This window comes from Vigna angularis, chromosome 3, assembly GCF_016808095.1.
Source record: "Vigna angularis cultivar LongXiaoDou No.4 chromosome 3, ASM1680809v1, whole genome shotgun sequence".
In the NCBI taxonomy this organism is placed as follows: domain Eukaryota; kingdom Viridiplantae; phylum Streptophyta; class Magnoliopsida; order Fabales; family Fabaceae; genus Vigna; species Vigna angularis.
The window spans coordinates 23,393,048-23,465,136 of record NC_068972.1 but is presented as its reverse complement, the minus strand read 5'-3'; the positions used below and the strand labels follow the sequence as shown (position 1 = coordinate 23,465,136).

At 34.6% G+C, this 72,089-nt stretch overlaps 5 protein-coding genes, 2 non-coding genes and 1 pseudogene across 11 annotated transcripts; 6 read left to right on the top strand and 2 right to left on the bottom strand.

Moving 5' to 3' along the window:
• Positions 1-14,219: 14,219 nt before the first annotated feature.
• On the top strand, positions 14,220-17,571 carry LOC108325581 (zinc finger protein GAI-ASSOCIATED FACTOR 1). The gene is made up of 3 exons (XM_017558678.2): positions 14,220-14,569; positions 15,188-15,584; positions 16,389-17,571. The coding sequence occupies exons 1-3, from the start codon at positions 14,368-14,370 to the stop codon at positions 17,446-17,448; spliced, it is 1,659 nt and encodes a 552-aa protein (XP_017414167.1). The 5' UTR covers positions 14,220-14,367; the 3' UTR covers positions 17,449-17,571.
• Positions 17,572-30,896: 13,325 nt separating this feature from the next.
• On the top strand, positions 30,897-30,993 carry LOC128196064 (small nucleolar RNA R41). Its single transcript, XR_008248164.1, has one exon. It is a non-coding gene; the product is annotated as a small nucleolar RNA R41 (small nucleolar RNA).
• A 108-nt stretch (positions 30,994-31,101) lies between these two features.
• LOC128196066 (small nucleolar RNA Z155) lies at positions 31,102-31,177 on the top strand. Its single transcript, XR_008248166.1, has one exon. It is a non-coding gene; the product is annotated as a small nucleolar RNA Z155 (small nucleolar RNA).
• Positions 31,178-37,898: 6,721 nt separating this feature from the next.
• On the bottom strand, positions 37,899-40,517 carry LOC108324610 (uncharacterized). Its single transcript, XM_017557552.2, has one exon. The coding sequence runs from the start codon at positions 40,515-40,517 to the stop codon at positions 37,899-37,901; it is 2,619 nt and encodes an 872-aa protein (XP_017413041.2).
• Positions 40,518-41,291: 774 nt separating this feature from the next.
• LOC108326476 (metal tolerance protein 2) lies at positions 41,292-48,181 on the bottom strand. Its single transcript, XM_017560002.2, has 12 exons — positions 47,679-48,181; positions 47,521-47,590; positions 47,151-47,248; positions 46,839-46,993; positions 46,265-46,380; positions 45,012-45,108; positions 44,277-44,361; positions 43,967-44,029; positions 43,753-43,858; positions 42,262-42,407; positions 41,835-41,923; positions 41,292-41,748 (listed from the first exon to the last, which is right to left on the bottom strand). Exons 1-12 carry the CDS (start codon positions 48,009-48,011, stop codon positions 41,628-41,630), a joined length of 1,479 nt encoding a protein of 492 aa, XP_017415491.1. The 5' UTR covers positions 48,012-48,181; the 3' UTR covers positions 41,292-41,627.
• Positions 48,182-53,180: 4,999 nt separating this feature from the next.
• On the top strand, positions 53,181-57,340 carry LOC128195824 (rhomboid-like protein 14, mitochondrial; annotated as a pseudogene).
• A 2,839-nt stretch (positions 57,341-60,179) lies between these two features.
• On the top strand, positions 60,180-65,067 carry LOC108325957 (zinc finger CCCH domain-containing protein 32). 2 transcript variants are annotated; one of them, XM_017559128.2, is made up of 7 exons: positions 60,180-60,567; positions 60,681-60,823; positions 61,162-61,224; positions 61,336-61,455; positions 61,543-61,833; positions 61,929-62,240; positions 64,380-65,067. In XM_017559128.2, exons 1-7 carry the CDS (start codon positions 60,474-60,476, stop codon positions 64,452-64,454), a joined length of 1,098 nt encoding a protein of 365 aa, XP_017414617.1. In that variant the 5' UTR covers positions 60,180-60,473; the 3' UTR covers positions 64,455-65,067. The 2 variants fall into 2 exon arrangements, with proteins under 2 accessions (XP_017414617.1, XP_017414616.1); XM_017559127.2 differs by having other exon boundaries at positions 60,182-60,567; positions 64,387-65,067.
• A 1,730-nt stretch (positions 65,068-66,797) lies between these two features.
• On the top strand, positions 66,798-70,914 carry LOC108325958 (zinc finger CCCH domain-containing protein 32). 4 transcript variants are annotated; one of them, XM_052875037.1, is made up of 7 exons: positions 66,798-67,337; positions 67,450-67,592; positions 67,998-68,060; positions 68,180-68,299; positions 68,382-68,672; positions 68,758-69,069; positions 69,298-69,423. In XM_052875037.1, exons 1-7 carry the CDS (start codon positions 67,244-67,246, stop codon positions 69,304-69,306), a joined length of 1,032 nt encoding a protein of 343 aa, XP_052730997.1. In that variant the 5' UTR covers positions 66,798-67,243; the 3' UTR covers positions 69,307-69,423. The 4 variants fall into 4 exon arrangements, with proteins under 4 accessions (XP_052730997.1, XP_017414619.1, XP_052730996.1 ...); XM_017559130.2 differs by lacking the exon at positions 69,298-69,423 and adding an exon at positions 70,292-70,914 and having other exon boundaries at positions 66,801-67,337; XM_017559129.2 differs by lacking the exon at positions 69,298-69,423 and adding an exon at positions 70,299-70,914 and having other exon boundaries at positions 66,819-67,337.
• The last annotated feature ends 1,175 nt before the right edge of the window (positions 70,915-72,089 follow it).

Here is a 72,089-nt window from a genome sequence, read left to right as displayed (position 1 = left end):
GCGCCTAGTCCAATTTCGTGTACTTCGTTTTTTGGATTGGATCAATTTTAATGAACATATTACGGTATGCATCGTATTAATAGAAGACTTGATAGATCTTTTTATAATTTTTCTTATCTTGAGCATTGGTCTTTTTGTCATGTTAATGTTTTACCCCGAAAGATATTCATCTCTTACTCCTTTTTCTTTCTTATTCGGTTGGGGTTTCCAAACAATCATCTTTTCTGCTTCTAAAGATGTGGAAGTCTTATATGGATTATCGTTCCTTCATCAATAGCTTTTGCAATGCTCCTAATTCTAGTTGTCCTATGTTGATTTTATAATGTCTTAAAGTTCCTTTGAAAGAGTGGAATAAAAATGTTTTTGGAAACATACATAAGTTAGTGGTTGATAATCAACGCTTTCTTTTTCAACGACAAATTTTCAATTCTTCCCTACATTGTAAAGTTGTTTATTGGAAGTAAAGATTAAAATGAATTGGTTTAAAGACAAGGATAGAAATACTACATTTTTCCATGTTGTGGTTCCCAATAGGCATAATGCAGGGGATATTTTTAAGTTGTGTCATCATGATCAAGTTATTGATGATCCAAATATGATTGAATATTATTTTATCTTTTTATACTAATTTATATGTTGCTCCTACTATTTCTGATGATTTTATACTTGCATGCAGTCTTTTCTTATCTCTTCTATTCACTAGTGCAAAAAGGACTTTAGACGTCTGTTATTTTGGGCTTTTAATGTCTAATCTCTGTCCGACGTCTATATGCGTGACGTTAATGAGACGTCGGACCCTTTAGGTCAGACGTCTCTATAGACGTCGGACCTATATAGGTCCAACGTCTATATAGACGTCCGATCCATACAGGTTAGACGTCTATGAGGTTGCTCCTGACTCATGGTGATTCGAGTTTACAACTTTATATTTTAGTTGAAGAGAATATATTGTACATTTTTTTTATTGGATGGTTTTAAAAACGTAGTGGAGGGAATTGGAGGAGTACAAAACGCAAGAAATCGCCGCCTTAGAACGCCGCCTAAAGACACGAGAATAACTGTACCAAAACCCAACGAAAACGCATTTTAATCGGTTCAAATGAAAGATAATGCATCAAAGAGTGATGTAATCGGAGTAAAATTAATTTAAAACGGTGCAAAAGTGAGAAAACGAACCTGAAAAGCGTAACCCGTAGAGAGAAAACGCGACGAAGATGATGAACAATGAGTGCGCGTAAAGGCTGTCTCGCGTTCACGGTATTTTAATGCCAAATTTTAGACGTCGGTTCCCCCAATTAACAGACGTCTAAAGTGCTTTAGAAGTCGGAGTGGCGGGATCAGACGTCTAAATAGAGTTAAAAATTGACTTTTTAAATTTCTGGATTTAGGGTTTAGACGTCGGTTCCCCCAATTAACAGACTTCTAAAGTGTTTTAGAAGTCGGAGTGGCGGGATCAGACGTCTAAACGAAGTCAAAAAGTGACTTTTTAAATTTCTGGATTTAGGGTTTAGACGTCGGTTCCCCCAATTAACAGACGTCTAAAGTGCTTCAAAAGTCGGAGTGGCGGGATCAGACGTCTAAACGGAGTCAAAAAGTGATTTTTTAAATTTCTGGATTAAGGGTTTAGATGTCGGTTCCCCAATTAACAGACGTCTAAAGTGCTTCAGAAGTCAGTTCCCTCCATAACAGACGTCTAAATAGAATAAAAAATTATTATTTTTTAACTTTTTCGTTTAGTTTTGACGTCTATTCGGGGGAGCCGACGTATATGAGTATTTAGACGTCGGACCCTTCCATAACCGACGTCTAAATAGTTGTTTTATTTACGAAAAATGCCACCGGTCATTTTTTACGTTGAATATTCGAGGGTCAGACTTCTAAAGGGTGACGTTAAAGGTCTTTTTTGCACTAGTGATTCATTCTCTAGTTACTGATAATGAAAATAATTTTTTGATTAATGCCATGATCTTAGTGAGGTGAAGCATGCGGTTTTTTTTCTTAATGGTGATAGCGTTCCTAGTCTATATGGCTTTGGTGGATTTTTTTATCACTCATTTTGGGATATTGTTGGTATTAATGTTTGCAAAGTTGTCCAACAATTCTTTTGGTGAGGTTGGATCCTCCTTGGTATGAATTTGAATATTGCTTTTCTTATTCCTAAAGTTAACGGAGCATAACGTATAATTGATTTTCATCTTATAGTAATGATTAATTTTAGTTTCAAAATCATTACAAAAACTTTTGCTGATAGGCTTGTGGTAATTGCTAGTAGGATTGTTTTTCCTAATCAAAATGGTTTCATTAAAGGGAGAAGGGTTACAGATTGTATTTGTATTACTTCTAAATCTATTAATCTTCCATCTAAAAGGGTTAATGGTGGTAATGTAGTCATCAAGATTGATATAACCAAGGCTTTTTATACTATCAATTGACATTTCTTAATTTAAGTATTGCACTGTTTTGGTTTTCATGAAGGCTTTTTTTATATGGATTCTTTATATTTTTCAATTAGCTCATCTTTCTATCAGGGTTATAATGATGGTTTGGTTGGTTACTTCACTTGTGCTAGGGGGGGTTAAACAAGGGGATACTCTCTCTCCTTTGCTTTTATGTTTTACTGAGGAAGTATTGAGTAAAGGTATCTTAGAGATTATTTCTAAAAAGCTTATGCATCCATGGTTGGTTCTCGGGGGATACAATTTCCTTCTCATACTCCCTATGTTGATGATTTATTTGTTTTTTGTAGAGGACATATTAGTACACTACAACATTTGAAATCTTTCTTAAATGAATATGGAACTTCTTCAGGTCAATGGGTGAGTTCTGCTAAAAGTCACTTTTACACCCCTGATGCTTCAACTTCTTTTGTTAGACATCTCAAGAACTTCTCTATTGTAATTATGGATCTCTTTGTTTTACATATTTAGGTGTGCCAATTTTTGTAGAAGCTCCTAAAACGCAATTTTTTCAACCTTTGGTTGATACAATTCTTAATAAGTTTCTTTCTTGGAAAGGGAAGTTGTTAGTATGATGGAAAGCATTTAACTAGTAAATTTGGTAATTGTTGACTTATTACCTTATCGCTTCTAGGTTTACAAATGACCTATGAAACTTCTTCTATAAGTGGAACAATGGGTTCGAAAGTTTTTTGGACTGGAAATACACAAAGCCTATTTGCTACATTTGGCTTGGGAGTTTGCTTATGACAAAATGATTTGAACTGAACTCATTCGTGTTTTATTTCTTAAGTCTAAGTATCATAAATATATGTTATTTAAATCATCGTCAATTTAGCATGGTACTAAAAATGCATATAATGTTGTTCTTGAAAATAATTTTTGGATACTAGGTAAGGGTGATTATATTAATCTTCATAATTATTGTTGGTGTTTTGACATTTACATATATGAATTGGCTAGAATTTCTTATTTTAACATAGTAAGGTTATACTTTGTTGTTAGTTCAACCTGGATATACTCACTGGAACTTTCCTTCTTTTATTGTCAATTTATATGATTTTTATTCTTTAATAGTTAATGAGGATGATGATGTACCTAATTGGACTATGCATGATATTGGTGAGCTTTCTGAAAAAAGTTTCAAATTTTGTTTACCCTTCTAGTATGGAATATGGATTGGTGAAACTTCATTTGGTTGGATGAGGTGTTACCAGCTAAAACTCTAGCTTTTTGAAAGTTATTATATGGTTGTTTACTTATTGATTTTGATGTTAAAAAATAGTATTTTTATGTCATGTGTTCTTTGTGTGGTAATAATGTCGAATCTTTCTATCATTTGGTCTTTCATTGTTTTATTATTATACAAATGTAATCTTGTTGAAGGAAGCTTTTCAAGATTTGCCTTTTTTTTTCTTTGGATTTGATTGTTTAGTTTATGAAGTCTCATTATAGTCTTTTGCTTAAATTGATTAAAGTGATTGTCACTGTTGTAGTTGTTTGGATGATTTGAAAGATAAGAAACCATAATAGAATTCAGGATGAAATTTTGATTCTTTATACGATTTTTCAAATTAAGAAATTAGTTCATATGGCTTGAAATAAATTGATGATGTAGCCAATGATTGTCTTGGTTTGGCTTCATGTATTGATATTTTTAGAGGATGTTGGGGTAAGTATATGGATAGTTTTTCAGCTTTTTTAAGGGTACAAAACTTCTACTTTTGCCAAATTTATAAGGACCGTTTATGCATTAGAGTGTGCTTGGAGGGAGGGCTTTCAAAGGCTTTAGTTTGAGAGTGATAGTTTTGGTACCTAGATGAAACTCGGTACCAAAGATTCTTGAGGTCGGAGGCCTTAAAGATGCACCCTTCCCCCAACGACTTCTCTTGTGAGAGGAGGAGGACTTCTCACCTTGGCGATGACACTTTATCTTCCCTTTATTCTTTTCTTTTCCCTCTGTACGGTCAGAAGGAGAGTGGTAATAGGGGCGGGTTGAGGAACAAGTTGCTCAACCATAGGCTGCTCGGTTGTGGGCTACTTGGTCACCTCCACATCTAAAGTAACTAAATGACAAGGAATGGGAGTATTTGATGATTAGAAGCTAGTTACACTACTAAGTTGGGTTGACTGTTGAGCGGCCAACTTCTTGAACCAATGATCTTCTTTCGATTTTTGGAAGCCATGATCTCTGAAAAATAACAAAAAATGTAGCAAGTTAACACTGATCAATTATCAAACAAACACCAAGAAGTAAACTAACCAAAGACATCGTCACAAAAGGTCGAACACCCATGACATTTGAAGAGTCTTCAAGGAGGAAGACAACATGGGAGTAGATTGATGATCTTCAATGTCTCCACTTCATCAGGTGTCCTCATTGATAGGTACCAAGAAATCATCCTAGTAAAGTGAGAATTTAGGTCGGTCATCAACGTAAAAAAAGTATCGCCAACCAACCTCCTGGATCCTGACCATGAAATATCCAGTCTTAAATGCTTGGAATGAGGTTGTGTACAAACAAAAAAAACCACTTCCTTTTCTCAGATATCAAAGATGATCATCCTTTCTTAGCATTCGAGCAGGTAAAAAAATGGTGAAGGAAGAGTAGGGGCGTAGGAGTTATATCTAGTTCCCAGCTGTTCGGGTGTAATTGGATCAACACTTCATTTAACTCTCATAACATGCTCATTTGTAACTCATTAAATGGGACCCGAACGACCAAGTCGTTAAACAAGCAAGAATACATGTAGAATAAATCTATAGGGAAAATTTCCCTTCCATGGAAACTTTATCGTTCCCTCTACAAACACGTAAGCTTATCAAGCTGCCACTCAAACCTTCCTCAATCATATATGCACTTTGTGGAAGTGAGTTACATACATATGCACTTTGAGGAACACCCATTCATAGCCAGGAACAATCTGGATATTTAACTCATCTCCCTCATAAAAAACATCAACTTCTATTTCAACAACTGAATCATCCTCGACACCTTCAAAATGATCAATTTTATCTTTTGTATGTATATTGGTACTCGCGCTGCCAACTAAGTCCAAGCTTTGCTTGGTTGATCTCTAGATGGATGAAGATGTTGGAACGATACAATACAATCGACAAGTGCACCAAATCGTTTCAAGTAATATAAAATGATAAGACCAAGTATCTTTTTCCCAAGAGACTCGTAATACTAAAGAATTGTGTGATTAACAACTCATCTAGACTCAATAGAACATCACATCATTTATAGATATGTGTAGCAAGATAAATTCACAAATATACAAGGTTGGACTTTGGTGTTTGAAGACACTTTGATATGGACTAGATTAGAAATTATGTGAAATGACATTGCTAAGGTTAGTTTTCACCTTTTTCACTCTTGTGCTTACCCAATTTCATCTCCTCTCCATCAATTTACTAAAGTCAATCCACAAAAATACTCTAGCCCTAATTCCTTAGTTGAAAGAGCCTAGGTTTCCCTATTAAACTAAAATCGCTAGGAAAATATAACAAGCAAACCCGCATTAATGAGCTAGGATCTTAAGACAACATGTGAATCATCTTCCATCCCTAGACTCAATGACCACAAGGACTCTTGTTTCAGTTCTAGGTTTCATCTTACATCTCCATAATCCATGAAACCCCAAAATCAAGTCATGAACATTCCTATTACATGCAAGCTTTAAGATCGGAAACAAGAATACTAGCAATTGATAAAAAAAGACATATATATTCAAATCAATCATCCATTACGCAAGAATTCAGAGGCTACATCTAACTCTAACAAGATGAATCTGGTTCTCCACTTCCATGGAGAACCCTAGAGCTTACAAACATGGATGGAGGAAGAAAGAGACCCAAAGGAAGAGGAGGAGATGTTCCCACAAGCTCCCCATGGCCTCCATCAGCTCCTTTAAGTGAAATCGCGCCTCCAAAGAACCAAAGACCCAGACCCCTTTGCGTTTCTGAGTTAAATAGAGCAAATTTGTCATGTTAGCAAAAATGGCGCTCAAGCACCCCTAGAGAGTGGGCACCCGAGTGAGTGTCAGTCGTTGTGCACTAGCGCTCAAGTGCCAATGGAAAAAGGGCTCTTGGGCCTGACTTTGTTACACTGCTTCTTTTTCTGGTTTCTTTGCAAATTTGTTTGCTTTTGTGGTTGGTTCAATTCTCTACATTGTTGGAGATTCTTCCAAGCATAGTTTTAGCTACAAAATAATGGGATTAGTGATGAAGTTACATTAATGTAGCCTAAAACACATTTATTTAGAAAACAAGACAAAAGAAGAGGATTAAGCAAGTTACAAGATAGAAAGGAGTTGAATTTGATACTAAAATAATGCTTAGATAATGGTAAGAATTAGCATTACCAGAAGACACTAACAATGACATCGATGAAGATAACACATCATTTGCCTATCCCCGTCTTCCCCACTAGAAGACTCTTCAGGCAAAGAAAGACGAACCAAACCCACCCATATTTATATAAGTGAAGAACTTTCTCATTCTTCATCCTTAGTCGTCATATATGTTTGTATCCAACCATCCTAGGAGGCCTAATGTTTCGTATTCTGGCAGACACGAATATCAAGACATTCCATTTTCTCCCAACAATCATAATTTGGGACAAATGATTTGAAGGGTAGGTAGCATAATACCGAACGAAGAGTTAAACCCCTTCGCAAAATAATATCTAATGCTTAGGCTTAAGAGGCTTGTGTACTATATACCAATCAGTCAACCACAACTTGGACGATTAACCATCGAGCCAACAACGCATCATAAGCCCGGATGATCAACCAATTAGCCCGGACGATAATCAAACTAAATGATCTGAATAGGACCAAATTATATCAACCCCAATACCTAGATGACAAGTCATAAAGCCCAGACAATCATCTAACATATTGGACGACCGTTCATCAAACCCAACGGCCATTTAGTATACTACAATGTGTGAACAGGACCAAAGAATATTGACCCTAGAGTCGATTAACTCAAGGTTAAGGTATGATTATTTACATTTAGGTCGTAACTAGGTCAACCTTAATCAAAATCCAACCACAAAATCAATAATTAAAGCTTTGAGGTAAGAAGGTAGGTTACACGTTAATTATAATATTCATATTTATTGTATGAGTTGATCTGACTTTTACATCGGAGTACCTAAATGGTATTCAGTTTAGCTCTCGAGAAAACAAAATAATGTCAAGACGGTGTCACTAACAAAATACAATAAAAGACTAGAACTTAAAACTCAAACAAAGTTAAACGATATCTTTCTGTAAAGGCAAAATAACACAAGCGTTTACTCTGCCTAAACGATACCATGAGCTAAAATGTTACTTCGTCAGACAATGAAGTCCTTGATCAATGTTTGGTGTCATTGAAGAAAAGCTTAATTGTCAAACGCTACCTCAATGGTAGGAAATCAAAAAACACTTTGTTGTTCTGAGCAAGCATTAAATGACATTAAATGTTCAACGTTCAAAAACAACAAAAGTGATAAGAAAAGACATATTTGATGCATGCACAGTCTGCTCTATTCTTTGGAGATGAGTTATTCTACATGCATCGACAAAACTTCAATTCAAAATATTAGAAGTGGACGTGAGAGACAAAAGAGATATTGACATAATGTTCTTCACTTGAAGTCATGTCTAAAAGAATGTACAACCTAATTCAAGCAAAGGAATGAAAAAGCATGTCTACTTTGACAAGTTGACTTTATCCAACAACTATTGTACACGAAGAAAGAGAAAGCACAAGAATCAAGGTCAAAAGCTTAGTCTAACGGACATGTATCCAAACACCTATAGATACAAGAGCTTTCAAATGAAGATTCAAGAGGATAACATACAATAAAATATTTATAGGTATCAGCAAGTTGCGCAGTGGAATAAAAAGCGATTATAAGAGCGGAAAGCGTGTAGCGGTCAATAAACAAGATAAAATGGTCTGTTTTAAATTCCTAATCTTCTTTGAAAACTTTTATCAAACAGTTGGTGTGCTAGAAGTTTAAAGAGTGTGGGAGGAGAAAATCAACACAGAAATTTTATCCTGTTTCGAATCAAAAGATTCTACGTCCAGTTGTTAATCACTATAAATAGTGATTAACCTTTTCACTAAAATATTGTTTCACAGATTACAATAATATGAATAAAGAGTAAGAATAGAAAACACCTTCCTTCGACAAACGAATGGAAGAACCTTCCTTCGACAAACGAACCGGAAGAAAACTGCTCAGCCAATTTGAAGATAACCGCTCCGACCTTAGACACACTAAGCGCGAGCTTCTCCTATTCACAAGACTTGACAAGAGCACACTATCACTTGAGAACTTCCTCAGAAACTCTATATATTCTCAAATGGCATATATCCCTTTTCAATCACAGCGAGCTTCCCTTAGGCACACAGCTCTAATACTCTCAAATGAAAAGTTACATTCTAAGAGTTGTGGAAAACACTATTTATAACCCAAGGTTCAGTAAATGAAAAGGCAACTCTCAACTGCCAAATATAATCTATTATCATAAGTGATAATCGATTATTTGTGTCCGTTATGGGGTTTTCAAAAAGTGATAATCGATTATTTACGCAATCGATTATTCTGAGCAATAATCGATTATTTATGCGAGCAACTCTTTTCCAAATAGGCTTGTGATAATCGATTATTATACCAAATAACTGATTATCTGCGCAAAGACTCTCTAAACAGGAAAACTTCTAAGTGTTCTTACATCAACAAGTAATTCCTATACAATTAATTCTAAAAATGCTTTTAAATAAATACAACAAAAGTCTTCACATTCTTCATCTTGTAGCATCATCAAAACCATAATATCTTCAAGACATCAATGCTCCTCATTGGTAACAATATTCATCCTAAGAAGCACTAAAAAGAAAAGAAAAGAAAGAGCTTAAGAAAATCAATACATCTGAGTAGAAAAAGAGAAGAAGAGAAAAGAGAAGATAAATACTCTCGAGCTTCATTGTCATATTGCTTACTATTTGTACGAAAGAGAGAAAGAGAAAAGGAGAGAAACACCTACGAGTGTATAGACTGCATTTTATTGTAATTACATCCTTTCTGCGAGAGTAATAGTCTGAACGACTTGTAAGCAATCTTTGATTGCAATTCTAAAGAGAATTAAAACACTTGTTGAACTCATTTGAGTTAAAGGAAATCTAGGCAAGGTTGCTTAGTATTAGGAGTGGTATGAATATTCCTCCAAGTCTAGGGTAACAGGTAATTACTCGCTAACTGTGGAGATGAGGAGTGGTGAGAATATTCATCCAAGTCTAAGGTAACGGGAGGTTACTCGCAGACTGTGGAAATCATGAGTTGTGCGAATACTTAGTTTAATCTTTTGAAGATTATAGTGGAACCCTTTGCGAAGGAAACTGGACGTAGCTTAGTTGGAGTGAACCAGTATAAATTTTTGTGCAAATTATGTTGCCTAAACGCTTCTCTTACAAAACCTATAGTTGAGTTTTTATTTCTAAAAGCATGAACCTTCCAAGTTAAACGATTACTATTAAACAAATGAAGGTCTTATAAACTCCACAATGTACATTTTGAATAGCATGACAAAAACACTTCTTGATATAATCTTTTATTAGGTAAAGTGTCTAAGCATTTAAAAGAAAATCATAAAACTCTACAACGTGCTATATTAGAAGGGTTGCGAAAAGAATTTTTTCATTGACACTATTTAACCCATTCTCCCTCTTCTAGTGTTTTTTAGGTACTTTAGTGTTCTAGTAAACACTTTTTCAAAATGGATTATTTTATATTTGAAGGATAACATTGTATGGTTCCAAACACATTTTTTATTCAATCTTAGGTATCACACGTATATTGTCCCACCTTGTTACAATTTTTTATTTAATAAAGGTTCAAATTGTGTTTATATGATATGTACAGTGTATAGAAAGTATTCCTAATGAGTAATTATAGGCAACAATCATATATCTAAAGAATAAATAATTAGCAATTTTCTCGTTACCTTTATATCCTTATTTTGTAAATCATGTTGCCACTTTATTAATTATGATTCGTTATGCAAAATATTAAAAAGTAGATATGGCTTTAATTTTTCAAAATAAGCCCTATACATTAAACTTTCTTGTCCTTCCTATCATTGAATCTTTCGAGTAAAAGGGATTGAGTACGAGAAACTGTGTATTTTTTATGGAATGTCGTATGTATTTATAAAGTTTTTGAACTTTGGGATTCATGTGATAAAATTGGTAATATCAAGATAATATAAAATAATATTAACAAATATAACGACTTGTCGTATATAAGATAATTAATTAAACAATAATGATAATGTGATACCTTACCTGAAATATCATATATTCTATAATTATATGGTATTAAGGAATATCACCATGTAATTAAACTACCGAAATTTAGTCACATATATTGTTAATATATGAATATTTGCATAAACAAATATATTTCAAATTATCTTTCAACCTATTTAAGACAGTAAAATTGAATGAGTCTTATTGGATCGCATCTCTTAGTATATTATTTTTACAAGATAGTATAATAGAACTTGAAAAAAAAATGACAAGGTTATTGTAAATATGTGTGTTTAGTCAAACATATGGAGTGTTTGAACATTGGGTTGTTTTTGTTTCAATCAAAATAAATTCACAATAAATTATATCTTATTGTTGCTAAAATATCATTTTTGGTATTAGCATAAGGAATATATACTATAAAGGTTCTCACGTCCATGTAATATAGAAAACAAAAATAAAACGAGAAAAGTTACCAAAAGCAAAAAACTATACTCTACCGATCCTAATTACAAATAACATCAAAACCTCCCAATACCAAATTAAATAAGTAAAAGGTTACTGAAATCAAGGAATAAACACAACAACAAATAGTCTAATTCAAAAAAAAAAAACTAAACCTATATACATTCCCTTAAAATAGTTAAACTTAGCCACAGAAAACATATTCATGAAAAACTACCATATATATATATATATATATATATATATATATATATATATATATATATATATATATATATATATATATATATATATATATATATATATATATATCCCCTGTGAATAAGTGTTGTGCTCCTCTAAAGTTAGACATCCAAAGTATATTTATAGGTTTAATAGCTTACTTGGTCTTTATGTTAAGTGATTTTTTTCAGTTTAGTACCCAGTTTTAAAATTGTATACATTGGATCCCAAAGTTGTCAAAATTGTATGAATCAAGTCTCTTCCGTTAAATTGAAAGAAACAGAGTTAACTCCTAGCTGACGTGGCGAAGGAATATGCACATTTTCTTCTCTCTCCTCTACAGCTTTTTCTCTCTTTTCTATATCTTTATTAAATACTTTTCTTTTTCTCTCTCCTTCCTCCACAACCTCTACCCCAGAATTATTAGAAAGGTAGAGAAGAGCAATTGAATGAATGGTGTTAGTGACCGAATGGTATCAGTGACCGAATGATGTGAGTGACAGAACGGTGAGTGACCAAATGATATTAGTTACCGAATGGTGTAAGCCAATGACCGAACGGTGTGAGTGAATATTTGAGGGTTTCAATATTTTATTAGTGTTGTTGAGAATGGTGTAAGCCAATGACCGAACGGTGTGAGTGTTGTTGACCGTTCATTCAATTTCTCTTCTCTACCTTTCTAATAATTCTGGAGGTAGAGGTTGTGGAGGAAGGAGAGAGAGAAAAAAAGTATTTAATAAAGATATAGAAAAGAGAGAAAAAGTTGGGATATTACAGGAAAAGCAGAGGAGAGAAAAGATGTGCATATTCCTTTGCCACATCCGTTGGGAGTTAACTTCGTTTCTGCCAATTTAATGAATGGAACTTGATTTATACAATTTTGACAACTTTGAAACCCAATGTATGCACTTTTAAAACTGGGTACGTACTAAACTGAAAAAAATCATTTAAAACCAAGTAAGCTATTAAGCCATGTTTATATGAAAAGTTACTTAATTAGACCATTAGTTCAATTTTCCGCATAAACCAACTTTATTTTTCTTATACGGAACTGATATTAAAACGAAAAATTCTTTGAAAGACATTCTTTCAGGAGATGTATGTTTGCCACAACTTTGTAAACTAGATCATACATAAATTATAGTGAAGTGAAAAATTTAATTTACCTGTTTAACTTTGTCAATAGACTTTAGGGTTATAAGCTTAAGTATCTCTGTATATGCTCATTCATGTGCTTGGGAAATTATTACTATGTCGAGCTTCCATTTTGTGACATTTTATATATAGGGTATCTCAACCCATATATATATGGTTGAGATACCTATTATCTCCTATAGTGTATAAATTAATTTGGTAATATATAGTTAAAATTGGTAGAAAAGTGTAATATTTATGTCTAGTTCAAAATGTGGAATATTAATTGAGGAGATCATAGGACGCTCTTAGTTAATGCCAATACGCCATTAAAGCAAAATTAATGTAGCTAGGTTAACTCGTCAGCAACCCTCCTTTTTGTCTTTACTAACTTCTTTATCCGTTTTTTTGTTTTAAGATCACTTATTTGGCTTGTTTTTGAGAAGCATATATAGAGTCGGCTATGATGATGCCAATTTCTCATCACTTATATTAATACAAACAAATCTTTTCTCATTAATTAATAATAAAATAATGGCTTCAGTTAACCTCATTTCAGGAAGCTCAAGGTATATACTGTCATATCATTCTACAAAATATATATATATATATATATATATATATATATATATATATATATATATATATATATATATATATATATAAAGGAACAAACAACCATACAGTTCGTTTTTACTTATAAAAAAATTGCATTTTTTTAAATTGGAACTATGTTACTTTAATTAATTATATACTTTTAAAAAAATTAGTGATATATTGATAAACACATTAACAATTATTTAATTCTTATTTAAAATATACCATTAGTTCAAATAGATATTATTATTATTCTATTAATAGTATATGTGAAAACGGAGTAATCAAAATACCACGTCTCTTTTTTTAAATAAACTTTAATTAATATTTGACTTTCGGTTATACTGTCATATATACTTTCTTTTAAATAAAATTTAATGTATTACATGAATTTAATTTTTCACATATAAATGCGAAAAAGTGTGTAATTGTATAAAAATCCATATAATATGTACAATAACATTTTTTTTCTCTATCTCTCCCACATTAATTATTATGTAATAATGAAATTTATCAAAACAACTCTATAGTTCTCATATATACATACATATATATACATATATATATATATAATTTATACTAACAATTATTTACGAGTATTTACATTTTTCCCAAAAGTCCATTCAATTTTAACATGAAAAATGCGATAGATACTATATTCGCTTTCACTTATAGAAAAAAAAATTACACTGTGTTATATTATCAAATATAAATAATTTTTAAATATTTTTATTTAATTCATTAATATTTTTAAAATACTATAATTTAATACTTTAAATACACAATAATAATCTGTACCCTTTATTTTACGAAATGTGCATTTTTGGAAAATTGGAGTATTACTTTAAAAGATTATAGTAAAATTAATGCAACTGCTTTATTCAATATTTGTGAAGTTTTTTTTTTTCACACACACACACACACACACACATATATATATATATATATATATATATATATATATATATATATATATATATAAACAGGTTCCAATATTAGTATTACCATGGCAATGCTTTTCTAATTCCTCCTGGCTCTATCTACTCCTCTAGTCTGTGGAGAGCACATCAATTTCTATGCTTAGAGTGGATAAACCAAACCAAATAATCTCCTTGCAGTATATCAAGAGATAAAAGAAAGAGCAGTGGAAAGATTCTATCAACTTTTACAGTCTTTTTCAAAAATGTCAAAAATTTCAGGTGACGAAGGAAGTTTCTCCTCAGCAAACACTGTGGAAGAAGTTCATGAAGAAAGCGAGCAACAACAGCCACAAAAGCGGCATGGCTCAAGTTCTGGGGCTTGCAACACCAATAGATCAACTAATCAACAGCAGCAGCAGCAGCAGCAAGCAACCAAGAAGAAAAGAAACCTACCTGGAACCCCAGGCAAATATTCAAACCTCAGCTTCACTTTTTCCGTTGCACATCAAATTTAACTCCTCCCAAATATTTGGATTTTAATCATGTTTAAATTAGAGTCAATATAGGAAAACTTACTGATGACAAACACCAAATTCTTCATTAGTTAACTGATGGTGTGATTAAGGAAACTAAAATTAAAACTAAAGAAGTCCAAGTGTTTTTGACTTGTTCAATTTGCTTAATTTGAAGTTGTAATGGTGCATTGCTAGCTGTACTCTACTGGTCAAACTCTAGTTACTAGGCAGTCCTTGTAAATACGTTGAATTATGGTTGAACAGAAGGTTTGGTGTGCATTATTAGTGAGAATTTTACAAGTATGAAAAACTATTGAACTTAATATATTTTTTATTTCAATACTACTGCAACAACCTATTAATAACCAACATGAAAATTTCCTTATTCGAATTCATTTTCATTCTTCTTTGACTTGCTCAGTCTTTTCACGATTTTAGTAGTTGGAGTAATCCAAAAGATTATGACAATTAGTTGGCTAAAGCAAAAGAACATAAAACAAAAGTAGTAACATGTAAGAGGTCTATGAATATTAGTGGGGAAATTAAAGTGATGAAGTTTATGAAACAGATCCGAATGCTGAAGTTATTGCTTTATCACCAACCACATTAATGGCAACAAATAGATTCGTTTGTGAGATCTGCAACAAAGGGTTTCAGAGGGACCAAAACCTTCAGTTGCACCGCAGAGGTCACAATCTTCCATGGAAACTGAGGCAAAGAGCAAGCAACGAGGTAAAGAAAAGGGTTTATGTGTGCCCTGAGCCCTCATGCGTCCACCACAACCCAGCTCGAGCATTAGGAGACCTCACCGGCATAAAAAAGCATTACAGCAGAAAACATGGTGAAAAAAAGTGGAAATGTGACAAGTGCTCTAAAAGATATGCAGTCCAATCTGATTGGAAGGCCCACCACAAAACCTGTGGCACCAGGGAATACAAATGTGATTGTGGGACCATATTTGCCAGGTATCATTACATTTACATATATTATTACCAAACCTTCAATTTTTAATTTTAATTACAAACCTTTGCATCATTTTTGAGGTTAAAGAGACCATCACGTTCATGTTGACATTGATTGTTGCATATAAACAGCTAAGTGTTGTTATGCTCCGTATATTTTTCATTTCATTATGCTTCGTGGTAGTTTGTGCTCATAAATAAAAACACATACTGGATTTGACAGATAACATTTACTCTCCATTACTATTCGTTTGGTGTGGTCCATTCTTTCTTTCTTCTATGTCTCATCCCTTTTTTTTGCATGCACTGTTTCCGATGGTGCAACAACTGTGAAGTTATTTAGCTGTGGTGTCAAGTAAGATTTAAATTTTTTTTTACTAATTTTAACTTTAATATCGAGTTCTTAATATATTCTAATGATCTTTTAAAGAGACTCTTAGAATTCTTGTATTAAACTATCTCAGGTCAATTGTATATATATAAACTAGACCTGATAAAATATTTACTACGCAAAGTGATTGGTATATAAGTTCGAGAACTCTTTACGCAACTCAAAAAGGTATACTCTTAATAAAGTTGAATTTTGAGTAATTTGTCAAAACACAACACTGTTTTGTAATTAGAAAATACAAATGGCAACACATGGAGTTAAATTTAAGATCTTTTGTCTGTTTTAGCTGTCTATAAAAGAACAACAGAGAAAAAATGATCCCATCTAAATGGTAAGATTCTTTCTTTTTAGTGTTGGCTAGCATTTTTAAAGTACCTAATTCGTACATCAATGCATTATTAATCTGAATCTTGCAGAAGAGACAGCTTTATCACACACAGGGCCTTTTGTGACGCATTAACCGAAGAAAACAACCGAGTAAACCCTTCATTAACGAGTGGCACTGGCATGACACCAAGCTTGCAAAATGAATTGCAGGAGCTCATGGCCACAATGCCTCTAAGCACTAGTTCAAACAACGCAGTACCAGAATTCAACAACAGCTACGAGTCTAGTAAGAGCCCACTCAAAAGCCTATCCCAAGAACATCTTGTCCCAATGCCATTTAAGTCCATGAGCATGAGGGGTTGCATGTCCTCTACCACTTCAGGTACACTCTTTGGTGGTCCAAAAAACATGTCACTCCCCTTATCTTCCACCCTTCAACTCAGCTCCAACAACTCTCATACTTTCAATTACTTCCAAGACAGCAAGAACTCTGCTGCATCTGCTCACATGTCTGCCACAGCTTTATTACAGAAAGCAGCCCAAATGGGTGCCGCTGCAAGCAATAATACCATTAACTCTTCTCCCACCATGATGCAGAAAAGCTTTGTTAGTGGCATCATTGGTCCTCACCCCAATCATAGTCCTTCTTCCTATGACCCCTTCCATCATCCGGATCCGCACCCTGATGATCAATCTCACATGTCTGGGATTAGGGATGCTGGAGCATTCACAAACCAATTTGTCCACAAGGGGCAGCAAGAAATGTCAGCAATGCTTGATTCCAACACCAGTGATATGGGAATCTTCGGTGCAATGTTCATGGGAAGTGACCACAACCAAGGCGTGATGAAGAACGTGGAACAAGAGGTTGGTGCTAGTAGTTCAAGTTTCATTCGTAGAAGAGATGTATCAGAAGGAAATCCAACGGGGGCTTCAAGGTTTGGAGGTGCTGACATGACAATGATCCATGATTTCTTGGGCGTTGGGGGTGCAACTTCAAGAGCAGGGAGTTTGCATGAACCACAGAAACAACAGCAAAGTTTGGAGTTAGAAGCATTAACCCATCAGAGGTTACAGATGATTAATCACTTTCACCACCACCTTCCACATGGAGATTCTGCTATGGAGAAATCCGTTTGGGACATTTAACAACTGATACAAACGTGCTATCTGGTTTAATTTAGACTATAGAGAAGAGAAGGTTTCCTTCAAAGATTTCTTGAAAGTTTGTAGCATTATCTGATAACAGTTCCTCAGCCAATTATTCTCAAATATTAGCTTATCTTAAATCAATTATGAGTTCAAAATCTGAAGAAAAGAAAAACGGATAAGTTCAAACTGATGATTTCCATGCGAGGAAATCGAACCAAGCCGAACCAGGGAAGAATGTACCTGTTGTAAAGGATGGGTCTGAATTTTAATAAATATATAAGCATTAAAATTTACACGAAATTTTTTTATTTTTTAAACCGAAAACAATGTTATAAAAATTATTCTTCTGTAGAAGATATTGAACATTTATTTTAAATATTTAAACTTAAAATAATATTCACCAATTTCATTTGTCAATAAGATTCTCCGTAAATTTATTTTAAATTCCTGGAAAGAAAATTGAACAAATTATATTGCTCTTTAACTTGTTTTTTTAGAACTAGATACCCATTAAAGAATACTTTTTTCAAGATTGTTGAAAAGTAGAAAAAAATATATCTGAATATAAAGGAGATTTTCTTTTGGTGTAAACATTTTTTTTAATTTTATTTTTTAAATAAAAGTTTTCTAAATTAAACTAACTATTTTTGTCAATTTTATATTTTAAATAACCGTTTTTTTTATTTTACCGTTATTTTTTATCTGACCATGTTTTAAAAAAACTATCTACAAAATAAACAAAATTATTTTTAATAAAATTATAAAAATGATTTATATTTAATTTTATAATTACAATAATAACAATAATAATAATTTTATTATATTTTATTATAAAAAGAAAACAGATGTTGTACTAATAAAGTCTATAACTTTAAAAACAAATTACGCTAATTAATTGTTCAATATCTCATTTGTGTTCCTAAAATTGACCTAAAACATTAATTATTTTTTTCTTTATGTGCACCCGCTACCGAAAGTATGATAAAAGAAAAAAAGATAATGAAAATATAAAAAAGTTATGATAGAAAATCAAAATATTTTTTCTCAAATTTAACTTGTTATAAGTTTGATCCCTTAATACATGTTAATAAATATTTATTTTCCAAATCAAGAGTATATACTTGATTAATGTCTTATGTTTTTCTTAACATCCTAAAATTTCTAATCAAAACCATAATTATTATTTAATATCATTCAAATATTAAAGTAAAAATATATATTTTCAACATATAATTATCGACGAATATCAGTTTTTCGATAATATACATTTAATGATGGATTTATTAATGGAATATGGATGGTTACTTACTAACGAATACATCTGTTGTTAATGTCCTCGATAGAGGATATGATCATTACCTAGGGATTATTGATAACTTTAACCAATTGAGTGTTACAGAAATGTGATCCTCCATCATTTATGAGGATCCTAGGCACACCAAATCTTGAGAAGATTTGTCTTTTGAGAAATTTAACAACTGTCTTGGCATCATTCTTTTGGCATGCTGTAACTTCCACCCACTTACTGACATAATCCACTACCACTAAAATGTATTCATTGTTGTAGGAAGAAGGTAATGATCCCATAAAATCCATTCCCCAACAATCAAACACTTCAACCTCTAAAATAGCCTGCAGTGGCATCTCATGTCTTTTTGAAATGCTTCCAGTTCTTTGGCATTTGTCACAACCTTTTGCATGAGCATGTGCATCTTTAAATAAGGTTGGCCAAAAGAAACCAGATTGAAGCACTTTGGCAGTTGTCCTTTCTCCATTATAGTGTCCTCCATATGGCGAATTATGACAATGCCATAGGATACCAGCAGTTTCCTCTACTGTGACACACCGCCTCAGTAAGTGGTCAGCACCCAACTTGAAGAGATAAGGATCATCCCAAAGATATTCTTTGGAATCATGTAGAAACTTCTTCTTTTGCTGCCAAGTCAAATCATCAGGGAGAATTCCTACAACTTTAAAATTTGTCATATCTACAAACCATGGCCTCTGTTGAATGAGCATCAGATGCTCATCAATAAATTCTCCCTTAATTTCTCCTTCTTTATCAGTAACCTCAGTGTTAAGGAGGCGAGACAAATGATCAGCAATGACATTCTCGCTCCCCTTTTTGTCTTTAATTTCAAGATCAAACTCTTGTAACATTAAAACCCATCTTATGAGACGTCGCTTTGAATCAGACTTTGCCAGTAAGTATTTTATGGTTGAATGGTCAGTGTAAATGATAACTTTAGACCCTATCAAATAAGGTCTAAACTTTTCAAGAGCATACACAATTGCCAAAAATTCTTTTTCAGTTGTGGCATAATTCAATTGTGCACCATTCATAACTTTACTGGCATATGGCATAGTCACTAGCATCGCACATTAACTCAAAATCATGAGTCCAATTTGGTGCGACTACAACAGGGGTTGTGACTAGCTTCTCTTTCAAAATCTCAAAAGCTTTCAAACACTCCTCATCAAACTCAAACTGAGTGTCTTATACAAGCAAATTGCAAAGGGGTTTAGCAATCTTGGAAAAATCTTTTATAAATCTTCTGTAGAATCCAACATGTCCAAGAAAGCTTCTTACCCCTTTCACATTTGTAGGAGGTGGTAGCTTTTCAATCACATCAACCTTAGCTTGATCTACACCTATCCCCCTGGATGAGATCTTATGTCCTAAGACAATCCCCTCACAAACCATAAAATGACATTTTTCCCAATTCAACACAAGGTTCGTGGCAATGCATCTTTTCAAGACTACATCCAGGTTCTGCAAGCATAAATCATATGATTTGTCAAAGACTAAGAAATCGTCCATGAAAACTTCTATGCAATTCTCAACAAGATCAACAAAAATGGCTAGCATGCAACGTTGAAATGTGGCAGGAGCATTACATAGACCAAATGGCATCCTTCGATATGCAAACACACCAAAGGGACAAGTGAAAGCAGTTTTTTCTTGGTCTTTAGGATTTACTACTATTTGATTGTACCTGGAATAGCCATCCAGGAAACAATAGTAGGCTTGTCCTACCAGCCTTTTCAACATTTGATCCATAAAAGGGAGAGGAAAATGGTCTTTCCTGGTGGCTTGATTTAATTTTCTATAATCAATACACATTCTCCACCCTATGACTGTTCTTGTAGGAATTAATTCATTCTTATCATTTTGAACAACAGTCATACCCCCTTTCTTAGGAACAACATGCACAGGACTTACTCAAGCACTATCAGAGATAGGATATATCATTCGTGCTTCAAGCAATTTAAGTACTTCCTTTCTCACCACCTCTTTCAAAGTTGGATTCAATCTCCTCTATGGTTGTGCTACGGGTTTATAGTCCTCTTCCATCATAATCTTATGCATGCAATACGTTGGACTTATACCTTTCAAATCACAAATATGCCAACCTATTGCCTTTTTATTCTCTTTTAAGATTTCAACCAATTTTGCTTCATCACTCCTTGATAGAGAATTGCTTATGATCACAGGCTTCTTGGAATTTTCCTCTAAAAACACATACTTAAGATGATCAGGAAGCATTTTTAATTCCATCTTTTTCTGATCATCTAAGTTAGCCTTTTCTAATTTTTCCACTTTCACATCAGTGGATTTCTCTTCTTTCAATCTTTCCAGATGTTGTGAAATCTCCTATACTTCAGATTCTTCTTCTAAAGTAAGTTCCTCACATGAATTTATCAAGACACGCTCTAAGGGAGATTTCACATACATCTGACTTCTCACTTTCTCAACCACATCATCCAAAACTTCAACTCTGAAATAGTTTCCTCTATCTTTGGGGTGTTGCATAGCTTCCACTACATTAAAGGTAATTGTTTCATCATGTAACCTCACCTTCAGATGACCATCATCAACATCAATTATCACCCTAGCAGTTTTCATAAAAGGTCTTCCAAGTATAAGGGGGACTTCAGTATCCTCCTCCATATCTAGAATAACAAAATCCACTGGAAAAGTGAATTTGTCAACTTTCACTAAAACATCTTCAATAACTCCATATGGATACTTATATGTAGGTAAGTATCCTGTATTTACCTTCAATAACACCCTGTATGAAGATACCAAGTTGTGCTGCTATCATCATTTATGTTGGTGGTCACCATTAACAGAACCTAATCAAAATCAAATTCATCCTCATCTTGCACCAAGTTGACTTCTTCATCTTTCTTCAAAGTGAATTTACCTTCAATAACACCCTGTATGAAGATACCAAGTTGTGCTGCTATCATCATTTTTGTTGGTGGTCACCATTAACAGAACCTAATCAAAATCAAATCCATCCTCATCTTGCACCAAGTTGACTTCTTCATCTTTGTTCACTTTCTTGTTGTTATTTCCTTGTCAACACTCACACGCATAGTGGCCAAACCTATCATAGTTGTAGCATTATATCTTCTTCTTATAATATATGAAGTTAGAGAAGACAATGTTATGGATATGCTTACTGGTAGACAAACACAAAAAAACATATTTCTTTTCTCCAAGCTTGTTGATCATGAAGTCTTTCGTGACAATTTAGTCTTAGACAACATTGAATTGTTCCAGCTTTCCTTTTTGGATTATCAATGAATAAATGCATGATCCAAATAGCTAAACATGTTTAATATGATCCTAATCAAAGACTAAAACAAAGAATATATCAAAAAAAATAATGAAGAATAAAATTCCTAATTCTACCTACTCTAGGTAGCCTAAAATGTGTTTAATGAGACAAAACTTGTAAAATGCATGGAGTGGGATAATTGGGGTTTAGACATGATTGTAATCATTAAAATAAGATCATAAAATGCTCAACGCAGTATTCGAATGAGAGAAACTCAAAATCATTGGTGATACCAAAGTTGAGAACAAACTAGTCAAAAATAGTGTTAACATCAAATGAGTTTTCTCCTAAATTTAAATTTTGATGCAATAGAGGTTATATTTGGATGATTTTATGATTTTTAAATGCTTAATATGATTGTAATTGGATGCTAAAATTAAAAATTGGATAGAATGTGCAGTAAATAAGAAATGCCTAACTTTATAGATGCATCGTCCATATCGTCTACTGATATTCCAACACCATCTGCTGATCCTGATTCAGTTGGTGATGGTGTTGACCCCCTCTCAATGAGGGTAATACCCAATAATTTTTCTAACTAATTATATGACATGACTTGTTTAAGTTTGCCTTAATCCAAATGACTTTGATTTCTTTATATTTTTTTTCATCTAGAGTTACTTCTCAAGCGATCACAAGTTCAATTAAGCAACAATTTTTGAAGCCTTGGCCAACATGGGCAACAATACCTCCAAAAGACAAAGACCCATTTTGGTAGTGATATAAGGTGAAAGTCCATCAAACTAATTTTTATTTCCTATTAATGTATGTTAATTCAAATGCAAAATATAGTACATCAACATCATTTATGTATGATTTATTGTCACATATGAAGGTGCAGTGGATCCGTAAACATGAAAGTCAGATTCATAGAAATTTCCACACTAAAGCATTTTATAGGCTATCAGATATGCTTAGAGATGCATGCAATGATAGAGAACACCTTTACTAGATTGGAGAGCACATCTAGAACTCATTGATGAAACATTGGAATTCTCCAAATTATCGCCATAAATATGCTACTGCCCAGAGAAATAGAGCTTCAGAAAAGGATGGGACCCTACATACAAGTGGATCAATCATTGTTCATAAACATGTCATTCGTATGGTAAACCTTCTATCCTTTAGTACCCATTACATATAAGTTATGTATTTTTAATTTTATGTACATATATAACTGCATATTTTGTTACAAGAACAATAACTTGGACAGGTTGTCCACGTTGATGAGGTTTTTAAACAAAATCTTCGGAAGGGATTTGGTCAGTTCATTGATAAAAGGTCTCTGAGGACCCATGTAAGCAAATACTTTTAATATTAATTGATTTAAACTTTAAAGTTATTATAATATTTACTAACTTTATGCATAATGTTAAACCCAAAGAATTTTCAAGTAGACTTTCACAGGTCAGATCCGAGCATAGGTCATGTCCTAATGCATAAGAAGAGAATAATGATAGCAATGATAAGTTTAGCACACAATGTTGGGTCAATTTCGTTGGTAGGAAGAAAAAAGGACGAGTCTACTGGACAAGACAACTTGCTACAAATTATACGGTGGGAAGAAGTAGTCTCAAGCACCAACCATCTTCTTCCACCAGTGTTGATGACAATGTTTTCCAACTCATGTAGTGACTAGAAAGACATGACCAAAAATACAATGATTTAAGGTAAAAGTTTGCCAATTTCAAACAACTGATCTTGAGATTGTTTTCTGAGTCTTCACAACCTCACTGCATCGTCTCTCCGGTCCAACTATGACCCTCTCCATCACATTCCATCCCAGACTACCCTACATGATTCTTATGTTTTATAAATATATAATTTGTTTGAACATGTTTGGTTGGATTGTTTGTTATTGTTCTTAATATTGAACAAGAACATTGAACTTATATTCTATATTTAGGTATTTTTTATTATTACAGATCTGATTGTCTCATTGTGGGTTGGATATTTGTCGATAATAGTTATCGATAGTTAAATTACAGACGGAATATTGACCGTTGGTAATCCATCAAAAATTGTATATTACTGATAGAATTTGGTTGTTTTCGACGAATTTTGTTTGTCGATAAATCTTGTTTTTTTATAGTAATATAAATATATTATTTTATTTTTAAAAACACAATCATGAAAAGAACAAAAATACTTCAAAAAAATAAGGAATGGTTAATAAAGTTTTACAAAAAATATAATAGACTTCATTATTTATTCTACTACTATTATAAGTCTTTATTGGTTATTCTCTTGTACTAACATTGTTGTTTGTTCCTATCATTCCATCATTGTAGAAAGACATTAAACAAACTCAAAGAAAAAACACAGGACAGAAAAGAACGAAACCCATAAGCGACTCTCCTCAACAATGTCTCCCTTAGATGCAACTCCAACAATTTTCCTCATCGACAACAACACCCATGACAATGACCATACCTACAAGTTCATCTTTTAATCTTCTATTTTGCTTCTTTAAAAAAATTATCAGTGGACCAATGTTGGTTATGATCTTGGAGAAGGGTAATGCTATTGTTGATTGGTGTGCTTTAATGAGTCCTACTAATGCAAGCAAGGCTAACATTAGTCATGCTCTTAGGTTATACAATGTTACCAATCTTATAGCAACACAAATGTGATTTTTATAAGTAGTTCAGTTTTTTGTCAAGTTGAACCCTTCTAGTATTGCAAAGGAGTTTTATTAAGCTTAATGAACATGTTATATGTTAATTTGCTCTATAGTAAAAATAATTTTGCTCTATTATCACAATTTCATAATAAGGTTTTCTTCACATTGGACTCATAATTGATACATGTCATACACTATCAGTGACAGGAATTTGGCACACCATTATGTCCAACTTTGGTTGCAAACATAAACATTGAGGTTTTGGTTAAGTTTGGACAAAGTGCATTCAAATATATGCACTTGCGAATGCACAAAGAACACAAAAATCCACCCTTCATAATGTAAGATACAAGAAAATATTTAAAGGAAATAAAATAAATAATAGATAGTTATATGTATTTAAATTATTAGTATTATATTAAAATATTTTGATTATGGATGGCAAAACACTCGTGTCCACGGGTATTCGCAGATAAAATTCACGACGGATAATTGGTACCGATAAGTATTTATTACTCACGGATAGCGAGTAACAGATATTTTAGTACCCACTTATAAACGGGTCAGATGTGGATATTATACTATTTGTGTCTGTGGGTATCTACTACCCACAAAAATTAAAAATAAAAATTTAATTTATATTTTATTAAGTTATATTTAATTAAAATTAAAATTAATTTATATTTTATCAAGTTAAATTTTATTAAATTAAATTTTAATTTATATTTAATTTAATTTATATTATATTTTATATATTTTTTGTAATTTTATTAAAATTTTATTTTAAAAATTTATAAAATATATATATTATTAAATATTCGCGGGTATCCATGGGTATACGCATGTTTTAAAATAGTCACATATATTTTTTAGACGGGTGTCCACACGGGTAGCGACGGGTAGCAGGTGGAGGATACTGGAGGATATTGGAGGATACTGGAGGATACTTAATGTACATGTTATATGTTAATTTGCTCTATAGTAAAAATAATTTTGCTCTGTTATCACAATTTCATAATAAGGTTTTCTTCACATTGGACTCATAATTGATACATGTCATACACTATCAGTGACAGCAATTTGGCACACCATTATGTCCAACTTTGGTTGCAAACATAAACATTGAGGTTTTGGTTAAGTTTGGACAAAGTGCATTCAAATATAAGCACTTGCGAATGCACAAAGAACACAAAAATCCACCCTTCATAATGTAAGATACAAGAAAATATTTTTTTTGTTGTGAGTTGAGTAGCGAAAAGGCATTATTCATATCCGACCCGATCCATTGTCATACCTAGCTATGATAGCCTGCTTGGTTATAAGAATTGTGTTTGATGGTGAGATCTTCCACTTTAGTCTTACCTACAATATTAAATCTTATAAAATGGTTAGAGAAAGAGATGTATTAGCTCTAATTGTAGGAACTTGTCATTATAGGAAAGTCATGGATTCAAAAAGAGAATATTTATGTCAGGTATTTTACGAGAAATTATTTTTAAAACATTTTGGAACCCTAATTTGATTAACCACGTGGAGTTGAGAGGGAGGCAGAAATGTGAGAGGGACTATTTTAGTTTTTTTTATCTTATGACCCATTTTTTTAGTAGTTTTATTTAGATTAAATTATATATTTGTGTTTTTGTTGGATAGTGTTTATTATTTTCTAGGTGATATTCTTTTATATGCATGTTGGGATGGGAAAAAGCTAAAATTATTTTAGCAAAGTTGTTGTTTCTTTTATTTACGTGTCTACTTATTTATTAAAGATAAATAATATATGTATTTGTATGTGTTATGAAATTATTTTTGTAGTTATTCTGTTTTGTTCAATTTAAATAATAATATAGATTTTGTATAGTTAGTTTTAGTTGATATGTGGTTTGTATTTTTATTGCAAGAACTCCGAAACACCCTTCTCATATTCTTCACTGATGCGACGTTCGTTCATCCAGCTTCGATCCATACTATGCTCGTAAAATCATTCATCAGTTTCAGTTTTTTAACTCTCACAAGGTTAGGCCCTACCCATTTAGAAAAATTATTTTTCAAAATTTGCTAAGACACATGCAAAGAAGTCTACATCATAAATTTGATAAGATTTCGGCAGCATTTCGCATTGGTCTCCAAAATACACGAAATGAGAGTAGTCAAGGATCACCACAATCAAATATGCATCCGGAGAACAACACAAATACTGAACCGAAATTTAATCAATCTTATCCGTAAACTCCAACATACATGTTATAGCAAATGATGAAAAATAAATTTCCCAAACTGTCCAATCGGACAATTCAAAATTTAATACAAACGATTAAAAGATTAATCGTTTGTGTTAAATTTCAAACGGGAACTAAGTTTCACTCCATGATTTGATACTTATAATCTAACATGCCAATTATAATAACACAATTATCACATGCATAAACCAATAACACATGCATACCTAAAAGTCAAAAACATGCTTACGCAAAAGCCAACACTAGTAAAAAAAGCGCTTTTTAACGCGCCATATATACCTCGGTTTTACTAAAACCGAAGCATATAAAAATGCGGTGGTATTTTCGTAAATATTGAGTAGTTATATGCCTCGGTTGTATATTAACCGATGCCTATAAATTTTACTGTCTCGAGTAAAAGACGAACCGAGGTAATTCCCTGTGACTGAAAGGCTTTAGGCACCGGTTTAAATTTGACCGAGGTAATATTCTGAAATTAGACACCGGTTTAAATTTAACCGAGGCAATACCCTAGGTTAAAACACGAATTTCTCTCTCGCACTCTGCACTCTCGCCCTCTGCCTCTGCCCTCTCGCCCTCTTCCCTCTCCCCCTCTCGCCTCTCGCCTCTCGCCCTCTCGCCTCTCGCCCTCTCGCCTCTCGCCTCTCGCCTCTCGCCTCTCGCCTCTCGCCTCTCGCCTCTCGCCTCTCGCCTCTCGCCTCTCGCCTCTCGCCCTCTCGCCCTCTCGCCCTCTCGCCCTCTCCCCTCTCGCCGTCTCGCCCTCTCGCCCTCTCCCCTCTCGCCCTCTCGCCCTCTCGCCCTCTCCCCTCTCGGCCTCTCGCCTCCAGTTTCTCTTCTCCACCAAACCCCAACCTCAGGGCACGCCGCAAGCCGCGTTCATCCCTTGCCGCAAGTCGCCGTTCATCGTCACGGTAAGCCTTCTGCCCTCAAACATTCATAGATCTAAACCCTCCGTTAGGGTTTCTTCTCCTTTTCACCATTTCCCTTCGATTCCACCGATTAAAACCTTGTTTGCAGAGGCATGCGGGACAGAAGCCGGTGAAGGCTTCGTCGGGGTGGCGAGGCAGGAGGTGGAGGGACGGCGGGCCACGCCGCTGGGGGAAGAATAGAGAAACTTGGCTTTCTGTTTCACCATGTGCGAAGAGGAAAAAATTTGGCTTCTCTGACTTTTTGTTTCATCCATCTCTGAGTTTCTTCTGCTGTAATATTGCTTCTGAGAATGTAATTCTACTGCATTGCATCTGTAGAGAGAATTTTGACATTATGTTGTAATATTGTGTCTTTTTTGATTATCTTATGAAAATCTTGATTGTTTTAGATTTTTGAACTGTAATGGGAAGAAAATAGAATGAATGAATCAAGTTTGGCGTCACTGAACGAATGAATTTTGTTATCTGACTTCTTTCATTTTTAACGTTTTTAACGTTTTCAATCTGGGATATGGGATTCTGGGGTATTTTGGGGTTTGAAAATAGAATGAAAAAAAAATCCTACTACCTCGGTTTAGGTTCTAACCGAGGCCGTAGAGACCGAAAAAATAACCCGGTTTAGAACCGAGGCATAAGGGTTATCACTTTTTGCCTCGCCTGAATATGCCTCGGTTCAAAAACCGATGCCTATCAGTGAAATTAACCGGTGCCGTATCGTTTTCCTGTACTAGTGCAATAACATGCATACACCAAAACCAATAACATGCATACAAAAAAGTTATCAACAAAGAAACTAACCTTTTTAGCAGATTAAAAAAGCAATGCAGGGAAATGGAGTAATGCAGGCCCAAAAACGTAGGCCAAAAAGAGTCAAAAGCGCCGCCCAAGCACAAGCCAGAAACTGCATCAAAACGTAACGAAAACGAATTTTAATCGGTTCAAATGGAAGATATTTCATCAAAGAGTAATTTAATCGGAGTAAAAGTAAATTTAAATGGTCCAAAAGAGAGGAAACTCACCTGGAAAAGCAATGTCTCAAAGAGAAAACGCGGGGAAGACGATGAACAGTGAGCGTAACTCCTCGCGGGTTCGCGTTGCAGTATATCAGGCTCTAGACGTTGGGTGCTTGAGGGGTCCGACGTCTATAATAGTATAGACATCGGGGCCCTAACTAATATGATGTCTTTCTGATTTAAAAATTCATATTTGCAGGGAGTATAGGCGTCGGTTTAGAGGGGCCCCGACGTCTAGGTGAACGTTTCACCTACCCTGTCAGCCATCTAGACGTTCGTTAGGAGGGGCCCCGACGTCTATAATATTGTAGACATCGGGGCCCCTCCTAATGGACGTCTATATGGCTGAAAAAATAACTTCTCACCTACCCTCTGTCAGCCATATAAACGTCTATTAGGAGAGGCCCCGACGTCTACAATATTATAGATGTCGGGGCCCTCCTAATGGACGTCTAGATGGCTGAAAATAACTTCTCACCTACCCTGTCAACCATATAGACGTCCGTTAGGAGGGGCCCGATATCTATAATATTATAGACGTCGGGGTCCCTCCTAACGGACGTCTATATGCCCACTTATTTATGAAAATGCCACCAGTCAATAATTTACGTTGGTTGTTTGGTGGACCGACTTCTATGGAATAACGTTAAAGACTAATTCTACACTAGTGATATCAACATTATAATATTTGTTTCACAAATTCACACATTAAATAACCTAGCATTTTTCAAATCATATCTTTCGTCTATCAATCTCCACATATCCCATCAAAATTAACACTAAAAGTCAAAAACTATGTCGACAGTTCAAGAAAATTATCATATCAAATAAATTTACTCAAGAGTTAAAACTTTAAATATTTAACTTCCATTACCTTAATGTGAACTTACTTATTAGATGAAATTACTTATATATGAAATTGATCAATGATCTTAGATCTTCAAGAAAAAATAGAATGAGATCAAATTTTGAGAAAAAAAAAAGGGAATGAAAAGAATAACAAAGAAAAAGAGTTTTAGAAAAAAAAAAGCCATTTAGGATTCTCACAATTTTTAAATAATTATAAGAGTGACATTATAAAAGAAAAATTAGTAAAAAAATAAATAATATTCTAATATTTATTTAAAACAACAGAATGTACAATTATTTTTACAATAAAACTTTAAAATATTATATTAAAAATAAATTAAACAATATTATTTAAACTTCTAAATAAAAATAATTGATGTGTATATGAATTAGTTAATATATTTATATTAATATATAGAAATTATATATATATATATATATATATATATATATATATATATATATATATATATATATATATATATATATATATATATTTCACGCTCCACTTCGATTTCCCTGTTAATCCTTTTTCCCCATACTTTTATAATTTTTCTATTTGAGATATGTAAATTTTACCTGAATTTTATAGAATTCCAATTAAATTTTAGTTCAATTGTTCATATAAAATACTTTTATCAAAATTTATTTTCGTGTGCTAGTTATATTTTATTTCTGTTTTTCATTCCAAAAAGTATTTTCGGAAAAGTAAGTAAATTTTAGATAGTTCCAAAAGGTGAGAATTGTTTCAATTAATAATTTCGTTTTCTTTTTCAGTAAAAGGGAAAAAAATGTTTTAAAGGGTGAGTTAATTGGATTATTTTAGAGAGAGAGAAAAATTGAAGCCAAAATAATTTCAATACAGAATAAGGAAAAGGTGGTGAAATTAGAAATATGGGAAGTGTAATAGTAAAACTCCTAAAGTAACAAAACGGGCCACATTGGAAGGCCATAAGTTGAAATAGGCGCAAAAAGGTAACCCTAGTTACATCACGTATTTTATATATAAATATAGACAGCATATCCAGTGATCTTCCTCTGTTCTTTGTCGAAATCTCTGTTCTCTATTTGATTTTCAATTATTGCTTACTTCTTTTGCCTCTTTTCTTTCTATCTTCTTCAATCTTTTTTCATTTTCTTGATCTAAATTATGATTTAATAATTTTTGGAAGGCAATGATGGTAAGAACTACCTATTTTATGAGAGAATTGAGAATTTTCCCTTGTGATTATAAATCTACCAATGGATCCTTCTGAGCCTTCAGTACTTTTGAAGTTTTTCTTTTTTTTTTCAAGATTTATTTGGGATAGTTAACTGGTATTACAGATGAGAGGATTGAGTGTGATGGTGTGAGGTGACTGATTAGAGCGCCATTGAAGTGATGATACTTTTTCTGAATTTAATGAATGTGGATTTATTCAATCAGACTACAATTATCTGATCAATGGCTCTTTTTCCGTTACTCTATAGGAATGGAGAAAAATTACATTTTTTTTCGTGAATCATGATTCTCGAATAAGGAAATTTTTCTTTTATGTTTCTTTAAAAACAAAGGAAGTTTTAATTGACCAATTTATTAGATATAATATTTCTAAGTTCGTATTTGATACTATTTGTTTGATTACAGCAACAACAATGTCTTCAATATAAGAATAATGAATTGAGTTCGCATTTTGGATAAGTCAAATCTGATAGAATCTATCTAACAACATTCATACAAAGTATGAGCTGAATCTTTTATCTCTTACTTAAGAGGATTTAAGTGGTGTGAAGAGACGCTCAAATCACTGAAAACTCTTTTTGGTTAGAATTAACATAAAATTACAAAATTCTATGTCTATCATAATTATGGTTTCCAATGTTGCAATCCAAAAGAAAGCCCACTTATTTAATAAGTCAGTGCCAAAATATAAACTTTTAAAACCACAAGACCATTAAGTACATCTCATCCATAAATCAAATAAGGTATAATACTTATTTTGGTCCCAATTTTGGTTAGGAATGTTCGAAATGGTCTTAACTTTTTTTTTTGTTATTTAATGTTGTCCTAAAGAATGTAATTTGTGTTTAATTTAGTCCTTTTTGCAGACGCCGTTTAAATCGTTAATGACCAGATGTTCAGATGTGCAATTACAAGGGGTGAGGCTATCAAACGGTGGAGGTGATGGATGTGTGTGCCGCGACGGATGTCTGGTCCTTGTGGTTTGGGGTTGGCGAGGATGATGGAGGTGTGTGCCGCGACGGCGTGTTGAAGAAGGGAGAGTGGTAGTAGTAGCGACGGCCATGGAGATTCCACTGTTGGTTATGAATGTTGTAGATCTGTGCTTGTGATTGCAGGATTTCTGATGCAAATGAGGTGTAAGGGAAAGCTTGCTTATGCGCAGCGAGAAGAAACGAAGATAGGATCTTGCCCCTTTTATTCGCGGCGGCTCGTGGCGGCGCGATGTGCTTGCAAGAATGACCACTTCAATCTGATTTCTAGGAATGATTTGCAGGGGGTGAATGGAGACAGTGCGCGCGAGTGGAGGAGACTAATGGAGAACACGCGATTTTGTTTCACGTTTTTGCGTTCTGGGTTTGTGCGTCAATGGAGGATTCGTGGTGGTTGTTAGGTTTGTTGTTTTTATGATTACAGGTTCGGTGATTGTGGATGGAGAAGATGAAATCTAGTGCCGTCAAAATGGGTTGAAACCCGTGAGCCAACCTGGCTCACCACGGGTTTGAGCCGGGTTGGTTGGAAAAAAATGTAAAATTTTTTATGCGAGCCAATTTTGACCCGGCTCACTAAGAACCCGGCTCACACGGGTTGAACCCGTGGTAGGTCGGGTTGGCTTACCAACCCACCTATTTTTTTTTAATTAAATCAAATTAATTAAATTAATTATTCAAATTCTATTTTTTTATTGAAATCAAATTAATTAAATTAATTATTCAAAACGCACAACATTTACTTAGCAACAAAGAGTTTTTCCAAAAGTTTTACTTAAATCTTTATTTAGATGAAGGGAATCTTGATACAAAAATTTTTTATAAGTTGGATGTATTAAGTTATTGGAGGGATCGTTAAGATCGTTATCCAAACTTGTCTAAGATGACTTGTGATGTTCTTAGCATTCCAATCACTATAGTTGCTAGTGAGTCTGCCTTTAGTCTTAGTTATCGTGTGCTAACCAAATATCGTTCATTCATTCTTCTAAAGAATGTTGAGGCACTTATTTTAAGGTTTAATAGGTTCGGAGGTCCCTATATTTGTGTGTTTGTTTCAATTGGGTCCCTAATTTGGTCAATTTGATTCAATAATAGCCTTTTCGTTAAATACAGTTAATGACGCTAACCTTTTTTAATAGGTGGCAAGCTGAGGCATCCAGGTGGCACCGTTTGAGCCTTTTCTCAATCTCTGTTACCTCTCTCTCTCATGTAATGAAATTCAATCCCCATCATCTTCATCAAATTTCACTCATCAATCACCATACCCTTAATATATAACCCTTTCATCTCCAGTTCAGAACCCTCATCCAATTTCCTTTCTTCTTTCTTCGATCATTTGTCTCATTCCTCTCCCAAATTTTCATTAATTCTCAATCCACTCTCTCGTTCCCAATTAGGTCTCATTCCTGTTCAAATTTCGTTTCTGGGTTCTCCCAATTCAAAGTTCTGCACTTTCCCTTTTTGTAGTGGAATTTCTCGTTCCTGGGGAGTTCAATTCCATTGTCTCTAACTAAAGCTAAAAACTTGGAGAGAAAGTGTCATAATTTCGATTCAATTTTTTTTTTGACAATTGGGTCTGTGATCTTCCTGTGTGGATAAGCAAGGTTACGAAAAATTGTGGGATCGTGATTTTGGCTGCAATGTTTAAGAAAACTGTCTATGACCATGGTTTTTGGCTGCAACATCAAAACGAGGTTTAAGAAAATATCATTTTCCTTCGTTGTTTTCCTCTCCCATCTCATTTTGCACAGAGACACTTCGCTGCTTTCCGTTCACGCTTTCGTCCATTATTGCAATCTCAATCTCTGTTCAGATGGTGTGGTTTGCTTATATATATATATATATATATATATATATATATATATATATATATATATATATATATATATATATATATATATATATATATATATATATATAAAACAAAAAATGAAAAACTAAAGAGAATCGATCTACAGGAGGTTACCGATTAATGGAGGAGTTGGTGTTATTTTGTTGGAATGTTTGATAGTGGTTTGAGAAAAATAAAAAAAAATATGTTTAGAATGGAAAAGAAGAAGAAGGTGAAGAAGGTTTGAAGTCAAAAGGGAATCTGGAAGAGGAAGAGTGTGAGAGCCAGGTTCTTACCCTAGAAAGGATTTTATTTTAAACTTAAAATAAAATAAATTATACCCCTATGCGCCACGTCATAATTAATTGATTCGTCAGCATGCCACGATACATTAAATTTAACGCCGTCCACTAAAATTAACGGTAAGGGCATTATTGGTTCAGTTTTACCAAATTAGAGACCCAATTGATCACTTTCAAAATTGGAGGACCCAATTGAAACAAACACACAAATATAGGGACCTCCGAACCTATTAAACCTTATTTTAACTCAAAACTAGTTGCATGGTTTTGAACTAACAGGTAACATTATTGTTATTCTCATATGTCTTTAATTATTTATTACTTTGTGTTTCAATATTATTAGTTAACACTATTTTTTATTTTATTGTAGATGAAGATAAAGAAGAAGATGCTTCAAGAGAGCATAATACTATGGATTTATTCATTCAGGACTCCAATTTAATAGATGGATAATATTATAGATTGGATAATTCAGGAATATATCATTTATTTTATCTTGTTTTTAGACCTATCTACAAGCATGACAGTTTTATCTTGTGCTATATATTTTTGTTAACGACTATATGTAGTTTATTGGTCAAACGGTTATGTGTGTCTCATTAAACTAAATTTTGGCAAAATTTTATGCTTCATAGCTTAGAATATATATAACAATATTTTTCTTTTGTTTTATTTTCTTTTATATCAATTGATCCAATTATTACTGTTTCAATTTGATCGATCAAAGTAACATGTTATAAGAATCTCAGAAGAAGAGAGTGAAAAAGAAGTTAATTAAGTGAGAAAATGAGCCAACCCGTTTAACCCACCAACCCGTGGTGGGTCGGGCCGGGTTACCCGTTTTGACAGCTCTAATGAAATCGCTATCTGGTGGAGGACCTCGCGGCTGACGGTGAGTTTGATGGTGGTGGAGAATGGCAGCCTGCTAAGGGTTTCATGGTGGAGATGGAAGTCGAGGAAGAAGCTAAAGATGATGATGGAGGACTCGCGACTTTGGCGTTCGCGTTCTGTATTAGTGACGGGCTACCACGACGATGTTGGTGAGGATGATGGGTGGTGGTCCGATGTTGGGGTTTGGTGGTCGTCTAGTGACGACACAATTTCATGGTGGCGACACAACGTGGTTGACAAGGGCATTGGCAAGGTTAGGGAACTAGGGTTTCTGTGGAGATGATGATGATGTGTCAACGATTTTATTCTGTAATTGCACATCTGGACATCTGGCCGTTAATGATTTAAACGGCGTTTACAAAAAGGACCAAATTGAACACAATTTACATTCTTTAGGACAACATTAAACAGCAAAAAAAATTGGGACCATTTCGAACATTCCCAACCAAAATAGGTATTATAACATAAAATAATAATACTGTTTTATGACGTTATAGATTTAGATCCTACGAAAAAATGTCAATTTTAGTAATTGAATAACATATTTCATGTTTCTTGAGGCAATATAGTCTAAAATAATAGCGGTAATAAAAGTAAAATAATGCTTCCAATTTTAGAAAGAACTATATAACAAAATTACGATTTTATAAAACTAGAGAAAATCTAAAATTATTCAGGCCAAACTGACAGTATTTTGTTGAGAAAACTATAGAAAAAAAATAGATAATATAATAGTGACTTAACATATTGTTAGGTTCCTTTATACAAGGAGCCGAATAGTAGCAAAAATACACACACACACTCAATAGTATAAAGAAATATGCATGTATCTATATTTCTATTTCCTCTGTAATGTATAAAAAAGGTGAATACAGGTGTCTATCTCTCCCCCCAAGGAAGCCTCCCTTCCTCCACTGGCCACGAGGTCCAGTCTCAATTCCAAAATAATATTCGATACCCTCTCTCCTTAATCTATTTGTTATTTATATTCCCTCTCTCTTCTAACCAACTAACCACCGTCTCCCATTACTTATTTCATCCTTTTTTTTACCCCTTCTCACGTAAACCTTTAATTGCCTAACATTACCCTCCCCCTCATTATCAACCTTGTCCTCAAGGTTGAAGTTAGAAAACTGCTGTGTGATATAGTGCTCCTCCTCCCAAGTAGCACTTTCAATATCATTCTCCTGCCACTGTATGAGAACTTGGGGTATCTCCTTTCCCTGATTTTGCTGGTTCCTTCGCTGTAACACCTTCACTGGGGTATATCGTGGGTTGTCATCCTACAATTCAGTTGGGAGGGTGCCTTCAACTGAATGTGTTCCAATAGCTAACTTCAACTGGGACACATGGAAAATAGGATGTATTTTTGTTGTTTCTGGTAGTTGTAGTTGAAAGGCGACTGGGCCTATTTGCTGCTCCACGCGGAAAGGACCATAATATCGTGCAGACAGCTTCAGATGGAGTCTTGTTGACATAGATGTTTGCCTATGAGGTCTGATTTTTAAAAATACCCAATCCCCTACCTTGATTTTGGCCTCCACCCTCTTCTTATTGGCAAAGTGTGTCATTTGGGCTTGGGCCTTGGCCAGATGACATTTCAGTTGCTGTAAAGCCTCATCACGTGTCTGCAAGTCTTGGGCTACTGCTTCTACCATTGTTTCCCCAGGGATGAATCGTGTGAGTGTGGGAGGAAGTCTGCCATAAACAGTTTCAAAGGGTGTGCACTTAGATGCCCCTTGATAACTGGTATTGTACCAATATTCTGCCCAAAGTAACACCAAACTCCAACTTTTAGGTTGTTCTAAGCTAAAACAGCGTAAGTATGTTTCGAGTACCCTGTTTAATACTTCAGTTTGTCCATCTGTCTCTGGATGGTAGGTAGTACTCATCTTAAGCTGTGTGCCTTGATTTTTAAATATCTCCTGCCAAAAGATGCTCAAAAATGTTGAGTCCCTGTCACTAACAATGGTCATAGGTATACCATGTAATCTAATCACCTCTTTCACAAATACTGCAGCTATAGACCTTGCTGTATACAGATGCTTAATGGGAATAAAATGGCCATATTTGCTAAGTCTGTCCACCACCACAAGTATAGTGTCAAATCCTTGCGATTTAGGTAATTTTACCACAAAATCCATACTGATGTCCTCCCATACTGCTTTAGGAATGGGTAAAGGTTGCAAGAGACCTTTGGGTGAGGATGCCAAGTACTTATGTTGTTGGCATACTAGGCAGCCAGCCACGTAGTCGGTGATTGTCGTCTTCATTCCTGTCCAATACAGGGATTGTGCCACCCTTCTATATGTTCTATAGACTCCTGAATGCCCTCCTATGACCGTGTTATGGAATTCTGTTAATAGTTTTGGTATCTAGGAAGATTGTGCTGACAAAACCAACCACCCCTTGTAATGTAATCTCCCATGTTCCAGGGTATACGCCGGATGTGAATTCGGATCTGCCCTTATATCTTCCATCACTTTCTTTAGAGTTGCATCCTTCTCAACCTCTTCCATAATTTCCTGGAAATTGGACCAATAGGGCCTAGATATCATGTGCAGTACTTTTTCTCCCTCCTCCAATTCCTCCCCTTTTCTTGAGAGCCCATCCGCCACCTTATTGGATGCCCCAGTCCTATAAACAATATCAAATTCATACCCTAGTAATTTAGCCAGCCAATTATGCTGATTTTGAGTAGTAATACGTTGCTCCAACAAATATCTCAAGCTCCTCTGGTCAGTATAAACAACGAACCTTTGGCCCAAAAGGTAGGATCGCCAGTGTTGGATGGCTAACACCAAAGCCATCAATTCTTTCTCATAAATAGATTTGGTGAGTGACACTTCAGAAAGAGCTTTGCTAAAATAAGCTATTGGTTTTCTGTTTTGAGACAGAACTGCTCCTAAACCTGTGCACGATGCATCGCACTCCACCTAAAAGGTTTGAGAGAAATCCGGTAAAGCTAATACTGGAGCCGTGGTGACTGCTGTTTTGAGTCTCTGCATTGCCTCTGCCCCTGCAAGAGACCAGTCAAACTTCCCCTTCTTAAGTAGGTTGGTGAGAGGTTGAGTGATCTTCCCATAACCTCTGATGAATCTCCTGTAGTATCCAGTCAGACCTAAAAACCCTCTCAACTCTCTGATACTCTTTGGTTCGGGCCATGCTGTCACCGCAGAAACCTTCTCCTCATCCATCTCAACTCCCGCCTTTGAAATTTTATGCCCCAAATAACGAATTTGTTCTCTCCCAAATTCGCATTTGTTTCTATTAGCAAATAATTTCTGCTGTGCTAACACCTCCAGAACTTGTTGTAAATGTTGCATATGTTCATCCCAAGATTTATTGTATATTAGTATATCATCAAAAAAAACTAACACGCACCTCCTCAAAAATGGCCTGAGCACAGAATTCATCATATCTTGGAACGTGGCAGGGGCGTTTGTCAACCCAAAAGGCATAACGAGAAACTCGTAGTGCCCTTGATGCGTTCTAAAGGCTGTCTTAGGAATATCTTCATTTTTCATCCTGATCTGATGATATCCAGCCCTTAAATCAACTTTAGAAAAATACCTTGCCCCTTGAAGCTCATCCAGCAGTTCTTCTATAATTGGTATTGGGTATTTATCTGCCACTGTGACTCTATTCAGTGCCCTGTAATCTACACAAAATCTCGAGCTCCCATCTTTTTTTTTCATTAATATTAATGGGCTTGAATATGGACTATTGCTGGGACGAATCACACCGAGCTTCAACATTTCCTCAACTTGTCTCTCTATCTCTGTTTTCATGAGGTGTGGGTAGCGGTATGGCCTGACACTTATGGGCTCTGTTCCTTCCTTCAAGGGTATTCGACGATCAACTTTCCTCTCAGGTGGCAGCCCTTGAGGTTCTCGAAATACTCCTTCGAAGTCTGACAAAATCTGCTTCAGCCCTGCCTCTTGAGTCAGTGTCCATCTCCCGGTTTTCCCATCTCCCTCCACCGCTTCTGCTTGACTTAAGCTCCACACGAGAGTCATGGCTTCTATCTCCTTTTCTTTTAAGAGGACTTCGGGTGTCACCATTCGACGTGTTAAAGTGGGATCTCCTTTTATCTCCACTACTTTCCCTTCAACCTCCACCTTCATAATTAGGTGTCCCCAATCCACTTTAATTTCTCCTAGGGAGGCTAACCAAGTGATTCCTAATATCACATCCACACCGCTTAACTCAAATAGATATAGTTTATCTCTAACTTCCAGCTCATCCAATTTCACGGTAACCCCTGTGCAATATCCACTGGTTATTTTCTTTTGTCCATCACCTAAGCACACTTTATAGGGATAGGTGTCAATGCTTTCCAGACCCAATTCTTTCACCAATCTGGTGGATATAAAGCTATGACTAGCTCCGCTGTTTACTAACACCAGAATTCTCCTCCCCTTCATCCATCCTTGCATCTTCATGGTATTCGATTGGGTTTGTCCTCCGGCAGACAACCCTGACAGTTCCATCACCGTGTGTTCCATCACCGGTTCCTCCATTTCGACCATTTCGATCTTCTCTTCGACTCCTTCTTCTTCACCTTCTTCCGCCAAAATCATCACTCTCATACTCCTTTCAGCACACCGATGGCCCGGGCTGTATGGGCCACCGCACTGGAAACAACGCCCTTCTTCACGCCTTTTTATATATTCGGGATAAGGCAACATTCTTACTCCTCTTCCTTGAGTATTCCCTCCTCCGCTACTACCAGCTCGGGCGGTTACATTGCTAGAAACGCCTTCCTTCTTTGTTCCCGATCCACCGCCGACCCCGCCGACGTTTACCGATCCCTCCGACGCGTCGCGATAGGTCTCCGTCCTCGCGACAGTACCTGAGCTCGAGGAATACTTTCCCCAGGTCACCCCTCCTTTTCCTCCCGTTCCACTGTTACCTCGCGATACAGAACCCGCTTGCTCGACCTCACGTGCTCGCTCCATTGCCGTCAACAGATCGCGTGGGTCATGCGGCCTCACCAGATATCTTAATCCTTCTTGTAGCCCAGCGAAGAAGTATCCCAAAAGTTGTTCCTCATTCACTCCGGCTGCTTGCGCCACCAGTACTTCAAACTCCTGTATATATTCGTCGACATTTCCCCTTTGTCGCACGGCAGCCAATTTTTCATAAACAGAGCCCCTGTTTAAGTCTCCAAACCTCCGTGTTAGAGCGGCAGTGAACATGCTCCAAGTTGGATGTCTAGTCTTCTTCCGCCAAAAACGGAACCAATAACTAGCGCCTCCCTCCATACAGATATATACCAGCTTCATTTTCTCCCTCTCTGTCACGTTTTGGATATCAAAGAATTTTTCGGCCTTCGTTATCCAGCCCATGGGGTCCGTTCCTTCGAACGTTGGAAGTTCAACACGTTTCATCCAACTTCGTTGCACATCTCCTCCATCCTCTTCCGACTCCTCCTCCGAACTCTCTGGTGATCGTCGTTCACGGTCAGCATTGACGAAGTCGTGGCTCCCTGCGGAGCTCTGATCATGGTTCCTGGAATGTCTTCCTAAGGTTCGTTGAAAAGCGAGAGTCATCGCCCTCACCTCTGCCTACAATTCCTCCATTGTCGCCTCCATCGCCCCCATTCGCCCCCCCATGCTTCTTCGCTACCTCTCCTTCTTCTCCTCTCCGAAACTGATCCGACAGGTCGGACCAAATCTGTTAGGTTCCTTTATACAAGGAGCCGAACAGTAGCAAAAATACACACACACTCAATAGTATAAAGAAATATGCATGTATCTATATTTCTATTTCCTCTGTAATGTATAGAAAAGGTGAATCCAGGTGTCTATCTCTCCCCCCAAGGAAGCCTCCCTTCCTCCACTGGCCACAAGGTCCAGTCTCAATTCCAAAATAATATTCGATACCCTCTCTCCTTAATCTGTTTGTTATTTATATTCCCTCTCTCTTCTAACCAACTAACCACCGTCTCCCACTACTTATTTCATCCCTTTTTTTTACCCCTTCTCACGTAAACCTTTAATTACCTAACAAATATTCAAACATTAATTTACAATCAACTTGATTAAAAGACTGGGTTTGGATTAACGGCAGACCATGCCATTAGTGGCTTGTATAATGTGAACAACGCAATTCATAACATTGTCTTTTTCTCATTATTCCCACATTTCATAAAATGTCTATACTTCTTTTGTGTATATATAATAAAATGTCCAAAAGAAATTACACACAAAATGCGATATATCATTTTCGTCTTTGCCTAAACCACTGCATAGGCATCATAAAATGGATGAAATTGGTCAATGGATGTTAGGAACCCAATAAATCCAAAGCTAAAAAGCAGGAGGTATTGCAAAAAATATCTAATGCTGATCAACACTGCAGACGGAAAAGTTTTAGGTTTTGATGAAACTTTGGACTTACACGGTGCTAATAAAGGAACAAATCTGCCATTAAACAACTGTACTCCAAGAGGTTCGTTATTTAGCCACATTCAGTAATTTTGCAGGGCTATGAGGTCTCTTCACCTTTCCACCTCCTGAGAAATTCTCGAAGTCATTGGCTGGTATGTTATCAGACTAGGTACCAGAGCTATATTGCAATAATCTATTTAACTTAAGTCATAGTAAAAAGAGGCGTGGAGTAACAAAAAAATTGGCTTTCCATAACCGATGGAGATGGTCCTAAGTATGACTGATCTGTGGGAATGGTTGCCCCAAACGCAGCTGAATGCAAACATGAATTGTATTCGAGACGGCCTTCAAAATCTCTTTCTCTGCTTGCTGTGCCATTTCCATTGCATGCCTGTGGATAAATAAACATAAGTCCCCACAAGAGACTGAACAAATTCACAACCAAACTGACTAAAAAAGTGAGACGAGAGAAATTACCGAATTAGGATATCATGTGGCATGGAAACCTCAATTTGAAGAACTAACTTGCTTTGAAACGTGTGGCGAGTTATGCGCTCAACTAGCATCTGAAACCCGCGAGACACAATTAAATATTGAATACACAAGTAATTTTAAACCTACCTTTAAAATTCAACAGTACTTCCATTAAAAACGAAAGCGTCTTTCAGCCACCTTCAATAAATATTGAAACAGAAAAACTTGACAAGACACTCATACTACTAAGAGAACCGCAACCACCTAATTCCCTAAATTTTATGGCTAAGAGAACATGAATAATTGCAGAATAATCCGTTTAGATTGAACCAATAAAATCAAAGAATCCCAAAATAGAGGAAAGACTCACATAAAATTACAACTAAAACCTACTTTGATTGTCTTCTGCTTTTCGCATACAAAATGTTACCTGAGGGAATTTGGATGAGATGATGTCAGAAACAATTTCTTTAATGTTATCATCCTCAGCAGGAACAATACTCTGCTGGTCCATGTCTGCGCTCCAACTATCTTGCTGATCTATTGTGCAGGGAGAAGCATATGACATTGCAGGATCTACAAAAGACAAATAAGAATAGACAAATTTAGAGTTAAAAGATGCAAAACAGCAGAACACCTTCACTACCGAAAAAGAAAAGTCGTTTAGATTTTTAAATTTAAGAAACCCCGTTACAATACGTCACTGGAAATAACTGAATTTAAGTTGCTCTAAGGCTGCAATTTTAAAATATAGCCCGCATGAATAGAAAATTAGGCATATTTTGTCATGCACCGAACTATGGTGGGTGAAATAATATAGAATGAAATGGACCAATGGTGGTGACAGACTTAATCTTCATTATGACATTCATAACAGGCTGAAGCATTTTCTATCCATACAATGGTCCAGTACCAGTGCCAAACAGTTTGCATGAAAGTGCTGAAAGAGAGACAACTGTGTTGGTTCATAAGAACTCAAGATACTGTTTTTCAGCTTTGAACAACGGCTAAAATAAGGGTGCATAGCAGAGATGGGTCAACTTAAAATCGAAGGAGATAATACTTTAGTGACAGTTAATGAGTGAGAAATTCGCTCAACTCGAGATTTAAATACACTTGCTAATACATAACACACTTTGAAAGACAAAAATAATTAATCATACTTTTATTAAATGCATGAAAGTGCTGAAAGAGAGACAACTGTGTTGGTTCATAAGAACCCAAGATACTGTTTTTCAGCTTTGGACAACGGCTAAAATAAGGGTGCATAGCAGAGATGGGTCAACTTAAAATCGAAGGAGATAATACTTTAGTGACAGTTAATGAGTGAGAAATTCGCTCAACTCGAGATTTAAATACACTTGCTAATACATAACACACTTTGAAAGACAAAAATAATTAATTATACTTTTATTAAATGGAACAATTACCATTTTATAATTTTCAACAATAATAATCTCATTCAAATCTTAATTCAGTACCAGTCAGATTATTCCATGGCTTAGCTTCCATTCTTCTAAAGCAGGGACTTATGTCCCCCATTAAACTGCATCCTATCCTGACATTTCATTGCTTACACTTTTGTTCAGACTTGATATAAAACTTACTTCTGCTCTGGCCCTTTGGTCAATTCCTAGTTTGTTTTTATTGGTAAATGTTGGTTGTTAATGGTAGAAGGACTCGAACCCACGACTTATGACTCCTCTTCTGCTTGTACCAACTAGCCAACCTTATAGAACTATACATAATTTATATATATTTCAAGTTATTTTTCATCGTACATCTAAATTTAATTCAATTCAATTTGCAATTTAAAATTCGATTATAGGGGTTCACAGTAACTTTGGGTAACAACTATGTCAATTATTAAAAAGAATTGTGAAAACAAATAACAAGAAATTTATAAAGCTAAAAGACACACCTATGTGTATAAAAATTTCAACCACAGTAGGGTGAGACTTGTGAATTTGGTGACGAACTTTTTCCCCAATATCATGTGCAGCAGTGACACTAGAAAAAGGATCAACCTGCAAGGTAAAACTACAAACTAAACCCTAAAAACTGACGCATGCAGTTCAATCATGAGTACATAACACACTGCATGTGACATGAATATAAAATACAGGAGAACTGACCTCAATATGTACATCAAGATACAGATATGAACCAGCTCTTCTACCTCTTAAACGATGGCACCCCTGCATACAAATTAAAAAAGAAAATTCAAAGAAATGAACAAAAAAATGTAATCTAAACTGATAAATTTTTATACAGAACACCAACACTGTATTAATGTACACCTGTTTAAAGTGCATACAAAAATTAAACTAGAATTTTACACATTTCTTCAAGTAAAAGATGACACCGGAAAATAAATCATATGCAAGTTTCTCAAGGTTGCAAAAATAACAGTTTAAAAAGAATATTTGAAGAAAAAAAGTAAACCTTGACACCATCAACTTGCAATATTGTTTGTTTAATAGGATCCAACTGCTGTGCCGGGATTGCAGCATCAACCAATTCCAAGACACTGATAATTGATCAAATGCAGAAATTAAATTAGAGCTAGAAGTTTGGACATAACCAAAATTGCCTGCAGATAATTCTAGTAGTCTATAAACTTTTTTCTATCCCCCTTAGTTTAGGAAGAATCAGTTCCCAAGTCGTTACACATCTTGAGTCACTTTACAGCCATTTGTATTCTATGTTATACTAGTAGTTTCCCAATTCAAATTTCCATTAAGCACGGACAAAGAGGTAGTAAACTATATGCCTGAAATTATTAAATAAATGAATTGCATTAGCCAATAAACTGGACCGATTAGTACATAGAAGAGAAACAGCATATCAATTTATATGTCAAACTTGCATCATTAAAAGATCAGCTCAACATGACAACCATCCATCAAACAAGTATGTTTAACACATAAAATCCCTCTGGGAAATACAAATATACATGTTAAATTTAATTAGATGTCATATCCAACAACATAAATGTAATATAATTTACAGGTATCCAGAACATGTCTATGTCTAGCATAGGTTTGTTCAATATTTTGTTGTATCCTTGTACTGGATACACTTAGTTCCCTTAAGTTGTTTAACTCAGGTTCAAAAATGTGCCTGACATCGTACGTAGGCAAAGTGAAAGATAAATTGCAGAAGAGCGGATAAAGGTACCTTTGGTAACCACTTTCAGCTCCAGCTTTCAAAATCATGCCTGAGACGAGAAGTCCAGCAAGGGGATCTAGAAACTTCATTCCAAGAATAGATCCTCCTAATATAGAGAAGAAAATCGATAATAAGTGAATGTAAGCAAGACCTAAGGCATAAATGGATCAAGTGTCCAAAATAAACGCCTAGGAATGGAAAAGGAAATACTTATTTAGAGGTTTAGGGTCAACTTTAGTCCTGAATGAAACATTCAATCATCCTTTACTCCCATAGACATTGATTTAATTTAATCACTTAAACCCTTAATAATTTTGTCTATCCTTTCATTTTAGTCTAATACTTCTGACAAAAATCTTCGAGTTTGCATTTCATGGTTTGATTAGTAGTCTATAATAATCAAGTACTACGATGCTGTCACAGGCTAGCATTTCATGTAAACCATATTAAGCTCAAAATGGGCGGAGGAAATCAATTATTAGGTATTAGACGTTTAAATTTACTTGAGAGATCAAATTACGAAAGTAACCTTGAAGAACTAATTGAACTATAAGTCTTTTTGGACTAAATTTGGACTCTACCAAAAATATAAATACAAGGTCTTGGATGATAAAATATAATGAAATATCAGAGGGTTTTTCTAGTTCAACAATTATGATACTTTGACAATTTACATAAACAAAGACTCATTCAGTAAATTAAATAACCAAAAATCAATGAAAATTCTACTCTGTAGACAGTAAACAAAGCACTAGTTCACTTTTTGATGTTATAATGTTAAACAAAACCACAGCATCTGATCAATTCAATTAATTCAAACGAGTTGTCCACATATAACAACTTAAGCTCCTATTCAGACTTCAGAGACTCTAAAATGTGAGTGACCACATGTAGTTATGTCAATTTTGGTAGCAGAAAAAACAGAAAATCCATTACAAGTGTACCAGTAAAACTAGATGGACAAAAGCAGCCCATGAATTCACATGTCAAAACAGGATAAAGTATATAACTGGAGTTCAATGAATATAATCACTTTTTATTTTTAAGAGATGTCCATAAAAAACTGTTGACTTATATGTGCTTATATGATTAATATCATACCATATGATTAATAATAATAACCCATCAAATAAACACAACTGTCACTGGCTTGTAAGCAAGAAAACCTGACTGACAACATATATTGAACTAGGAGCCAGTATTATAGGACTTTCTCCTGAATAACAGTAACCTTTCAAAGAAACAAGTTTTAAGTTATATACCAACTCCAATGAGAGCAACAACTGATGAAATTGCATCTGCACGATGGTGCCATGCATTTGCTTTCATTAGTCCACTACCTTGCTTCTCACCAGCTTGTTTTGTTACCCAGTAAAGCCTACAAATTCGCAAAGCAGATATAGACACTCAAGTCTTGGTAATGCATTTTTTAATTAAACCATATGAGGGCATCAATGAAAAGAAAAAGAAACTATGAGGGGAATTTAAGTTACAAGGTTATGATGTCAGAATCCCAACCAAAAGTTAAGAAACTCAATTTAGACCTTTTCTAGGAGAGGAAAAGTAAAGGAGCTGTGACCATGGACACATTCCCTGGGAAGTACAATGCTGAGCTAACATAACACAGCAATAGCTTAATTAATTTTTCCAGTGATTCATTCAACCAAACGTTTTTGTCTAAAGCTTTCCTACTCGGTCATTATACTTTGGTATCACCCCCATTGACTTGAGATTGCATCAAACTTTGTTGATTTTCAGCTTACACTCATGGTTCAAAAGTATCAGATACCATCCAATGAAGGATTAGTCAAAGTTAATATTAAGTAATAATAATACCCTTCTTTAACGCATATTGACACAATAGTCATATTCAAAGCAAGTATGGGATGATCCATGTCAATTCCATGATGATGTCCACCATGCTCGTGGCTATGCCCATGTCCATGTGCTAATGCCTGGCTAACCATTTCAGGACCAGGTGAGAACAATCCCTGCATGTGTATAACAATGGCTTCAAGTATTGAATAGATGACAAAATATCCACTTTCAATAATTAGCCTAACAAAATGCTAAATCAAAATTTCTTTATATCGTGTATTCATGGGAATAAATGAAGCAACAAATAGATCAAAGTTTGAATTTCAATACCATCAAAAGGTCTACAGCATGCCAAGCAATGCCACCTCCAGTAGCCAAAAGCATGCAAGAGATTCCAAGAGCTCCTATAGTCTCAAATTTGCCATGTCCTGAGATAAGAAACCAGAGAAATATAACCATTAATGACACAGAAAACTTACAGTAAAGAACAGATGAATGGCGATCATTAGCCTAATGAGTAATCGCAACAAATAACAGAGTAAAAGAACATTATGCAATTGTTATTAGTATTTCTATAATTATATGTAACTGTCAGATAAGCAAACCAATTATATTCAAACAACTCATTCAGAATATCTAATATGTTTAACACGATGCATGAGAGATAAATGGAGTAGCGTGTAGGTACAAATCAAGCGACCATATGGATGTTCTTTATCTCTAGGCGCCTTGGCAACCTTGAAAGAAACCAAAGCTATGCCACTAAGAACCTGCGAAACCAACAATGACGAGGATGAACGATGTCCGGAGACAAGTTGCACAAACCGAGTGTATGTGAGTGTGAGAGTTAGCACTTACCACATCGGATATGGAATGAGCAGCATCGGCGATAATGGCGGTGCTCCCGGAAAGATACCCGGTGAAGGCTTTTCCAGTGGCTAAACAGATGTCGGCGGCGAGACCCAAGCGGAAAATATTCTCTCCCTCCTTGTGGCGGCGATCGTGTTCATCGTGGTGGGAATGACCCAAATGCCATCTCTTTGGGATTTTGAATGCGGGATTTTCAGTCAAAAAGGGCTGTAATGGATGGCAATTAAGCGATTCCAAGACCGGAGGGGGGAAATTCGAAGAGGAAAGGCGTGTAATGCATGTTCGGTATAAGGGATTCAGATTTCTCAATCTAAACCCCATGCTTTTTTCTTCCGATTCTAAGATCTAAACTAGGGTTTTCTTAACTTGTAATGTTTTTTTCCCCTTCAATTAGATGATAGTTGCTGAAGCGACCGCCGAATCCTTTCAGCGTCAAGTGGTTCAACTTCATCTTCACAATCACGTCGATCTGACGCAATATGCGAGGTGTGACACGTGTCGAAAGGAAAAGAAGTCGTAACCGCTCTGCCACGTGCCCAACGAATCTTAACGCTATATAACATTTAACATGACTCATGGACAAGGATAAAAATCAATTCTACACCCACTCCCTACGGATCTGCCCGCCTTAAATTTGAATGGCAAAAATTAAGTTGCTCGAGTATGGGATTAAGTTTAATCATAAACTTAATTAAGTTTTAAGGAGTTTAAAAAAATGTAATTGAATATTCATTAGAAAGCTTATAATGTCGTGACTGTTATTTATGTTTTTTATTTTTAATTCGTTGATCGACTTTTTTTTCTTTTAATGATCTCATATACATCAGGGAATATGGGTTTTCTCCATTCAAGAACAGGTATACAGAAAATTGAAGAGGGAAGATGCAAAATAATAAACCAGTTAAAGATAAAAAGAAAAAAAAATAATCATGTCTTCTTGTTAATAACAAATTTATTAAACTTAATATAAAATTCAGGTTGAAGGATGAATATGCAAATCTCATTTGCTCCTTTTAAATTAATTGGTACTGATAAAAAAGTTATTAATGAAGTGCTTAATTTTATTTGTGAGAATTAGTACGATTAAACATTTTAGTAAAGAAAGCAATTAAAAGTTAATTTATGAGAGTTGTTGCTATTAAGTCTATTAAATATTTAATAACCAATTAGTTGGATTAATCTAAAGAATGAAATAACTTCTTGATGAGAAAATTTTTTTGTAATCTTATCATAGTGATAATGATTTATTAAGGTCTTTATCATTTTTATAAATCTTTAAATAATTACATCACTTACAATATACTTGGATATATCTTTTATTTTTTGTGATGTACTTCAACTTCAAACCCTTATATTCGGATTATGCAAATTCAATAGCCACCACCATTGTGCAAGTATAGTAGTCATTGTTGTGCAAGAACATCAACCAAAGAAACACTGCAATTTTGACTTTGCAGCACACCAAAATGGGCTCAAAATTTAGATTAACACATAATACTGTGAAAAGTTTATGCTAGTTGTTTTGTTATTGTTAACTTCATAGAATTTGTATTTCTTAATTTTATTAAAGGATTAACTCAACTAATAAGTTATTTTGGATTTTTTTTATATTACTTTTGGGTTCGATGTTATTATAAGACACTTAAATTTATATTGCATGAAAAATACAATGTAAATTTATGTTGAACTATATATGTCTGAGATAAATGTATTAATTTAGTCTACGTAAAATTGTTTGCCACGAATAAAAAAAAGGTACAATAAAAGTCTTTTTAAGCTGGTTTTGGTTTAACATATTGCCCAAAAGAAGAATTTTGTTAAATAAAAGTGTTAGCGAATTGATGAAGATGAAGTTTTGATGATGTCCAAATCAATAAATCAAGATTCAAGAAGATCATTTAAAGATTTGTATTGAAATGAAAAACTTTTGTAATAATTGTAATTTAGTGTCTAGGACTTAGGTTCTCAGTGGTTTTGATTCCATGTATCTTAGAATTATAAAATTTATGTTCAGAGTCAAAAATACGCTGAATTAATCGATTGTACCTAGTATTGATCGATTATACCTAGTATTAATCGATTAAACACAGTAAAAGCTGAAAACTCGAACTGTCTCTGGAATAATAGATTAAACTACCAAACTATAAGATTCTAAATCCAAACACCAAAAAATTTACCATAACACACAACATTTCAGCAACAATTCCAGTTAACTAAACAACAATTCCTAACCCTTATACTTCTTCATCCAAAACCAGTAACATTCATCAAGTAGTCATAACAATATTTCAACAGTAACTTAATCAATTTAAAATAGTCATTACAATCAATCACGACCATCAAACTTGCACACAAACATCAAGTTATATGGGAAATTGAGTACAATGGTATTTAGCTTCCCTTACCTTTTAAATGACCAAATTGATCTAAAAGGCCTAAAACAGTACCAAATGCATAAAAAGCTCTATCTTCTTTTACGAACAACAAAAACACAATTAAGGTACACCGTTAGAATCACTGGTCAATAGAGAGTCATATAGAATTCTCAAATGTCACATGCATCCACATCTGGTTCGCATGCAAAAAAAAAAGACAAAACAGACTAAATAGATTAGGAGAAAACGAACTTACTCTATCTAAAAAATTGATTGGTCCAAATTACAAAACTCGCCGCAAGGATCAATCTTACGATCTCGGTGTTTTAATAGATGAACAGATGACGAGAAATCCTAGAGAGAAGTCAAAGATTTGTAGAAAAGTGATTTTTATAAAGATTGTGTGTTTTAAAATAATGAAATCGTTCATAACAAAACTATTTATATTAAAACTTTAATATTAAAACACTGGTACAAAAACAATGTATAACGTCATGCGTTCAACGTCCAAACACTGAATAGCTGATGACAAATTTATGAACACCGAAAAACGGCGCCAAAAACTTGTTTAACCCTCGGCAAGTGTGACCGAATCGTATCAAGTAATAAACTCGGTAAGACCAAGTATCGTTCTCCTAAAGGACTCACGGCCTAGTTAGTTATATGATTTGTTGATTATTTAAGACTTGTGAACAATTGATTGTAGGTTTTAAATGCAAAAGACAATAATTAAACATGTATGCATGAATTTGATCAATGGAAAAGAGGAAATCAAACACTTTAATGTATTAGATGGATGAGTATGTTGTTGGGGTAATCAATTTCATCTTATCCACTCTCATATACTTTAGGAATTCATCATTCTTTTCATCAATGTTAATGTCACTCTCTAAATCACCTTGCAAGAAGGCATATCCTTAATTACGAGTTCATACAATTCCTAGCATCCCTAATAATTAATTCTGAAGTGCAGAAGCTTAACGGCAACCAACCCTCATATTCCTATGTCTAGGCAATATGCTATTGGGAGAAATTCCCCGGATCCAGATTTCCCCGTACGTTCCCATATCGACAAAATCAATAATCATGGCATTGAATGAGTTTAACAATGCAAGCTTTAAGCAAGGAGGAAAAACCCTAACTAATGATGAAAGAAAACATGTATCTTAAAATAAGATGTTAAAACACAAATTCCATATATGAGAGTTTCACAAGACTACATTAATTCCCCAACAACAATACCAGGTTTAGTTCACCATATTCATGGTGAAACTAGATGAACAATAATGAAAGATAGAAAAACCCCAGAAAGAGAAGAGGAGAGTCGTCACCATCTCCCAATTTACCCCCAAGGGGTGAAAAGTGTGTTTCTGCTTCCTCTCAGCAAAAGATACAAACCCTAGGACGTCCTAAAGCTTATACATTATTCTAAAAAATACAGAAAATAAGGCCCAAGCCCATAAAAGTAACAGAAAACCGGTCCAAGCCCATTTAGAATGGCGCTCAACGCTATTTTACCGTTAAGCGATACTAGCACATGATCCATTTTTCCCCCAGCTGCTGTTTTTGCCCCTCAGCGGTGATTTTGGCACCTGAAAAGTGGCGCTCAACGGAATTTTTTCTGTATTTTGGTTGACTTTTCAGCATTCTGGTTGACTGGTTGACTGGTTGACTTTTCTGGTTTCTGGTTGACTTTTCTAGTTTCTGGTTGACTTTTCAGCATTTCAATCATTCGGTACTTCCATTCTTCTTTCAAATCATTCAATTAGCCTACAAAATTAAGGGAATCTTGCAAAAAACCATTAAATTCATTTTCAACTCTCTTATTCTCAAAACTAAAGCAAAAATATGAGTTCAAGCTAGTTTCTAAGTCTTAAACATTACTTTTGGTATCAATTTTAAGCATAAAAATAACGGTTTTTCAACCGTTATCAATAGCCAACATTAAAAATGACTGATGACATTTTTGTAAATAAATGCAATTATTAAATGTTATATAGAACTATAATTCGACGTCAATTTGTTATAAGATGTTGAATATTTAGAAGCTCCACGTCCTATTGGATAAATTTTGTAAAGTGTTTGGCCCGAAGGTGAAAATATACTTGCGTATGACGTCGAATGCCCTAGCGTTAGACGTCAAAAGGTTAGTGAGTTCAATAAAATTTTGAGCGGGAGATTGAAAATTCATACACTTTATCTTAGCGCGCGAGACCCTTTTCTCTGCTCAAACTTTTCTCGAACGAAGTTTGACGGCCATCACATGTAATCTTTCTTTCATTTGATACAAATGCATGTTAATTAACTACTTTAGGTATATTTTCGTTTGTTTTGACTGATTATTTCCGTGTTTTTGTCCTTCATAGGCGCATTTTCCTTTTTCTCTCACAGGTGACAACACTTTATTTTGACGAACCCACCTTTTGAAGGTTAGTTTTCGTTTTCGTTTTGAAGAACTTCTTTGTTAAACTTGTTTGTTGTTATTGTTTGATTGAACTTGTTTGTTATTGTTGTTTGATTGAACTTGTTTCACTACAAGAATAATTGATATTACCGACGGTCGTAGTTCATCGGTAATGTATCAAATCTGTCGGTAATTGTCATTTACCGATGGCTTATCGACGGCCAAAATACCGTCGGTAAAAACGTTGTCGGTAACCTTTATCGACGGATATTTCAGTCGTCGGTAATTACCAAAGGCTTATGGCCTTCGGTAAATCCGTCGATAATTACCGCGATCTGGTTCATCTTCTTCTTCTTCCTTCCTCCCTCTGTATCATTTTTTTTCGTTTTCATGAACTCCGCCACCAAAAAAGCATCACGCCAGTAATAAACTAATTTCCAAAGAATCAAACAACCAATTTATTTTCAATAGTTAAAATCATAGGGAATCATGGAGAGTTTCTCTGCAATTCTCAGATTTGTAAGAGAAATGTTCCTAATCGCAAAAATGTGGTGGAGAGCAGCGATGGTGGAGAGCAGCGGTGGTGGAGAGCAGCGATGGTGGAGAGCAGCAGTGGTGGAGAGCAGCGGTGGTGGAGGGCAGCGGCGGTGGACAACAGCAGCGGTGAAGAGCAGCGGTGGTGGAGAGCAGCGGCGGTGGAGAGCAGCGGCGATGGAGAGCAACGACGGTGGAGAGCAGTGGCGGTGGAGAGCAGTGGCGGTGGAGAGCAGCGATAGGAAGAAGTATTACACTAAGATGGAGAGAAATGAGAGGAGAAATGAGTGTTTGCCACATATATTGGCACTGGATGCGAAGCTGGTGCCGAAAAATTTCAGTTTTTTTACCGACGTCAGAAGCCTTCGGTAAATCTGTCGGTAATGTCGTCAAGCGAAATAATGGGCGGGAAAATTACCGCTCTTTTTACTGACAGTCAAAAGCCTTCGGTAAATCCATCGGTAATGTGCATGTCACTTACCGAAGGCTTTTGACCTTCGGTAAAAAATATTACAAACACTGTCGGTAATTCCGTCGGAAATTAAAATATATCGACGGATATGTATCCGTCGGTAAAAATCCATCGGTAACATTAATATTTTTTGTAGTGTTTGTTATTGTTGTTTGGTTGAACTTGTTTGTTATTATTGTTTGATTGAACTTGTTTGTTGTTGTTGTTTGGTTGAACTTGTTTGATGCTGTTTGGTTAAATTTGTTTGTTGTTGTTTTTTGTTGTTTGTTGTTGATACTACACTGCACGTTCATAGTTCGTACTTTATTAAATATCAAAATTTGAAATTTTTTATTTTTCTGTTTTTCAGGTCTTCGTAAAGTTGTAAAAAAGATCATAAAGGATCACAATTAATTAAAAAACAAAAAAAAAACTGATTAACTTCGTACATTAACAAAATTCGATGTTAATTAACGTAACGTTGAATTTTTTAAATTCGACGTCAATTTAAGGTCTTCTGATATGACATCGGCCTTGAATTCGACGTGAAATGCCAAAAAACACCGATGTTATACGATTTTTTGTACTAATGAAATAATTTAGTCTTATATTTTTAAACAACTACCACTTCTAAAATGTCATTTCATAGGTCTTTACATTAGTAACAAAGGATATACCTAACATTTTGCTAGATATCATTAAATCATATTAATAGAATTTTTTATAATTTATTATAATATAATAAGATTTTTTATTATTAATTATCTTATATTTAGCAATATTTTCAAACCACACATCATTTTTAGAATCAAATAACAAAAAAAAATTGACATTTTGCACACTATGGACAAGTTAAATTTTAATTTTATATTTCATGGTTATGAGAATTAAATAATGTACTCAACTTTTTCTTTTCTACTCAATGTGGGACTTAGATTTATTCTTGAATGTACAACAATCTTCTATTCAAGTGTTTGTCCTTACATATTGGTACATCCCCTCGAGCTAATGCCCCTTTACTTGTATTGTTAACAAGACATATTTGTCTGAACTTACATACATATAGGGGTCAAATTGTACTCATCTGAGTCAGTCACCTAGATGAACCTTTTGTTTTATACCACTGATGGGTCTTTCAAAGAGATTCACATATAAGATATAACATTGATGATACCTGAATTAAATCCCTAAGAATGACAACCACCTATAACCTAAGATCTTAAAGTAATGAGTCTTCTTTTTTATGAGTGTTCAATTTTTTTCATCTTTATCCACTTAGTTAGACTTATACTTGGATTTCTAACATATCTTTGCATTGATATATGTTTCGGTAGGGATTTTGTGAGACTGAGACACTAACCTTTAACTTGTGTGCACCGCTCGTATACTCCCAGTCTACCGTTCGGTTATCACTTGTTCTGATCGGCAATGCTCCTGACCTCTCGGTTGTCGCTTTGGACAGGAGGGGGAGGTACCTGCAAAAGGCACTCTGACGCTCAAGTTAGAAGCGGTTTAATGAACGGTATATCACAGTTGTATATTTGTGTCCTGATCGGACATAAGTAAGGCGTAGTGGAGTATGAGTTGATCCTGCTTTTACCTCAAGCCTAAACCCTTATTTATAGAGTTTAAAGGAATCTGACCAATTAATTTACCACTTAATGGTCATTAATGCAAACCTTAACTGTCTAACGGTAGCCGTTACTACATTTATTGCGCCTTAACTCCGCTAAACAGTTGTCGGGATTGAACCGCTGAGAAGCTTGTCGAGACTGATCGGTAGCCTAAGACCGATCGGTAGCTTGTGAGCCCTAAGACCGATCGGTAGTCTGTGAGCCCATAATAACAATATAGTTTATATAAAAAAATAAACTTAAATTTTTTACATTGATATAGTTTATATAGGAAAATTTAAATAGTATATCACCATATTATTTGTGGTTTTAATCATCTAGATTGACTTTAACGAAATATTATTTCCAAATAAATTAAAAAGAAATAAATTATATTTTTGGTTTTTAAAATTTCTTCCTTTTTCTTCAAAATTTTATGAAATGTAAGTTTTGAACATCCAAATGATTTAAATACTAATAAATTTCTTATTTAAATTCATTATTTTGAATTTTCATTAATCTACATGAGAATAATATATAATAATTTTTCTATAAATGTTTTATAATGACTATTATGACTCTACTTGCATAACAATTGTTAAGAATAGTACGTAAATAAAGATTACTAATTAATATATATATATATATATATATATATATATATATATATATATATATAATATGATACAAAGATGAATCATTTAATTGGTGTTAAGAGACCTTAACACTAGAATTATCTTTTTAATGAGATATAGAAATTACTCCAAATTAAAGAGATATTCTGTAAAAAGTATATGAATAGATTTCATTTTTATACAAAAATTTAAAATATAGACTCAAACAACTCTTTATCCAAAAATTTGAAGGAGTCATGATAATCATTAGTGCAAAAATATTTTTTATGACAACTTATTATGCTGGTTATAATTCACATACAATAATAAGTGACATGGTGACATAATTGTAAATATAATAAGACTTTTAATGTCTTTTAATGTCAATTCTCACTATAACTAGCATAAAAAGTTGGTACGATGAAAATTTCGTAATATTTTCTATGTTGGTTATACTTATAACTAGCATAGAAAGTGAAAATAGTGACAATTTAATAAAAAATATAAGACTTTTTAAGCCAGTTATACCTATAACCGACATAGAAAGTGAAGCGCTTCATTTCAGTTTCTTCCATTTGCTCCTCCTCAATACTTCTTCTCCCTTTATGTCGGTCGCACTATCTCTCTCTCATCAAAATCTCCTTGTTACACTATTGAAGTCTATTCGCTCTTGCATTCACACCTCCCTCTTATGGTCCTCGCTCATCATCATTCCTCATTGTTGCAACTTTTGTTCTTTGCATTGCTACATTCATTTATGTCGTTCTTGCCCTCATCACTCCTCATGGAATGCTTCCTTTCCTTACTCTCCACACCTTCAACAAGTATTACTGGTCAAAGCATAAGTTGTAAGTGATCGTTGCCCTCATTGCCACCAACACTCTCATTTATCTCCCCCCCTTCCTTTTCGATTCCCTCATTCCTCACATCCAACAAGTCCGGTTCAACCCTTCTCTCATTCTTAAGGTAACTTTCTCAATTCATCTTCTTATAACTATAAACATTTCATTCAAAGCTTCTTCATTCTAATTATGATTCTATTAGAAACACAAGGACTTGAAATGCTTCCTATTGTTGTTGTTTTACCGCATTGACGAGCCACACCTTGTGTACAACATGTTATTGCTTGTCTTGAAAGGGTTTCAGTTGGAAACATCAATACAAAGCGTTAATTTCGCTTCCATGGTTGCTTCATTGCTTCTCCTCTCCTAGGGCGTTACCATACTTTTAGATAAATCCTTACTTCTCATATCCAACTATGACAAATCTTACTACAATGAATATGCCATTGATTTCTCTAGTGATTACTCTTATGTCCATGGAGTTACTATTTCGTTTTGTCATGCCTTTTGAGCCAAGTTGATTCTTGTTCAGCTTCTTATGTTGGGTCTCGTTTATTAGGCATATCTCGATGGCATTCTCATAGGGCTTCTTTATGTGAAGTTGATGAACGCTTATTCGAGATCTAATCCCATAACATCGCTCGACAAAGCAATAACTGATTCAGAGTTACATAGTGCACATGAGATATGTTGGACAAGTACGGGTGTTAATGTGCTATCTTCTTTTCAACGAATTTCCTATTATGATGGGCTTTCTTCTATTAAGTGGAGTTTAAGCATAAGCATATGCAACTTTCTATGTCAGTCATCGTCATAATCGACATAGAATGTAAACTCTCTATACCAACTGTATTTATGTAAGTTCTAAAATTAGTATAGAAAACTTTTTTTTAACCAACATAAAAATAAAAAACCAACCTTTGTTGCATTAGTGAATTTCACATAAAATAATTTTAATATCTTTTAAATTTTGTAAGAGAAAATAGAAATAATTTCGACCTTTACTTCATTTTGATTATATTTTTAGGTTTTAATTACTCAAATTTGAAAGAAAATACACAAATTTTCTAGTTAGAATAATTTAATAAGCTTTTAGAAGAAATAAGTTATACATACCTTGAGTTGAAATTCCTATTCTAAAACTTTTAGACAACATAATTTTAATTTGTTAATTTTTTTTATCAAGGTTAGACATTTATTATAATCTAATTAAGCATTTTAAAATTCGATTCAATAGAATTTCCAAACAGATATAGTTTATTTTAAATTTAGAATTCATTTGATATTTTAATTTTTTTTCTATAATTTGTAATTTGAAAAATATTGACAAAGAATTTGAAAAAGCACACGTGTAATTTGATTTCTACATGTTTTATTGTCATACGAATTAAACACTTTGTAACGGTAAAAGTTTGGGCTTTTAAGTTTTTCTTTGTTGACCTTTATTAACTGTATTCTTTCCATGGATATCGGTTGTATACTCTAGTTAGGTATCAAACATTTTATTACACCACAATTAATATCATAAACCACTTATTGTTTTAAGGATAGAATTTATTGTTATGAATCTTTTCAATAATAATGGTGAATATATGATCTTTATTTTATTGAATTTTTTAACTTCAAAAATAAGATGAAATCTCAAAAACAAATAAACATAAAAAGAAATTAAAAAATAAATAAAATGTTGCATTTCTCTAAAAAAAACTATAATATTATGACTAGTTGAAATAATAGCCGGATATACTCACTCCACAATACTTAAATCTATAACATATTTTTATAGGGATGAATTATAAAATTAAATATATTAGTTTAAGATAATAGGTTGGTATTCAAACAATATTGTCTTTTGATTGCTAAACTTGAACATAAACAAGTGATCAAACAAATACCTAAATATTCTAATTCAAAAATTTAGTACTTTCAATACGTGTAATCCTGTTTCATCTTTCTGTGTAAAAACAAAATGAATCATATTTCGTCCACATAACGAAAGGAAGAAGAAAAACGAATTCAACACAGAACAAAATTTAAATTCAATATTTTATCTAAAAATCTTATATTGGATTTGGACTTTATATTATGAATGTTTTGTTTTTTTCATTTGAATTGTCTTATGGAAAGAACGAAACTCAAGTCATTGTCCAGAACATTTCTTCTTTCGCATGTCGATTAATTTTTTTTAGATTTTAGGATGAGAGAAACACAAGTATGATTAATGTTCATGATTCATGGTAGGTGGTGTTATTTCTGTTGTTTATCATTTATTATAAAAAGTTGGAGAGAGACTATAAACAAGAGATATAATATTAGGAAAAACAATAAGAAAAGCATGCAATAATAAATATTATTTACTTCTTTTAAAATAATAATAGATTGATTGGTATAAATTAGTGGTTTGGTATCATATTAATGGGACCCTATACTTGTGCAGAGGAGTACTATATAGAAATTCCATAAGTAAAGTGTCACATGAAATGAAATGCATTCAATGTTTTTAAAAAATTTTCTTTAATATGGGTTAACATAATTTTAATATATCTAAAAAGAACCAATTTTATTTTAATCTATATAAATGTTTGTCTTTGTTTTATTTTTGAGATATAAAATTGGTGTGTAGGTGTCAAATGATTTTCTTTTGTTACTTAAAAAATACTATCAAAATACACGAATGAATAATATAAAAAAGTTGGTTATTGATGAATTCTTAATGAAGTTACTTATGCTTTTCTTCTACATTTCACAGTTAAAAAGCAATGTAATCATTATCATACCCTTATTTTTTAAAATGTAATTGTATTATCACCCTCCTTTAATCATTATAAACTAAAAAGAGGAGAGATGATTGTGATTGATGGTTGGCATTACAAATAATAGTGATAATTATGAAAATAAAACTGATATAATAATGCAGGTTTAAATTTAAGATGTATGCTATTTCAATTTTTCTAAATAATCTTATTCTTAAGAGTTGAGAGGGATGTATCCCATTTTCATTTTTTTTTTATCAATCTTGATCATTTTATAAAAACTATATGTAAGTAACTGTTATGTCAAATTATGTGACGGTAAAAATTAGACCGGATATAGAGTTGGATCCTTGTCATAATTAATAAAATTAACAATTTAATTGATAAAATAAAATAAAAAAAATATTTTTAAAAAGCTTCATTATATACCATTATAAATGAAGACATGAAGGCCAAAGAAAAACAAGACATAAACATTAAATGCTCTAACTAAAAAGAGGAATCACCATATTTTCAAACGAGAGTATCTATTTTAAAAATTAAATTTAAGCAGCAAAATTTAATAATCCCAATTTTTTAAACTATGACATTAAATAATTCCTCGTTACATTTAATCTCTTCCTTAGGCTATACATAAAAAAAAAAACTCACTTTAAAAGTTTAAAATGAAAAGTATCACATTGAAGATCAAACAATTCTAGAATTGATTGGTAACTCTAATCCCAAATAAGAAAAAAAGAATGAAAAAACATAGAGAGAAGGTCATCCAGGTAATTTCACAGAAGGAAGAGTGTCGGTTACCTGTTAAGTTAGCTTAGGTCTTCCTTTTTCAGTTTTAATTAAAACATGACAGGATAAGATGATGTTGGAAGGAACATAACATTTTTCGCTATTTGGCGGGTACGCAGACACCCAAATCACAAAAAAAGAAAAACGAAAATTAATAGGAAAAACAGAGAAAGAAAATCGGGCTGAAAAGCGCAACACAGTGAACACACCACATCAGACATCGTACAGTCATAGAGAGAAAGGGAAACAAAAACACATACATATTCACTCACTAACACCGCTCAAACCAGTCTCTATCTAGTGGGTTCCAAACAACACCACACCTTGCTCATCTTCCAGAACATTCTAGACCGTTCTAGCTGGAAACTGCTTCTTCACTTCAAACACCCAGATTCTAACACCTTTTTCATGGACTTGTACGGTCGGACCCCCGCCAGGAATGGATCCAACCCGGTCAACCAACCCGAATGGCGCTCACCGGGCACCGACACTGCTCTCGAAGGTCTTTCTCTCTTCTCTGCTCCCTATCTTAGGGTTTGCTTGATGTGGAAGCTGACTTGTGTTAGTTTAGGGGTTTCTCTGTGGCTTCTGATTAGGGTTTTTCGGTTTCTGCAGAATCCATGTGGCATTTAACGTTGGGTGGTGGGGAATCTTACCCGGAGCGGCTCGGCGTGCCCAATTGTGTGTATTACATGCGAACTGGTGTGTGTGGATATGGAGGCAGGTGTCGTTACAATCATCCTCGTGACCGTGCTGCGGTAACACTTTCCATCACTTTGAGATTCTGCATTAGGTTAGAGTTTCATGCAAGTGTCTTGTTGCTGTTGCTTTTTGGTAGGCATTGTTTTCGTGTCTCTTTTAGCTCTGTGTTGGTGTTATTACTTATTTCCGAAGGTCGATGTTGTGTATGAATGTTCGTTTACTGTGTAGTTTGTTTATTTTTTTTTTCTTTCCTTTTTAGCGAGGAAGGGGGGGATTGCATTTTGACTTTCTCAATATGAAATGTACTTCCAAAGTGAGAATTGGAGAATGTGGATGACGAAGTTTTTTCTTTATTACATCTTATTGCTAAAGTGTATAAATATCAATGCGTTAGGTTGCTGCGGCAGTAAGAGCTACAGGGGAGTACCCAGAAAGGGTGGGGGAACCTCCGTGTCAGGTATGCTATTTTTGGCCACTTTAAATGTTTTTTCTCAAATAAAATCTACCAATTTCTTCTTATATTTCTAATTTAATGTGGTTATTAATACTTGGTGTTTCTGATGAGCAGTATTATTTAAAAACGGGAACCTGTAAATTTGGTGCATCCTGTAAATTCCACCATCCTAAAAATGGAGGTGGATATTTAAACCAAGCTCCACTAAATGTCTACGGATACCCATTAAGGCCTGTATGACACTTCTTGTTCCTCTTGTCCCTCATGTAATTGACAGTAGTATAAATAATGCCATGTTGAACCATGCCTTTTTTTTAACAGGGTGAGAAAGAATGCTCCTACTATTTGAAAACGGGGCAGTGCAAATTTGGTATATCTTGTAAATTCCATCATCCTCAACCTGCTGGTACGTCATTGCCAGCATCTGCACCTCAATTTTATCAACAGGTGCAGTCTCCTACAGTTCCTCTGCCTGAACAGTATGGAGGAGCTTCTTCAAGCTTGAGAGTGGCTAGGCCTCCTATGTTGCCTGGTTCATATGTTCAAGGGGCTTATGGTCCTGTACTTCTTTCTCCAGGGGTTGTCCCATTTCCCGGATGGAGTCCTTATTCGGTGAGAGGGACATGTGTGCGCGTGTTGTGGAAAGTCATCTTTTTTGTGTTAACTTTTAGGAGTTACATTATTCTGAAATTTTTAAATTGGTGTAGGCACCTGTAAGTCCTGTGCCATCTCCTGGTGCTCAACCTGCCGTTGGGGGTACATCTTTATATGGAATGACCCAGTTATCATCACCAACATCAGCTTTTGCAAGACCATATACTCCCCTTCCCTCTACCTCTGGCCCTTTAGGAAGCAGCCTGAAGGAACAATTATTTCCTGAAAGACCTGGTGAATCTGAATGCCAATACTATCTGAGAACAGGGGACTGTAAATTTGGATTAGCTTGTCGATATCATCATCCTCGAGATCATATTGTGGCACGGCCACTTCTTAACCCTGTTGGACTTCCTTTACGTCCGGTATGTGGTTATTCACTTGATTTGATTATTCAATTGTCTGTTTAATTTCTAGGATTTAATTAAATGTTTTTATATGTCACTTTATAGTTTAGATGTACATATACAAGAGTGTGAAAATGATGTTTATTTTGCTTAAGGCACAGTACTTACATTTCCTACGTATTAGACATTAAAATCTGCATGTGGTCTAGACAACCTGTCCTTTTATTTGACTTAGGCCCTAATAGCATTAGGTACTCAATAACCCGACTTCTGTTGCACTAGGGTCAACATGGGCAACGGTTGATCTGGAGTAACAGATAATATTAAACTTTTGCTTTGGAGTAACAGATAATATTAGACTTTTGCTTTGCACAATGATAGTGTTGGTCGTTGGTGGCACAAGATTATCAAACTGGAGAGTCTACGTCATATGAAAAAGTAAATATAATACCATTCCAATTCAACTTTTCAATCCCATAAATTCTATAATAACTAAGTTTAGTGGTGTATGACTATTATAAGTTTAAACTACAATAAATAGATACGTTCATACAATTACAAAACATAAGTTCTTAAGGTGAAAACAATTAAATAACTAAGAATGGAAAAATGTTTAAGTTTGTGTCTCCAATCCTCTAACAACATCATCTCCAAGATCATTATCTTCATCGCCATCAAGCTCTTTCCCTGATAGAAAAGTGGGCATCATCAATATTGGCATAAAAACTAAATTATCAATGGAGTGCATCTAGAGTTGGGTCAGCTGAACTTGCTCCTCCTATGTCTAGAGGGTGAGGAAACTTCTATATTGTTTGAACCATTCCCGCTTCCGTCATTTTTCAATTTTCGCAACGTGATGTGATGCTGAGGCGGTTGGAGATAGAGGGCAGAATCAGATCATGAGTACTAGCTGATGAGGGGCACACTCTTTTTGTTTGGAGAAGTTGCAAGCCAAACCCATATCCTTCATTGTGATATGGGTTCTCAAAATGTGTTTGAAATAGTCAAATGACATGATTTTATGTCAGTTTTTTTGCCAAACAATGGATTCGGTGAACTTGTAAGTCTATCATGTGTGAACTCAGTTTGGTCGAGTATGCTTGTCCACCAAGAAACTAATTTGGAGACAAGTTTACTTGTGGCCCATGAATGAACCTTTTGAGTTTGATAACCATGGATGATTTTATGCACACACAGGGCCCTCCACTCAAAAAGTATTTGGACTTTGAAATCCTCATTTCAGGTCAGGTCAAGAATCAACCTTCCTAAAAGATTAAGCCGTTCAACAGAAGTCTGTGTTACACACTCATTCTATTTTTCTTTTAAGTTAATTATGATATTAATGTGGCTTTCTGTATGGACACATCTAAAATTTAACGGTTCAAGGTTTTGACAACAAAAGCTACTATCTTGGACTGTTAAATTTGGTTATCATTTTTGAAGGATTCTCCAGCTTAGGAAAACCCTGCTGTTGGTGAAATCTAATTTGGATGTGATGGTTAACGCATTTCAGTTTCCAACTACAACTTCCAATATAGTGATGATGTGGTTGATGTTAAATTTGTAGCATGGTAGTTTGATTTCTATCTTGAATTGAGATTGCATGTTTGCTGTTGCATCATCTTTGGGGGGATGTCATATGGAAACATAGGATCTGTATTGGGGACTACAGTGGACAGGATATGATTTCATCATTACATTGTATGTTCATTTTGGTTGTGGGCTTGTAGTTAGCTACTTTTTACCTTGTTGGGGAAAAATGTTACTTATACACCAATTTGATACATGACAGGTCAAGTTACTCCTTTTAAATATGCATAGGTGCATATATTTCAGATGCAATAATCTATGCAGTTGTGTGCACTTGTGATTGTGATTACTATGCATCTGCAAAGAAAATTATCGTTGATGAATTTGGCTGCATTATGCAGTAGTGGTTATAACTTATGAATTCATATATTTGTTTTTCCTCTTATTTATAACTGTGTCAGTGGTGTATAGAGTTTAGTGACCGGATAAGGATTTATATTATTTGATTGAAGCATGAGTTTTATTGAAATAATTGATTGTTCTCAAGCACAACCTCATGCGCTGTGACATTGCTATTGTTTGTTTTTTTATTTTGAGATTTTTTTTCTTAATTGATTTGTTTTCTAGAAAACAGGGTGTACAACCTTGCGCATTTTATTTGCAAAATGGACATTGCAAGTTTGGCTCGACGTGCAAATTTGACCATCCTTTGGGATCCATGAGATACAGTCCATCGGCATCTTCTCTCATTGATGTGCCAGTTACTCCATATCCAGTTGGTTCTTTGCTGTCTCAGCTGGCCCCTTCAACAACCTCTTCAGAGCTTCGGCCTGAACTGATGTCAGGGTCCAAAAAGGAATCCTTTTCGGCCAGAATACCTTCTGGAAACAGTTCCGGTACCACTGTTGGTTTAATATTTTCACAAGGTGGGTCTGTTTCCCTATCTGATGTGCAACTCTCAAGTCAGAGTTCTGCCTCTGCTAGCAGTAGCAGAAGCACAAGACAAAGTGGTGAGATACGTTGACATGGCTAGTGCAAACTTGAAAATGTGTCCTCATTATCCATTGGATTGATTTCACAGGCCTCCATTGCTCTGTCTATACTCCTCTGTGCTTTAATTAAAACTGTTCAAAGATTCACTTTCGCTGTTTAGAAATCCATCATCCAATTCGGTTTTAAGAGCCTATACTAGGTCATTCACTTTTATGCTCTCATCTGATTATATTATTATTATCTCAAATAAGCTTTAATAGAAAACTTAACACTGTCTATTCTTCGCCCCTTCGGAATGTTTATTATTTTACCTAATTTATTACTCTTGTGTGATTAATATGGTTTGCTTGCAGTTTTGCTACTGCTATTACCCTCAATCTCCACACATAACAGGTTTAAAGAATATTTCTTTTGCAAAATTTAACCTAGTTATATTTACTTTTCTATATCTAATGGCAATTTGACCTTGCTCTTGGAGGTGGAGGTTGGTAGTGCTTTTGGTACTACTTTTATTCAATGCATCTCTTTTGCATTTTTTTTCTGCTTTGTACTATTGCATTCATGCATGTTTGTGCGTATTGACAGATATATTATGCATTCTATAACTATTTTTGAATCTGGGAAATATTGTAAGTCAGTATTTTAAAACGTTAGTTAATGAAATAAAAATAAAAATTTAAGTATTAATAATATATGTGGTAATTTTACTGAAATATTTAATCAGTGTCAGAATTTAAGAAAATATTTCTTTTTAAATAATAAAGATTTAATAAATAAAGTCTGATTTTCTGTGAAAAAAAAGAAAATGCTTGTTATGAAATGGAGATGTGTGAAGAGGAGTAGCTGTGTTTAAACTCTTAATATCTTTTCAAATTTAATGAATGTTTTATCATTGAAAGGTAATAAATTAGTTTTCAAACACTTCTAGTGGTTGAAAGTTAAACCTTGTTAAGTTCATATGTTAAAATAGTTTGGAAGGAAAACTAATCTTTCGTTCATTACTAAATAACTTAAGAATCTTCTAGTTTTAATCAGAATAACAACCTACATATTTTCTGTTGTTAACCCATGACAAACATTTTATGTTGTTAACACATGACATTAGTGTCTTTTTAATTCTTAGATTGTTTTTAAATAACACTCACTTTCTTAGTTTTATTTAAAAATACCATATTATGTAAAATGTAAATAAAAATTATGAAAAATAAAAATGAAATTTTAAATATAAAAATAACAAGTATTATCAACAAAAAATTAAATGATATACTTAGAAAATATCATAAAAGTTACATTTTTAGAAAATATATTCTAGTATTAAAATAAGTAAATACCCATTCACAATATGATTAAATCTATTATTAACTCATTTTAGAATTTGTGTGTTTTTTTTTATAAAAATATATATGTAACTAAGACAAAAGGTGGAACTGTTTATTTATTAAAATAAAAATTTATTTAAGGAGAATTTATACAAGATTAGAGTAACTTTCTTATCATTAAACTATTAAGTTTTCTTTTATATAGTAATTTGTATATTTATATTTAAAAATTTTAATTGTAAAATTTATGTAATTTTTAGTAGATGTTACTTTTAAATAAAATACAAAAAGAGAGCTGTGATGCAATTGATTAAAAACCTTTATTAAAAAAGCACAAGAATTGTATATCTATTCTAAAACTAGTAAGATGTAGATGTGATTCAACATAAATACAAGAAGATGAGTCCAGCTTTCTGAATTATTATAGTAATAAACAAAACTTAGTTATGAAAAAATAAAGAGGCACGCTCTCAGACGGCATTTGGGAACCCTTCTCTTGTCCCCACACAAAGAAAAACAGCTTAGACTTTAAACAGTTCAATCAGAAACCTGTCCACAAAACTATACCTCTAACGGGTGAAAATGAGTGAAATCAATCACCTTGGAATTTGAATTCAATTTGAGCTAAACTTGTTATATTCATTTAGTTAACTTGAATTTTATCTATTATTATTTTAATGAATTAAAATAGAACTTTATGTTAAGAATGTAATATTATATTATACTGGAATGGAATAATATAAGTGTGTGAAAAGTGGAAGGACAGTTACGTCACTTTACAAAAGGATGAGTGTCGGTTACTGGTTAAGTGTGAACCCCGTTTTCTGATTTTAAACTGTGGCGGGTAGACAGAGATGAAGAGAACAAAAAACCGAAATTAATACAAGAAAAACAGCGAAAGAAAATGGAGCTGAAAAGCCCATCACAACAAGAGACCGTACAGTCCTAGTCAGAGAGAAGAAGCAAAACAAAACACACACTCTTTCACTCTCACACTCACACGCACACACGCACGCTCCAACGCACGCCCTGTACAGTGAAGCTGTGAAAATCCCTTTTCTGTCTCTCCGCTTCCAAACCACCCAGCAACACCAGCTCTCCGATCTTCCACATCCTTTAACGCCTCTCTACTACCAACCTCCTTCTTCACTTCAGACACTCCAACACAAACCCGTTTCCATGGACTTGTACGGTCGGGCCCCCGTCAGGAACGGATCCAACCCGGTCAACCAACCCGAATGGCCTTCACCGGGCATCGACGCTGCTCTCGAAGGTCTTTCTCTCTTCTCTTCTCGTCTGTTAGCTTTTATTAATCTCCAACTTGTGCTGTGTTAGTTTTGGGGGGTTTTCAGTGGCTTCTAATTAGGGTTTGGGTTTTTCTGTAGAATCCATGTGGCATTTAACCCTCGGTGGTGGCGAATCTTACCCGGAGCGGCCCGGCGTGCCCAATTGTGTGTATTATATGCGAACCGGTGTGTGCGGATACGGTAGCAGGTGTCGTTACAATCACCCTCGTGATCGTGCTGCGGTAACCCTTTCCATCACTTTGAGATTCTGCATTAGGTTAGAGTTTCATGCAAGTGTTTTTTGTTTTTGTAGTAGGCATTGTTTTCGTGCCTTTTTTGGCTCTGTGTCGGTGTTATTGCTTATTTCTGAAGGTCGATGTAGTGTAGGAATGTTCATTTACTGTTTAGTTAATTCTTTTCCTTTTTAGCGAGGAGAGTTGTATTTAATTTTTACTTTCTTAATGTGAAATGCCACTTGAAAGTGGGAATCCGGTTTGAAGGATAGTCTTGTTGTGTTGCATAAGTCTATTTTAGTTAGAAAAAAAGAGAGTTAGAAGAATGTTTATGTAGATAGTGAGTATTTTATTTCATCTTATTGCTAAAGTGTATGAATATGAATTGACTCAGTTGAGTCAAATGCTGCTTAGGTTGTTGCGGCGGTAAGAGCTACAGGGGAGTACCCTGAACGGGTGGGGGAACCTCCATGTCAGGTCTTGGTTTTTGTTTTATTTCCATAAATGATTTTTATGTTAAATCTGCAAATTTTTAACTCGTATCTTTCCAATTTAAAATGGTTATACTTATTCTTCTTGGTCATTCCGGTGAACAGTATTATTTAAAGACTGGAACCTGTAAATTTGGAGCATCCTGTAAATTCCACCATCCAAAAAATGGAGGTGGATATTTAAGTCAAGCTCCACTAAATACTTACGGATACCCATTAAGACCGGTATGACTCTTCTTTTTGTTCTTCTCCCCACCTGTAGCTCGCAGCAAACAATGCAATTGTTAACTGTCTTTTGTTTGAACAGGGTGAGAAAGAGTGCTCCTATTATTTAAAAACGGGGCAGTGCAAATTTGGTGTTACCTGTAAATTCCATCATCCTCAACCTGCTGGCACACCATTGCCAGCATCTGCACCTCAATTTTATCAACAGGTGCAGTCTCCTACCGTTCCTGTGCCTGAACAGTATGCAGGAGCTTCGGCAAACTTGAGAGTGGCCAGGCCCCCTGTATTGTCTGGTTCCTATGTACAAGGGGCTTATGGTCCTGTACTTCTTTCTCCAGGGGTTGTGCAATTTCCTGGATGGAGTCCTTATTCGGTGAGAGGGACATGTGTGCAAAGTGAAAAGTCAATTTTTCTTCATTTGGAAGTTGCTTTCTTCTGACAAATTTAAATTTGTGTAGGCACCTGTAAGTCCTGTGCTATCTCCTGGTGCTCAACCTGCTGTTGGGGCCACTTCTTTATACGGAGTGACCCAATTGTCATCACCAACATCAGCTTTTGCTAGACCATATACTCCGCTGTCCTCTACTACTGGACCTTCAGGAAACATACTTAAGGATCAATTATTTCCTGAAAGACCTGGTGAACCTGAATGCCAATACTTTCTGAGAACGGGGGACTGTAAATTTGGATTAGCTTGTCGATATCATCATCCTCGGGACCATATTGTTGCACGGCCATTTCTTAGCTCAATTGGACTTCCTTTACGACCGGTATGTATGGTTACTCACTTGATTTGATTATTTGTCTTATTGTCTGGTTAACATTCTTAGATTTATTTAAATTTAAGTGGTATGGTACTTTACAGAGTTACAGTTATAATTTATGATGTTATCCATATAAAATGTACATATCTACACATGACAAATATATGAATAACACATCTATTCTGCTCAGGGATCACTATTATTTCCTACTCATTAGAAATAAAAAATTTGTAGGTAGTCTAGACAAGCTGCTCTTTTTGTACCTTGGCCCTTGTAGTATTAAAGTATCCCTGCATAGCAATTAACTCATAGTGTGGCTTCAGTTGCACTAGGAACAACATGGACAGCAATTGACCTGGAGTAAGAGACAATATTAAACTTTTGCTTTGCACGATTAGAGTTGGCCCTTGACAGAACATAATATAAATATGTATGTATAAAGCTGTCTGCACGAGCCTTTTAGGCCCGAGATGTGGAATGTAATTTCTTATTTACAAGAATGGGGATAGCTAAGATTGTACTCTTGATCATATATTTTAAAAGCTTCTATTCACTCTAGTTTCCTTTTTAAATTCATATGGCATAAAAGTGACTTGCTCATATGTCTGAAATATAAAAATATAAAAATTCTGCCTTTCCTGCTTCCACTGAAATGGCCACTGTAGTGATGTCCATGATGCCAAATTGTGACACGGTTAGTTGCTGTTCTATCTTTAGTTGCGTGATTAAAGTTTCATTATGTTTGGAGGGATATGTGATGGAAACAAAGGATCTGACCTGGGGGTTATGGCAGAAAGGATTTGGATTTATAGTTCCGTTGGAAGTAAATTTTGGTTGTGGTAAACTATGTTTCTTCCTTATTGAGGAAACATGCTATTTACTGAGCTATTGGACATCACAATAGAACAAGTTACTCGTTTTGGATTTAGGATGCCTTGCATAGATCTCATGCAAAATAATCTTCATTTGTGACCGAAATGCATGTGCAAATAAAATTATTTACAATGGAATTACGCACTTGTAGAATTAGTGTTTATAGGGTCATCCATTCGTATATTTGTTTTTCATCTCATTTACACTAGTGTTTAGAGTTGTTAGTGGTTTGAATGCATTAATTTTATGTGGAAGATTTAATTGTTCTTAAGCACATTCTCATGTTTCATTGCAGCATTACAATTTGCTTTTTATATTTTTTTTTGGGATTTTTCTTAATTAATTTGTTTTCTAGAAAACAGGGCGTACAACCTTGCGTTTTTTATTTGCAAAACGGGCATTGCAAGTTTGGCTCCACATGCAAATTTGACCATCCTTTGGGATCTTTGAGCTACAGTCCATCGGTATCTTCTTTCATTGATGTGCCAGTTACTCCATACCCGGTGGGGTCTTTGCTGTCTCAACTGGCTCCTTCTACAACATCTTCAGAGCCTCGGCCTGAACTGATGTCCGGGTCCAAAAAGGAATCCCTTTCAGCCAGAATACCTTCTTCTGGTACTTCTGTCGGTCTAATTTTCTCACAAGGTGGTTCTATCTCGTTATCTGATGTGCAACTCTCAAGTCAGAGTTCTGCCCCTCTTGGCAGTAGCAGAAGCAACAGACAAAGCGGTGAGATACGTTGATCAGGCTAGTGGAAAACCTGAAAATGACTCCTCATTAGCTATTGGAAGTGACTACACAAGCCTCCATTGCTTCTGTTTATAGTCCTCAGTATTTTGATGGCAACTGTTCAAATTTTCACTGTCTTTGTTGAGAATTCATTATCCAATCCTGTTTAGAGCATATACTAGGTGATTCTCATCTGATTATATTATTATCTCCAATAAGCATCAATTGAAAACTCAATATTGTCTATCATTCATCTCTTCTGATTGTTATTATTCATCCTTTACTTAAAGCGTTTGTGTGATGATTGTTTTGTTACATTTCTGCATGCATGTGAGACAAAGCCTAGTTCCTGCCCCGTACAAAGATGAAGTTGAAGAGATGACTGAAGTTCCATTTAAGCTACTGTTTTTTTTTTGTTTACCTTTTTAGTATTTGCCGCATGCATTCTCGTTCCCGGAGATGTATATACTCTTTGAAATCTGCTATGGAAATTTTCTCGGACAACGCGATTACTATGTTAAAAAGTTGTCATGCCTTTATAATGCACATTATGTAATACATTTTGCTAAACATTTTGCATTAGAGTATTTTTACCGTAATTCTCTTTAGAACATAATTTATGTTCTAATGATGGACAAAAATATTGTGATTTTTTTATCCATGTTAAATATTTAATGCTAATATTGTATGCATTCGATGAATATTTGTAAATCTAGATTATATTATTAAGGGTTAAATATGTTTTTAGTTCTTAAATTATTGGCCGTTTCTGGTTTTCGTCCCTCTTTCAAAATAAGGTACAATTTGGTCCTCATTCTTTTCGAAATTTTGGTTTTAGTCATCGAAAACTAACACCGTTAAAAATGTGCTGACGTGGTTAACGGTAGACTGATACAATTTTTTTTTTTGTCAGAGTTTATCAGCTTTTCTTCCTCTCTCTCTCCTTCGTCTCTTCTTTCAATCCCAAAACACAAAACAGTAAAATCTTCCGGTCAAGCTTTTCTCTCGCATTTTCCATCACCGAAGAGGACTCTTCTGGGACCCAGACAATAATGCTTTCAAGAAAAGGTATAGATCAAGAACAAATGGTTGACCTGAAGTTGTAAGCACATACCGATTACCATTCGGCACAGGTGCCCAAACTTGAGCCAGAACATTCAATTCAGTCAACTCTTTGAAGTATCAAAGCGCTTGTGTCATCCTTTCCTTAATTACACAGTATCCGCCCACATTTTCCAGTGGTGGCATAGGCGCAAGTGGTGGCAAAAGCTTCTTGTTGTCATCATTCTCCTCTGGCTTTTTAGAAATTGAATTTGAATCACCTGAAAACAGTTGCTTCGGTTAGAATAGTTGCAGATCCCTGAAGAAACAATAAAATTCACGTTTAGCACCAAAGGGCACAGAGATAGTAGGCAATGAAAGCT

Bases quoted from the DNA above. Each gene is read 5' to 3' on its own strand.
- LOC108325581 (XM_017558678.2), top strand. From the start codon at position 14,368: ATGTCAAAAATTTCAGGTGACGAAGGAAGTTTCTCCTCAGCAAACACT. The intron at 14,570-15,187 runs GCAAATATTCAA...TTTATGAAACAG, and splicing joins AAACCTACCTGGAACCCCAG to ATCCGAATGCTGAAGTTATT. The intron at 15,585-16,388 runs GTATCATTACAT...TGAATCTTGCAG, and splicing joins TGTGGGACCATATTTGCCAG to AAGAGACAGCTTTATCACAC.
- LOC108324610 (XM_017557552.2), bottom strand. From the start codon at position 40,517: ATGACTCTCGCTTTTCAACGAACCTTAGGAAGACATTCCAGGAACCAT.
- LOC108326476 (XM_017560002.2), bottom strand. From the start codon at position 48,011: ATGGGGTTTAGATTGAGAAATCTGAATCCCTTATACCGAACATGCATT. The intron at 47,249-47,520 runs GTCGCTTGATTT...TTCTTATCTCAG, and splicing joins AGATAAAGAACATCCATATG to GACATGGCAAATTTGAGACT. The intron at 46,381-46,838 runs GTATTATTATTA...GCGAATTTGTAG, and splicing joins TCAATATGCGTTAAAGAAGG to GCTTTACTGGGTAACAAAAC.
- LOC108325957 (XM_017559127.2), top strand. From the start codon at position 60,474: ATGGACTTGTACGGTCGGACCCCCGCCAGGAATGGATCCAACCCGGTC. The intron at 61,225-61,335 runs GTATGCTATTTT...TCTGATGAGCAG, and splicing joins TGGGGGAACCTCCGTGTCAG to TATTATTTAAAAACGGGAAC. The intron at 62,241-64,386 runs GTATGTGGTTAT...TCTAGAAAACAG, and splicing joins TTGGACTTCCTTTACGTCCG to GGTGTACAACCTTGCGCATT.
- LOC108325958 (XM_017559129.2), top strand. From the start codon at position 67,244: ATGGACTTGTACGGTCGGGCCCCCGTCAGGAACGGATCCAACCCGGTC. The intron at 68,673-68,757 runs GTGAGAGGGACA...AAATTTGTGTAG, and splicing joins CTGGATGGAGTCCTTATTCG to GCACCTGTAAGTCCTGTGCT. The intron at 69,070-70,298 runs GTATGTATGGTT...TCTAGAAAACAG, and splicing joins TTGGACTTCCTTTACGACCG to GGCGTACAACCTTGCGTTTT.